The 72,089-nt window shown below is 40.0% G+C and overlaps 2 pseudogenes; both read left to right on the top strand.

Moving 5' to 3' along the window:
- The first annotated feature begins 8,040 nt into the window (after positions 1–8,040).
- LOC118661079 lies at positions 8,041–8,230 on the top strand (annotated as a pseudogene).
- A 51,026-nt stretch (positions 8,231–59,256) lies between these two features.
- On the top strand, positions 59,257–63,254 carry LOC118665118 (annotated as a pseudogene).
- Positions 63,255–72,089: the final 8,835 nt, after the last annotated feature.

Genomic DNA, 72,089 nt, shown 5'->3' with positions numbered 1-72,089 from the left:
CCTCCCGCCCATGACCCCGCCCCTGACCCCACCCCTGCCTGGGACCCCGAAACTAAGCCTGCTCCCTGCCCAGGGCAGTCAACCCCGGCCCCAAGCTCCGACACACCCGCCCTGCCCACGGCGTCTCGGGCGGCCTCAAAGTTTCAAATTTTTAATACTTCAACTTGACATCATTTAATTAATTAAATTTATTAAAATAATTTTAAATTATTGCTTAACATTAAAGGGTTTCCTTTTTCAACCAGTTACAGTAACATTAAAATTACATTTTTAATAAAATAATTCTAATCAACATGATTAAATAATTTTGAGGTTATGTTAGGTAAAGAAACAAATCTGAACAAACAGGGATTCTAATAATTAAGCAGCAGGTACTCAGAGCCAAAGATAGGTTAGAGTGAAGGTTTCCCAGTTTGTTTTCTTGAGAAAAGCAAACATATGATAGTAAAAGAATGTCTGTCTCAAACCATGAGCAAAATACAAAGTACATAAAAAGGAAAACAATCTTTAGAAGTCAGTGAAGTATCTGAATATAATACTAAGAATCTACTTCAATTATCATTGAATGATTGAATGTAAGATTTTTATTTTTTTTTAGAGTTTTATATTTCTGTAAGGTGTTTCCACACGCAAAACAGACCAGTTTGGTGAATTACATGTACTTCTATTTATCCACAGAAAAAGATAATCATCAGGCCAGCAGCAAAACAGGCTCAAAGCACACAGTGCCAGCAAATCGTTGATCTTAAATTTAAGGAGAGAAGAAACAGACTCAGAGACGGTTGTTAAGGAATTCTGGCAGAATCTCTTCAAAGAGGGAAGATAATAGAAGTAATAAATGTCCCAGGGCACTGGTAGGAACAAATTATATAAATAAACTTAAGAAGAAGTTATACAAAAAACTTGGGCCCAAACAAATGTGAACCTGTAATTTACCAATGCAAACTCAGGACGGCAAGGCCTATTAAAAGCCATCGGACCTGCTGCTCCTCTGCTTTTTTGTCAGTTATAGGAGCATCCTCTTAAGCTGTCACTTTTACAAATGTAAGCAAAATAATTTTATAAAGAGATATGTCTTTAAAAAAAAAACTGACTTTTTTTTAACTTATTAAACACTGCCTCCAATACACAGTCTAGATTTCCCTCTTAGCTTGAAGGAAAAGTGAGTGAATATTGGAACTGAAGGTTTAATTTAGAGTTCTTTTTTCTTTTATTTTTTATATTGGGCAAGTTGCAAGACAATCCTGTGATGTCATTTTTTAAAAAATTTTTATTGAATTTATTCTGGCAACCTCGGTGAATAAAATTATATAGGTTTCAGGTGTACAGTTCTATAATACATCATCTGTATATTGCATTGTGTATTCATCACCCCAAGTCAAGTCTCCTTCCATTCCTATTCATGCCCCCTTTATCCTCTTCTACCTCCACCCAATCCCTTTTTTCTCTGGTAATCACCATACTGTTGTTTGTGTCTATGGGGGGTTGTTGGGGGGTTTTTTGCTTAATCTTTTCACCTTTTTCATGCAGCCACCCCAACTCCCTTCTCCTCTGAAAGCTGTCAGTCTGTTCTCTGTATCTATGAGTCTGTTTCTATGTTGTTAGTTTATTTTATTCATTAGATTCCACATATAAGTGAAATTATATGGTACTTGTCTTTCTCTTACTGACTTATTTCACTTAGCACAGTACTCTCCAGATCCATCCATGCTGTCACAAAGGGTAAAATTTCCTTCATTTTTATGGCCAAGTGGTATTCTATTATGTACCACAGTTTTTGTATCCACTCATCTACTGATAGGCATTTGGGCTGCTTACAAACCTAGGCTTTTGTAAATAACATTGCAATTAACATAAAGGTGCATGTATTCTTTCAAATTAGTATTTCAGGTTTCTTCAGATATATTCCCAGCAGTGGAATCACTGGGTCACAAGGCAGCTCCATTTTTAATTTTTTGAGGTAACTTCATACTGCTTTCCACAGTGGCTGCACCAATCTGCATTCCCACCAGAGTGCACAAGGGCTTCTTTTGCTCCACATCCTTGCTGACAGGTGTGAGGTGATATCTCATTGTGGTTTTAATTCACATTTCTCTGCTGATTAATGACATTGAGCATCTTTTCATATGTCTATTGGCCATCTGTATGTCCTCTTTGGAGAAGTGTCTATTCAAGTTCTTTGTCCATTCCTTAATTAGATTGTTTGTTTTCTGAGTTTTATAAGATCTTTATAAATTTTGGATAGTAATTTCTTATCTCATGCATCATTGATGAGTATCTTCTCCCATTCAGTGGGTTGTCTTTTCATTTTGTTGATTGTTTCCTTTGCTGTGCAAAAAATTTTTAGTTTGATTTTTTTTCTTTTGTTCCCCTTGCTCAAGGAGATTTAGCAGAAAAAAAATATTGCTATGAGGAATGTCTGAGATTTTGCTGCCTATATTTTCTTCTAGGATTTTTTATGGTTTTAAGTCTAACACTTAAGTCTTTAATTCAATTTGAGTTCATTCTTGTGTATGGTGCAAGGAGGTTGTCTAGTTTCACTTTCTGCATGTATCTTTCCAATTTTCCCAACACTGTTTTATTGAATAGACTATCTTTACCCCTATGTAAGATCTTACCTCCTTTGTCAAATATTAATTAACCTAAAAACATGGGTTTATTTCTGGCCTCTCTAGTCTGTTCCATTGATCTACATGTCTGTTTTTATTATAGAGTTTTTATTTAAATTATCACACCATGGGCTGTTAAATTACCCAATGATTAGTTTGCTTTGCAAACCTAAAACAGAACTTTTTAAGATAAACTTTAACTCACTACAAATCATAAAATTATTTCCATATAAAGTCTGTTTATTAAATTTGTTAAACTGTTTCTATAGTCCCTTAAAATTTATGGAAAGACAAAGAATTGCCTGGCAGGAATACCTGCAAAGGCAATATACATCGTTCCAAAAAATCACTTTTATACTATAAAAATAGATAGGACACAAGGAATATCTGAAATATCCAAGGCTGGGAATTGAGTTACTAAGTCTAACATGAGCCAAGATGATCTCATTCTTTGTGGAGCCATCCTTAAGACAGAGATTACTGTCCTAAATTTTCTCTCGTGGGCTTTCAGTATTTTGGCTAATTCTAAGAGGAAACATTTCAGACTTCTTCATCTCCTGATTACAAGAAATGTAATAACTGATTGGGAGGTGCCCATTTTTGGATGCAAACAAATTCCTGAAAAAGATATGGTTACAAATTACTATAGCTCCCAGCAAAAAAGGTATAAGGTTAATATTTTAGCATCTCTGGAATATACCTGTTAATTGTAGAGACGTTAGCGGTAGACACACACAATCATAGCTCTCCCTGAAAAAAAGTCATTTGCTCTTTGAAAGCTCTCCCAGTTTAGCTTTGTAATGCCTCCCAACTGGCACAGTAAGCTATTAGGAAAATTATTAGCTACAAATGTCCTGCTTCTGTCCAACAACAAAGATTTCCTGAACTATAGAGTTGCACTGCTAAATCAACAACTAGACTTTTTTTTTTCTATGATAAGCTCAGTAGGAATTAACAACAGTAGAAACCCCGTGAAGCTTCAAGACCCCAAGGGGACTAGCTGGCAGATTCTAGAAAGGCTTCTTCCTGAATGACTAGCTGTAACCTCTATTAACTCTTTGGTTACCACACAGATACACCATTTGCATATTTCTCCATGACTCCGCTTTATTGGAGCACCTCAGAGGGCTACCCAGTTTCAAAGACGATATTACGTCAGAATATTTTGTGGCAAGCTGTTAGCCTGTGAATCTGTGGTCATTAGGCATTGATTGTCTTTCCTTATTTTCACAAGTACTGGTGAAAGTGAAATTGTTCTTAACCCCCTGCTACTCCCCAAACGAAGTGCCCATGAACATACCAGTACACAACGCAGAGAACCAGCAGTCTAGTCATCTAAAATGCTTTCTTGCAAACAGATTTGCCACCTTAATTTCTTAGGAAGTTGTCATCAAAATTAAGCTCTCATAAGTTTCTAAAGAATCCTATCATTTGGGATCATATCTAAAATATCTCCCACTTGAGTCATACGAGTTACATAGACGAGAAAGACAACATTACACATGACTGTTTTGAAACAGAGATTGGTTTCTTCATTGCCCATGAGGAACGAGGAAAAATATATTTGTAACGGTCTTTCACCTGGAGTTTACAGGGCCTAAGGCCTGTTATTCTGAACAAAACTTCTCATGGAAGCAGTTTGATTTTTCTCATCGCTTTCACTTTCACAGGTGTGGCATGATACTGCTAAAATATATATTTAAGTGAAGTAAAGCAAGAATATATTTTGAAGCCCTAACCAGTTTGGCTCAGTGGATAGAGCATCGGCCTGCGAACTGAAGGGTCCCAGGTTCAATTCCGGTCAGGGGCATGTACCTTAGTTGCGGGCACATCCTCAGTGGGGAGTGTGCAGGAGGCAGCTAGTCGATGTTTCTCTCTCTCACGGATGTTTCTAGCTCTCAGTCCCTCTCCCTTCCTCTCAGTGAAAAATCAATAAAATATATTTTTTTTAAAAAAGAATATATATTGAAGTTAATTAATACAAGAAAAATCATGAGCTATATAGATTGTATTTTAAACACCCAAATTCATTTGAAATGTATGTGCTCTTCACATCAAGGCCCTAAAAGGAGAATAAAATGCAAGTTAAAGCTTATTAAATTAACACACTTTCATTTGCTCTATAATTAAATCCTCAGAAATAATTATCTGGTATAGGTATTATCATCCTTATTCTCCAGTAGGTTGACTAAAACTCAGATGTTAGGTGATTTACGCAAGGTTATAAAGCTAGTAATTGATGGAATCTGATTTTGAACCCAAGATTTGAGAGAGCAAATCCAATATTTTTCTCACTCGGCCATGTTGCATCCTTAGGCAGCACTCAATATTCTTTTTGGCTGAAGGACAATACTGAGAAAAGCTCAGCATATGACTCAACATACAATTCTGAGGTACCTGTGTAGATTTCCAACTTATGAGGTTCTCTGAGAGATAAGGAAGCAGCCAGAAGAAGAGCAATAAATTCCTGTGTCTTTCAACAGATAACACCCAGAGCCATTCATTTTAACCTTGGCAAAGGTACACCGACTTTTGGGTTATTTTCTTTTTCTGGATTTCATTAAGATGGTGCATGTGTAAATCAAAAATAGAAGGATGAAAATTGGAAAAAGAAAAATAACTCAGTGTGTAAAGAAGACCAGTATTTATTTTATAAATATAATACTCTTTATAAAATAGATTATCTCTAACACTTTTTATTTAATTTATGTAAATTAAATTTTGTTTTAAGTTTCTTGAAGGAAATAATTACTCAAAAGAACACCTTAATGCAAATTTTGTAAGCAAACATTAATCTTGAACATATCTGTCTGTGAGTAACACAGCACAATGCCTATCAGGAGGGACTTGAGAGCCAGACTTCCTAGGATTTAATTCTGACTCCTCCACTTAACAGCCCTGTAGCCTTGAGCAAGTTACTTAACTTCTTAGAATCTCAACTTTTTCATTTGTAAAATAGGAGGCTCATAAAAATAATGTCCTCCTCAAGAGTTATTGTCGGAGTTAAATAAAATATATATATTAAATACTTGGAGCTGTTACAAATTTCTGCTTATTTGGGATCTAAATAACACATAGATGATGATGATGATGATGATGATGATGATGATGATGATGATGATGATGATGATATAAAATTACCATAACCATATTAACTACATTATTGACCTCTATAGTGTATAGTACTTTGGTTATAAACCAAATCTCTACAACTAAAAACACTGACAAGCCAGTTCTCAGATGCATGGGAAAGAGTGATTGAGTAAGTAGGAATATGAACTGAAATAGATAGATGATAGATGATGATGATAGATATAGATAGATAGATGATAGATAGATAGATAGATAGATAGATAGATAGATAAATTATATACTTACAGAGATAAAGATACATACAATAGGTACACACACACACACACACACACACACACACACATAACAATCATGTTGAAACAAACTTGATCAGTGAAGTGAAATGACAGTTTACTTACCTGAGCATATAAAGATTTTTATCATTATTGATTTGAGAGAGAGAGAGAGAGACATCGATTTGCCGTTCCACTTATTTATGGATTCATTGGTTGATTCTTGTATGTTCCCTGACCGGGAATTGAAATTGCAACCTCGGTGTATCGGGACAATGCTCTAACCAACTGAGCTCCCCAACCAGGGTACACAAAATCTTGATGCTTTAAAAATTGTTCTGGCCCAGATGCCAAAAAGTCTGAAGTTCTGCTATTAAATGACTCACTTTATTGAATAAAATTTCCTCTTTTTTGTAACAAAATTGCTCCTAAGAGGGGTTAGTCACACATAATAAATGTAATCAGGTATGTGACCCATCAGATTCTCTTTCCTAGAAAAGTGAAGAAGCACAGGGAAGAAGAGTTCCATCTTAAGTATTCTTGGGAGAGGATGGAGGGACAGACGTGGAAAGGAATAAACGTGTCGGGGATCCACTAAAAGAGTATAGAACTAGCTTAATTTTCTTCATTTCACATCCTCACCCTGCCTGGTGAACTTGTCTGTTAAGGGTCAGACTACATATTTTAAGCTCTGCAGGCTTTACATTCTCTGGCACAACTACTCAACGCTATCACCAAAGCACAACAGCAGCACCAGATAACACTCAAACAAATGAGAGTGGTCTGCGCTCTGATAGAACTCTATTTACAAATACAGCAGTGGGTCCAGATTTGGCCTCGAGATGTACTAGTAGGTCCCCTGCTCTAGACCAGCAGCTACTTGAGTTTCCTGAGAAAGCCCTTGCCATATTGCCCCATAGAAAATATAATTAGTAATAAAACTTTGAAAAAGGTATTTATGAAAAAGAGAGTAAAAAGAACAAGAACATTCACGTTTAAACTTTTAGTCCAAATAAAATGCAAAGTAAACCCAAAGCTCCATTGTATAGTATACTAAATATTTATTTAATGCTGACGCAAGAGCCCAAACCTGTAGAGAACTTTTATAACAATTTATCTGTGAAAACAGAGGATATGCTAGAAGGCAAGATCTCAACAGAGTGAGAAAAATGCTTCAGAGAATAACAGTTTGCAGTTGCTTTGATGGAGCAAGATTGCCTGAAAGTGGAAGAGAGCAAGGTGGAGATTGGATTACAGATTAGTTGAGATTGTGTGCTCTTGACAGTGGCCAAGCTTTAGGAGGGGTTTGAAAGAGTGGCAGGTATTACACGGAGGGGCCTAACAGGGGCACTTCAGAAATGTGTAAACTTAGATGCACAGGAAGAAAAGGACAAGGCTTGCTTAAGGCAAAGATAAACCTTTTACTAAAGAAGTTATATGCCAGGGGCGTGACTACCCGCCATGTCCTGCCCATTAGGAATTTATGATCAGGTCACCCTGAGAGGTTACTTAGGACAGAACCCCTTTTGCATCCACAATATAAACCCTGTAACTGAGAGAACACACAGGCCCCAGGTTGCCTCATATTGGTTTTCTGGAATTTGTAGGAGTTATTCTGTCTCAGGGTTTTCTTGTTCTGTACTCTCCACAGAGAGTTCCCCATTTTAACAAATAAGGAAACTATGGATGAAATCGGGTCAGACCTCTTCAAAGGCCTTTTCAATGAGAGGAAAGTAGGGTCTGCTTTTACTGTAAAAACGTCAGGTCATCCTAAGGCGGATTGTAGAAAATTGAAATGGGATTTGGAGTAAGAAAGGAGACAGAAGCAAGCATTGGGCTGCTCCAAGGATTGCAAGAGGGATTTCCCCTTCTCCTTTCCAATACTTTCTGAGAAATTGAAATTACCATAAAAGGGGAAACTACTCAGGCCCTCATAAATACTGGGGCTACTTTATCTGTTCCTGACCCTGCCTAATGAAGTTGTCCTCTCGCTCAGAGTAAAACTTCTGTACAAATGGTAGAAATATCCAATCAACCAATGTGTTTTTAAATCAGAACTTATTATTAACTTTGTGCAGTGGCAGTATCATAGCCAATGAGGTTTATCTAAGGTGCAATTATTGCTAATTTAAAAAAAAAATTAGAACTTATTCCCTTTCAGCTAGGGAATGTTACAGGACAATATATACACTTTTGCTAGTCAAATCTGCCACAGTTCATCTGATAAGGTGGTCTTTCTTGAAACCCATGATATGCCCACATATTTTTTTCTAAGAAGGGAGAAATGTATTTCAGAACTAAATGAAATAGATGCTGAACCAACGGAGCAAATCATAACTTTAATGGAACTTTGACAAGAGAAAACTAATCTTGAGACTGAACATTTGCTGCAGGATGTTCCTATGGAACTCTGGAATCTTTTCAGTACAGATATGGGAAGATCAAGTCAGCCACTCTTATCAAAATCATCATTGACAATACTTTACCTCTGCCTAATATTCACCAATATCCTTTAAGACCTGATGCACTAGCTGGAATTAAGCCCACTATATAAGACTAGAGGCCTGGTGCACAAATTAATGCACTAGTGGGGTCCCTCGGCCTGGCCTGCAGGGTCAGGTCAAAACCAGCTCTCCGACATCCCCCGAGAGGTCCTAAATTGCAAGAGGGTGCAGACCAGGCTGAGGGACCCCACTGGTGCATGATCGGGGCCAGGAAGGGACGCGGGAGGTTGGCCAGCTTGAGAGGAACCATGGGAAGGATCTAGGGCTTGTCTGGCCCATCTTGCTCAGTCCCTATCGGCTGGACCCCAGCAGCAAGCTAACATACTGGCCTGAACGTCTGCCCCCTGGTGGTCAGTGCATGTCATAGAGAGCGGTTGAGCGGCCTCAGCATATCATTAGCATACTATGCTTTGATTGGTTGAATGGACAACCAGACACTTAATGTATTAGGCTTTTATTATATAGGATTACTTTGAAAGGGGGTTTATAATTCCATGTACAAGCCCCTGCAATTCTCCTACCTTCCCAGTAAAGAAACCCAATGGAAAAGGAAAAAGATTTATACAAAATCTCAGGCCTATAAATAAAATCACTATTTCCATACATCCTGTGGTTCCAAACCCACATATCTATTACTAGCCATTCTGTGGACTGCCAATATTTTTAGCAATAGATTTATGCAGTGCCTTTTTCAGTCTTCCTATAGAAAAAAACAGTCAATTTCTCTTTGCTTTTACGAAGGAAGATTACCAATTTACTTGGACTGTAATGTCCCAGAGAGTCCCACCTATTTCTTTCAGATACTAAAGGCTGATTTAAATTATGTTGATTTTCCCAGAAATCCCATGCTAATATAATGGATGATTTATTTTTATGCTCTAAGACATTACTAGACTCCCAAAAGAACACAATTATCTATTACAACACTTAGCTGTAAAAGGATATATGGTCTCAGAGGACAAGCTTCAATTCTTTTTGCCCAAAGTAAAATACCTTTGCCCACCTTATATCTAATGATGAGCTACTAATTAACCCTGAAATACTTAGAGGAATCCTATGCTTTCCTCTTCCAAGGACAAAGAAACAGATTAGGGTAACTGTAAGATTGGATACTGTCACAATTGGGCTCCAAATTTGTCATTAATGTCTCAACCTCTATATGTCTTATTAAAATCAGATCAACCTGATCCAACCCAATGGAACCCTGAAGGGAAATAAACTGTAAAAGATCTAAAGGAATAAGTATCTAAAACTCCCACTTTGGGACACCCTAATCATAAACTTTCTTTCTTCCTTTTCACGCAGGAAAATAAAGGAATGCTTTAGAACTTCTAACTCAGAAACATGGAGATCATCATAGGCCTATAGAATAGTATAGCCAACAATTAGACTCAGTAGCAAAAGGTCCCCTTCCCTGTATTAGGGCCACTTCTGCTATAGCCATGTTGTGCAAACAAACAGAGGACATAGTTATGGGTTCTCCTTTAACCATTTATGTTTCTCATTCTGTTTAATCTTTGCTAAACTCTACCATACTCTGCATTCTTGGTCAGTACCTGGCTGCTTATGAAGTACTCCTGCTTTCTGCACTTAATATTACCTCAGCTCAATGTAACAGTCTTAACCCAGCAACTTTACTGCCTTTTTCACGGAATGAAGACACCCATTATTGCATTTTACTTACTACAAACTACCTTCTTGCTCCTAGGAATGATTTATAGGAAACTCCTATTGATAATGCTGACTTAATTTTGTTTATAGATGGATCTTATCTCAAAGACAAACAAAGACATTACCAAGCTGGATATGTAGTAACTTCCATGGTGGATGTAACTAAAAGTTCTTATTTACCTAAAACTAGAAGTCTGCCCAACAGACCAAATTAATTGCTCTTACTCGAGTTTGTTCATTGACCAAAGTTCAAGTAGCCAATGTTTACACTGATAGTCATAGCTATGCCTTTGGTGTAACACAAAACTTTGGAATGTTGTGGAAGCAACAAGTTTCCTTAACTGTCTGAAGGCAGTCTATAAAAATGGAAAACAGGCCAGAGCCAGTTTGACTCAGTGGATAAAGCGTCAACCTACAGACTGAAAGACTCAGGTTCAATTCCAGTCAAGGGCACGTGCCTAGATTGCAGGCTCGATTCCTGACCCTAGTTGGGGTCCATGCAGGAGGCACTCAATTGATGTGTCTCTCTCACATTGATGTTTCTCTCTCTGTGTCTCTCCCCTTCCCTTCCACTCTCTCTAAAAATCAGTGGGAAAATATCCTTGGGTGAGGATTAACAAAACAAAACAAAAAATGGAAAACAGGTTGTAATATCATTAGATGCCCTACTGCAAGCAAAACAACTGGCAATTATCAAAATTCCAGGACATTTTAAAGCCACCGTCATGGAAAAGCAAACGGAAATGATTTAGCTGATGCTGCAGCTAAGTAAGCAGCACTTAGCAATCAAATTATCCAGACCTGAGAATGTCCTTTGCTTCCTGATAAACCAGTAAAAGTCTCTTTTACAGTTCCAAATACTTTAAGAAGATATGGCAACAAAAAAGGGGAACCTTTAATCCAGACAAACAAATACGGCTTAGACCCAATGGGAAACCAATCTTACCTTTATGGGCTCAATTGCCTTACTTCAAAATGTGCATATACTAATGCATTGGGGTCCTTAAAGATGATTTATTGAAATAAACAATGTTACTGAAAACCTTCTCTCACTGTAGATGATAAAGTGAATGGCAGATTCCCATGGAAAACCACTCCATGGATCCCAGGGACATTTCCCACTCCCTTTAGGTCCATATGAGGATCCAAATGCCCCCATTTCACGGATCCAAATGTGAGTTCATTATGAGTCGTATGTTCTCTCATTGAGCTTGAGGCTTTCCTTAGGGGAGTGACAGCCATAATAATAGATAAATATTTGTTAGAAAAATAACTCTGAATTGGGAAATTCCCTCTGAGTTACACAGTGACTACGGGAATCATTTCAGTGAACAAATAATGCAATCCATTTGTAGCATTTAGCCTATTCTACAGCATTTTTATTGTCTTTATCACTCTCAGTCTTCTGTTTGGTGAAATGTACCAATGGTACAATTAAAACTCAACTTGCTAACTTTTCAGAAGCTTTAATCTCCCTTGGATAAAAGCTCTTATAGCGTTCCTCAACTTGATATCTACCTCTTTTGGTAAACATAGCCTTCCTCCTTATAAAATAACTAGAGACCCAGTGCACGAATTTGGTGGGGTCCCTCAGCCTGGCTGGCAGTCAGGGCCGATAGGGGTCGATCAGGGCCAATCGGGGCTGTGGGAGGTTGGCCGGTAGGGGAAGGGGTCACAGGAGGTTGGCTGTGAGAATGCACTGACCACCAGGGGGCAGCTCCTGCATTGAGCGTCTACCCCCAGTAGTCAGTGCACATCATAGCAACTGGTCATTTGGTTGTTCAGTCACTTAGGCTTTTATATATATAGACTAGAGGCCTGGTGCATGAAATTTGTGCAAGGGGAGATCCGTCAGCCCGGCTGTGCCCTCTTGCAATCCGGAACCCCTCGCTGGCCTGCCTGCTTGCCCCTAACTGCTTGCCTGCCTGCCTGTTCAGTGCACATCATAGCAACCAGTCATTCCAGTCATTCCAGTTGTTCCGCCTTAATGGTCGTTTAGGCTTTTATTATATTTATAGACCAGAGGCCCGATGCATGAAATTAGTGCACAGGGGGGACCCGTCAGCCTAGCCTGTGCCCTCTCGCAATCCAGGACCAGTCCTTAGCGCTGCCGCGGAGCGGGAGAAGCTCCTGCCACCTGTCGTTGTGCTTGCCAGCCATGAGCCTAGCTTCTGGTTGAGTAACATTCCCCCTGTGGGAGCACACTGACCACCAGAGAGCAGCTCCAGCGTTAAGCATCTGCCCCCTGGTGGTCAGTGCACATCATAGTGACCGGACATTCTGCCATTCGGTTGATTTGCATATTAGCCTTTTATTATATCGGATTACTGGTCACTCTATAAACCTGGATGAAGGGGCAATTGAATCAACCTTATGAAGAGGAGTCATACTGCATTATTGTCAAGGACTTATTAACCAGCTTAGAGAAAGTGATAAATTATTGATTCATTTCATAGTGCATTCCCAGGAGATGAGACTTCAAAAACCATGGTTTATATGGAGATTTTGTCTATCAAAAGAGACATCAAATCAAAGAATCTCTCCAATCTCATCAGAAGGGACCTTATCAGGTATTACTAACTAATCCATGTGCAGTTAAACATAAAGAATTAAACTCGCGGATTAACATTTCTCATCTAAAAAAGGCACCTATCCACAAATGAACATCTACTCAGTCTCTGACACTTGCCTGTGTCTACAATGTTGGTTCACTGTTTCAACCTCACAGGGTGACCTGATCATAAATTCCTAACTGGGCAAGTCATGGGAGGTAGTCACATCCCCGACATATAACGTTTTTAGTAAAAGGCTTATCTTTGTCTCAAGCAAGTCTGTCCATTGTTTCTGTGCACATAGGCTAACAAACCTTGAAATGCTCCTTTCAGATCCTTCCTTGTAATGCATGATCACCTTTCAAACCACTCCCTCTAAAGCGTGAGCACCTTCAAGAAAACACATAACCTTAACTATCCTGTAATTTGATCCCTGCATAAGCACCCCCAAGAGAGCACATAGCGCCACGGCTGGACAGCTCAATTGATTAGAGAGAGCATTGTCCTGATACCCTAAGGTTGTGGATTTGATTCCTGGTCAGGACACATGCAAGAATCAACCAATAAATGCATAAATAAGTAGAACAACAAAAGTGATTTTTTTTCTCTTTCTCCCTCTCCCTTCCTCTCTCTCTAAAGATAATAAATAAATAAATAAATAAAAATTTTATTTTTTTTACAAAAAGAGTACGTAGTCTTAACTATCCTATAATCTGATTCCCCTTTCCCTGCTTCGTGTAATCTTATGCTCCCTCTTAATCTCAAATGGATAAAAGAAACTGCAAATTTTTATTTCCCAACGCCTTTATCTTGTCCATTGAGATTTTGCTTCCAGGTGTATCCTCTGTTTGACTCAAACAAATTTTTATTAAAAATCCTTACAAGAAAAAATGGGTTTGGACATTCTTATATCAACAAAACAAACTTAAAAATGTTAAGGAACCCAAAGTCAAGATGGCAAATGGCAGAACCTGCATTGAAACCCAGGTTGTCCTACTCCAAAGCCCATGCTGAAAAAGAACTGACATTTCCATCAATGCAAAAGCGGTCTTCACTAGAGCCCATAAGGAACACTGACAGCATAAGAGCCAGTTGCAGGGAAAGCAGGGTTATTGCAGCAGAGTGTTCATTCACTCTGGAAGTTCTTGATAAACATCCTATAATCATGTCATGACTCTAATAGTTACTGCTGGGCATTTCAAGAAAATGTAGGAGATAGACACTCAACCTATATTTTTGTTACTCTATATCAGGGGTGGGGAACCTTTTTTCTGCCAAGGGCCATTTGAATATTTATAACATCATTTGCTTAATGTAATTTACTTAATATAAATTTATGTTGCCATGAAAAAAGCTTCTAGATTTATTGAACTTCTCATCCCACCTGCAGTTGCCTTGGTGAAGCCAGACCAAATGATTTTGTGGGCCTTATACAGCCCACTGGCCGGATGTTCCCCACCCCTGTTCTATATAATTCAATTTCTTTCAAAGTCCTCAGGCATAACTTGACTGTTTTTCAGAGTAAGATATGTTAATATTTATTTTAAAGCTATACATTAATAAATATGTGTCCTAGAAGATGAAGAAAAGATGTATTAGAAAGAATTAAAAAAAAACAGAAAAAATTTTATTTAAATTTTGCTAAACATCGGGGGGGGAGGGGTTTGTGATTGGTAAATCCAATTCAAAACACTTATTGGTCTCTTACTCAAACAACATTACATATGTATACAAATAAAATGTTTGGGAAATTTTTATAATGGAAATTTTAAAAGAATAATCAGGAAAGACAGATGGGCTTCAAGGTAAAGAACTGGTTCTCACAAAAGAGCCACTTGCGATAATTCACACAGTGAACCATATGACATCCCAGTGTACATTTTATTTATAAGGGATTAGTTAGTTCTATCCTGAGAATAAGCACAATGCACTTCAGATTTTCCTTAGGCTGCTGAGATTATATTATGACATTGATTTCTGTATCTGTCATCATACTGAAACCTTAAAATGTATTTCTGAGCTAGGGTAGCCTACCTCAGATCTTTGAGTAGGGCTATTGTATCACTAAGATCACAAAAGGATCATGACCGAAAAAAGCGCAATTTGTAATTACTGATTCTGAAAAACAATTTCAATTTTATATCATTTCTCCTGTGATTTTCAGGTAGCACCTAATGACTATATCAAGCATATTCTAAAAACATTATTGTAGGAATCCAATGATGACAAAGTAGGCAATTTGGACAAATGCTCATCTAGAAAAGCTTAACAAAATATTAAAAACATAGCATCAGAAGGTCAAAAGATAGTAGGAATTACAGACCAAGATCTGGGGAGATTGAGGACCAAGGAGATGGGCCTGGCGTTTGAAACTACTTACTCTCTTGGGGGATTTGACAAGCACAGAAGGGGCGACTCCGTGGCTAAAAAGCTGAATAGTGCTGCTGACAGTATCATAGAGCTATAAGGAAAGGGATTGGAGTCCCATGGGTACCAGTTTTCTTTCGGTTAGTGTGGGTACGACATAACTGGGTTTAGCCCCAAATTAACTAGTATTTACATTAAGTGAAAAACTCAATTCTAATTAAAAGAAAAAGCTTGTCAGCATGAATTTTTTAAAAACATTATATTGCCTGGCCAGTGTGGCTCAGTTGGTTGTGTGTTGTCCTGTGTACCAGGAGGTCACAGGTTCAATTCCTAGTCAGGGCATATGCCTAGATCTCAGGCTCGATCCCCAGCAAGGGGCATGCAGGAGACAGCCATTCGATTTTTCTCTCTCATTGATGTTTCTAGCTCTCTCTTCTTCTCCCTTCCTCTCTCTGAAATCAATAAAAACATATTTTTTAAAAATATATTATATTCTATAATAAACACACCTAAAATGAAATGATACAGAACGTTGAAAGTAAAAGAATGATATGTTATATGTCATGTCATATAACTCTAACAAAACAAGCATAGTGCGACTACATTAATATAAAACACATCCAATAGGGTACTAAAGGCCTGGGACAGGATGGGAACCAGTTGGAGGTGTACAATGGGAGGAAAAAGGGGAATATTTGTAATATTCTCAACAGTAAAGGTTTAAAATGAAAATAAATAAATAGAAAGATAGATAGATAAAACACAGTAGATTTGAAGGCAAAATGATATTTCATAATGATAAAAGTTCAATTCACCGGAATCTTACCTAATAATAGACAAACATGGTAATTGACCATAACTTTGCTATGCCTCCCATTGGCTAATCAGCAAGATATGCAAATTAACTGCCAACAAAGATGGCAGCCAGCAGCCACAGAGCTGGAACAAGCAGGAGGCTTTCTTGCTCCAGTGATGGAGGAAGCCAAGGTTCCCCACCTGCCGTGGCTGGCTCTGAGCTCCAAAAGCAACAAAGTTTCAATTATAGAAGCTAAACAAACCCCAGATACCTGCTTTTAGCCGGCCGTGGCCACAGAGCTGGAGCCTTGGGTTGCCCCTGGCGATGGAGGAAGCCAAGCCCTGGCAGGCTCTGAGCTCCACTCCAGGCTACAAAGTTTCAATTATAGAAGGTAAATAAATCCCAGGAAAAAAAAAAGAAACAAAGGAGAGGCTGGGAGCTTCTGTCGCTGGGGAGGCTTGGCCAGCCTGAAAACAGCCCTCAGCCCTTCACCCAGACTGGCCAGGCACCTCAGTGGGGACCCCCCACCCTAAAGGTGGTGTGGCCAGCCTGAAAACAGCCATCAGCCCCTCACCCAGGCTGGCCAGGCACCCCAGTGGCACTCCAGTGGGGACCCCCACCCTGAAGGGCAAACCAGCCAGCCCCCACACATGCACCAGGTCTCTATCCTATATAATAAAAGGGTAATAAGCAAACTGACCCTAATAGCAGAGACTGGAAATGACTGGTCACTATGACACACAGTGACTACCAGGGGGCAGACGCTCAATGCAGGAGCTGCCCCCTGGTGGTCAGTGAGCTCCCACAGGGGGAGTTCTGCTCAGCCACAAGCCAGGCTGATGGCTGCCAGTGCAGTGGTGGTGGTGGGAGCCTCTCCCACCTCCTCAGCAGCACTAAGGATGTCAGACTGCAGCTTAGGCCTGCTCTCCCCTGGCAAATGGACATCCCCTGATGGCTCCCGGGCTGCCAGAGGGATGTCTGATTGCCAGCTTAGGCCCAATCCCCCGGGGAGCAGGCCCAAACCAGCAGGTGGTCATCCCCTGAGGGGTCCCAGACTACGAGAGGGCACAGGCCAGGCTGAGGGACCCCCTCACCCCCCCATGCACAAATTTTTGTGCACCAGGCCTCTAGTATAATAATAAATTTGTATACAATTTACAGCATAGTGTCAAATATATATAAAAAAAAGTTGGAAGTACTACAAGAACTAGACAAATCTGTAATCATAATGAAAGATCCTAATATATTTCTTTCAGTAAATATTATAATAAATAGACAAACTATTAATGATAACTTAGAAAATTTGAACAGTATAATTTTAACAAGCTTGAACTAATTGACAGGCACCAGAACACTGCACTAAACAAGTGTAGAATATTCATCCTTTTTAAGCACATATAACCCATTTATAAAAATTGGCCTTTTTTTAAACCATAAAGCAAAATTCATTAAACTTTAATTGACTGAAATCTACAATATGTTTTCTGATCAATTAAGGTACAATAAATATTAAATTTTTAGATAAACATCCTACATTGGAAATTAATTAGTACAGTCCCAAACCATTTATAGATTTGATGCAATTCCAATAAAAATCTTAGCAGATATTTTGTGTTATTGAATTTGACAGCATGATTCTAAATGTATATGAAAACAATAAAGGCCAAAATTATCCTGACATCAAGATCTATGTAAAACTACAGTAATTAAAACAATGTGGCATTGTCACAAGGATAGATAAATAGACCTATGGAACAGAACATAGATTCAAGAAACATTCACCAATCTGTGGGCAGCTGGCAAATAAAGCTCTGCAAAAGAGCAAGAAAAGGATGAACTTTTCCACAATTTGTGCTAAGACAATTGGATGCATACGTGGGGACAAAGTAATAATTGACCTTTACCTCCTACCATGGACAAAAAATATGAAAGGCAAGTTATGATAGCTTCTAGAAGGTAATATTATAGAATATATTTATGACCTTGGGATAGAGAACAATTTCTTTAACAGAACAGAAAAATCATTTTTATTTTTTTTTTTTTTTTTTTTTATTTATTTTTTTTTTTAATTTTTATTGCTTAAAGTATTACAAAGGGTATTACATATGTGTCCATTTTATCCCCCCGCCCTAGACAGTCCCCTAGCCTCCCCTATCCCCCAATGTCTTATGTCCACTGGTTATGCTTCTATGCATGCATACAAGTCCTTTAGTTGATCTCTTACCCCCCTACCTCCTGCCCCGCAACCCTCCCCGGCCTTCCTGCTGCAGTTTGACAATCTGTTCGAGGCAGCTCTGCCTCTGTATCTATTATTGTTCAAAAGTTTATAATGGTCTCTATTATCCATGAATGAGTGAGATCATGTGGTATTTTTCCTTCATTGACTGGCTTATTTCACTTAGCATAATGCTCTCCAGTTCCATCCATGACGTTGCAAATGGTAAGAGTTCCTTCCTTTTTAGAGCAGCATAGTATTCCATCGTGTAGATGTACCACAGTTTTCTAATCCATTCATCTACTGATGGGCACTTAGGCTGTTTCCAGATCTTAGCTATGGTGAATTGTGCTGCTATGAACATAGGGGTGCATATATCCTTTCTGATTGGTGTTTCTGGTTTCTTGGGATATATTCCTAGAAGTGGGATCACAGGGTCAAATGGGAGTTCCATTTTCAGTTTTTTAAGGAAACTCCATACTGTCTTCCATAGTGGCTGCACCAGTCTGCATTCCCACCAGCAGTGCACAAGTGTTCCTTTTTCTCCACATCCTCTCCAGCACTTGTCGTTTGTTGATTTGTTGATGATAGCCAGTCTGACAGGTGTGAGATGGTACCTCATTGTTGTTTTGATTTGCATCTCTCGGATGATTAGTGACTTTGAGCATGTTTTCATATGTCTCTTGGCTTTCTGAATGTCCTCTTTTGAAAGGTGTCTATTTAGGTCCTTTGCCCATTTTTTGATTGGATTGTTTATCTTCCTTTTGTTAAGTTGTATGAGTTCCCTATAAATTTTGGAGATTAGGCCCTTATCAGATATGACATTGGCAAATATGTTTTCCCACACAGTGGGTTTTCTCGTTGTTTTGTTGATGGTTTCTTTTGCTGTGCAGAAGCTTTTTATTTTGATGTAGTCCCATTTGTTCATTTTCTCTTTCGTTTCAAGTGCCCTAGGAGCTGTATCAGTGAAGAAATTGCTTCGGCATATGTCTGAGATTTTGTTGCCTTTGGATTCTTCTAGAATTTTTATGGTTTCCTGTCGTACATTTAAGTCCTTTATCCATTTTGAGTTTATTTTTGTGTATGGTGTAAGTTGGTGGTCTAGTTTCATTTTCTTGCATATATCTGTCCAAATTTCCCAACACCATTTATTGAAGAGACTATCTTGGCTCCATTGTATGTTCTTGCCTCCTTTGTCAAATATTAATTGAGCATATTGGTTCGGGCCGATTTCTGGGCTCTCTATTCTATTCCATTGATCTATATGCCTATTCTTGTGCCAGTACCAGGCAGTTTTGAGAACAGTGGCTTTGTAATACATCTTGATATCTGGTATTGAGATCCCACCTACTTTGGTCTTTTTCAGGATTGCTGCAGCTATTCGGGGTCTTTTTTTATTCCAGATGAATTTTTGGAGAGTTCGTTCTAGATCTCTGAAGTATGCCATTGGTATTTTAATGGGAAGTGCATTGAATTTATAGATTGCTTTGGGTAGTATGGACATTTTAATGATGTTGATTCTACCAATCCATGAACACGGTATGTTCTTCCATCTGTTTATGTCTTCCTCTATATCATTTTTCAACGTCCTGTAGTTTTCTGAGTAGAGGTCTTTTACCTCTTTAGTTAAGTTTATTCCTAGGTAGCTTAATTTTTTTGGTGCGATGGTAAACGGGATTGTTTTTATAATCTCTCTTTCTGAAAGTTCACTATTGGTGTATAGAAATGCCTCGGATTTCTTGGGGTTAATTTTGTATCCTGCTACATTGCCAAATTCATGTATTAAGTCCAGTAGCTTTTTGATGGAGTCTCTAGGGTTTTGTATGTATAATATCATGTCGTCTGCAAATAAGGACAGTTTTACTTCCTCTTTTCCAATTTGGATGCCTTTTATTTCTTCTTCTTGCCGAATTGCAATGGCTAACACTTCCAGTACTATGTTGAAGAGGAGTGGTGAGAGGGGGCATCCCTGTCTTGTTCCTGTTCTTAGGGGGAATGGTGTTAGTTTTTGTCCATTGAGTATGATGTTGGCTGTGGGCCTGTCATATATGGCTTTTATTATGTTGAGGTATGATCCTTCTACTCCCACCTTGCTGAGAGCTTTTATCAAAAATGGGTGTTGAATTTTGTCAAATGCTTTTTCTGCATCAATTGATATGACCATGTGGTTTTTTTCTTTCAATTTGTTTATGTGATGTATCACGTTTATTGATTTGCGGATATTGTACCATCCTTGCATCCCTGGGATAAATCCTACTTGGTCATGGTGTATGATCTTTCTGATGTACTGCTGGATCCGATTTGCTAAGATTTTGTTGAGGATTTTGGCATCTATGTTCATGAGGGATATTGGCCTGTAATTCTCTTTCATTGTGTTGTCTTTACCTGGTTTTGGTATTAGGGTGATGCTGGCTTCATAGAATGAGCTTGGAAGTGTTCCTTCCTCTTGAATTTTTTGTAGTAGTCTGAGGAGGATAGGTTTCAGTTCTTCCTTGAATGTTTGGTAAAACTCCCCTGTGAAGCCGTCTGGTCCTGGGCTTTTGTTTGCTGGAAGCTTTTTGATGACTGCTTCAATTTCTTCCATAGTTATTGGCCTGTTGAGATTTTTAGATTCTTCCTGATTGAGTTTTGGAATGTTGTATTTTTCTAGGAATTTGTCCATTTCCTCCAGGTTGTCTAGTTTGTTGGAGTAGAGCTGTCCATAGTATTTTTTAACAATCATTTGTATTTCTGTGGGGTCTGTTGTTATTTCGCCTCTATCGTTTCTGATTTTGTTTATTTGGGTCCTCTCTCTTTGCTTCTTGGTGAGTCTGGTTAGAGGTTTGTTAATCTTGTTTATCCTTTCAAAGAACCAGCTCTTGGTTTCATTGATTTTCTGTATTGTTTTTTTGGTCTCTATGTCATTTATTTCTGCTCTAATCTTTATTATCTCCTTCCTTCTGCTCACTCTGGGGTTTTCTTGTTGCTCTCTTTCTAATTCTTTGAGTTGTAGAGTTAGATGATTTACTACCATTTTAGAACAGAAAAATCATTTTTAAAAAGGTGGATTAAGTGCACTACATTAAATCCCTTCTAATCATATAAGGTATGAAAAAAAGTGTTCAAAATTGGACTACATTAAAGTCAAAACTTCTGTTTTTCAAAAGTCATCATGAAGAGAGTTAAAATCAAGCCACAAACTGGGGAAGATAATTAACTATAATATTAAAACAAGCAGCAGACTCAGATCCTCAACAAATTAGTGAGAAAAAGTCAATGCAATAGTAATATCAGAAAGTGTTTTACAAAAAAAAAAAAATATCTAAATGGCCCATAAATATGAACGGTGCTCAACATCATCTATATATAAAAGCCTAAATGACCAGAATGACTGGTCACTATGATGTACACTGACCATCAGGGGGCAGACTGTCAATGAAAGAGCTGCTCCCTGGTGCTCAGTGCACTCCCACAGTGGGAACGCCACTCAGCTGACCTACCTATCCCACTGGCCCAGCCCGGCAGCAGCCACTCACTCCCTCAGTAGTCCTGGAGGTCCAATCTCCAGACAACGGGCCAGGCACCAATGAACTGGTGCCCCCAGCACAATCCTGACAGCCTCCTGGAAGTCGGCCTCAGGCATGGTGGCTGCTTCCCCTTCCTAGACTCTCTGCAAGGAAAAAACAATATAAAAGCGGCCACCAGGTGGCTCCCAACAACCTTCGCAAATGTCAGTGGGATAGATCTGGATCCCAGGCTGGCAAGGGCATCCCACTGGCAGCCTGGAGGGCTGATCACATCCTGCCCCACCCCCACCCTCCTCACGAATTCATGCACCGGGCCTCTAGTAAATAATAAGGGGGAATGAAAATTAAAGCCACCATGATATAGCACAATATTCCACCAGAATGTCCAAAATAAAAATATCTGATAATATTAGTATTTGAAAATATGTGGAACAGTGGGAATTCTAATACTGGTGGCAGGAGTAACATTAGCAATACTATGGAAAACAGTTTAGAACTATCTTTTAAATTTAAAGATAAATATGACCTACCATTTCCATTCTTGGTATGTAACTAGCAATAAATATGTGCTCATGTGCTTCAAGAGACATGTTTAAGAATGTTCATGGCAATCTATATATATAAAAGCCTAAGTGACTGTTACTACAGGACAACAAGATGACCGGCTGGTAGCTATGATGTGCACTGACCACCCGGGGGGCAAACACTTAACACAGGAACTGCCCCCGGGTAGTCAGTGCACTCCCACAGTCAACCTTCTGCGGCCGTCCAACTTCCCGCAGTCCCTCCCCCCAGCCAGCTGACCCCGACTGGCCTCAATCACCAGCCAGGCCGAGACACTTCACCTGTGCATGAATTCATGCACTGGGCCTCTAGTATCATTTATAATATCAAAAAGTTGGAGACAGTGCAAGTGCCAATCAATGGATATGATAAATTATGGTATATTCATGTAAAGGAACTCTATGCAACAATGAAAATGAATGAACTACACACAGACAACAGCACAGATGATTCTTACCAACAAATCTATTGAGATAAAATCAGATAAAGAAGAAGAATGTATGTCAGTTTAATTTATATAAAGTTTTTTACATAGACAAAACTAAACTACAGGGATTATGGATATGTGCTTGAGTACATCTATAAGAAAAGCAAAGCAATGATTATAATTTTAGTCAAGATATTAACTAACTTTCGGAGAGATAGAGGGGGTAATGATTGGAAGGGAGTGTGGAAGGGAGCTTCTGTGGAGATGACAATGTACTATGTCTTGACCTGAATGGGTTATATAGGTATTCACTTTCCAATAAGTCATTAAGCTGTATTTTTATTTTGCATAGTATTCTGTATGTGTCTTATTTGTCACAATTTAAAAGTATTTTTTTAATTACCTTCTGGCCCTGGCTGGTGTGACTCAGTTGATTAAGCATTGTCCCATGCACCAAAAGGCCATCAGTTCGATTCCTAGTCAGGACACATGCCCAGGTTGCAGGCTCAATCCCCAGTGGGGACTTGGGAGGCAGCCAATTGATGTTTCTCTTTCCCTCTCTATTCCTCTCTCTCTAAAATCAATAAAACTATATTTTTTAAAATGTCTTAATTACCTTCTCCATTAGGACTGAAATTAAAATTCAAAATGTTATTTTGATATCTATCTGATATTGTAATGATATACTAGGAAATGAGTAAACTATACTGACATTGCAAAAAAATATTCACCAACGATTGAGCCAAGCTAATAATAGAAATAACAACAAATATAACATTAATAATGACTGAGAAATAGAACACTTATTATGTGTCAGACACTACTCTAAGCACTTATGTATATTAAATCATTTGATCTGGAAAGCACTATAAAATATATAGAACAGACGTATCTGAATATATATCCTCCCTTCTAATTTGAATCAGTAATACTATTTGTGAAGAAATACACAACACAAGAAAAACAGCTCTGGATATTATAGCCACCACAGTTCCCATGATGTATCCTTTCCCAAAGTCACAGGTCACAGCAAACAAAATCACTTGTCAAGGAGTTTATGTCAGTAGTCAAGAGATTAGAACCATCTTCTTACACCATATACAAGAATAAGCTCAAGTGGATTAAAGACTTAACTGTAAGACTTGAAACCGTTAAAACTCCTAGAAGAAAACATAAGCATTAAACTCTCTGACATTTCTCTTAGCAATATTTTTGTCTAATATATCTCCTTGGGCAAAGGAAACAGAAGAAAAAATAAATAAATGGGACTACATCGAACAAAAAGGTTTGGGGACAGCAAAAGAAACCATCAAAAAAATGAAAAAACAATCTACTGAATGGAAGAAAATATTCGCCAATGATACATCTGATAAGGATATTAATAATATCCAAAATGTACCTCACACCTGTCAGAAACAAACAAGTGTTGTCAAGGATAGGGAGAAAAGGGAACCTTTGGACACTGTTGGTGAAAATGAAAATTGGTGCAACCATGATGGAAATAGTAGAGGTTCCTCAAAAAATAAAAGAATGGGATTGCTTATGACCCAGCAACTCCACTTCTGGCTATATATCTGAAACCCAAAACACTAATTCAAACATACCTATGTACCTAGAAAGTAGTATGCTAAGTGAAATAAGTCAGACAGAGAAAGATAAATACCATGTAATTTCACTTACATGTGGGATCTAAAGAGCAAAATAAATGAACAAACAAAATAGAAACAGACTCAGAGACAGAGATCAGACTGATGGTTGCCACAGGAGGGGGGATTTGGGGGCCGGGTGATAAAATAGTCATGGGGATGTAAAATACTACAGAAGAAATATAGACAGTGATATTGTAATAACTGGTGGACCAGTTTGCAAGTAGATGATTATCAAATGGCTATGTTGTACACCTGAAACTAATACAAATTAATATTAAATGTAAACTGTAATTGAAAAATAAAAATTTTTGAAAAAAGAAAAGATATATGCACCCCTATATTTTTTGCAGCATTATTTGCAAGAGCCAAGATATGGAAACAACCCAACTGCCCATCAATAGACAAGTGGATAAAAAAGTGTGGTTCATATATACAATGGAATATTACTCAGCCATAAAAAATAATGAAATATTACCATCTTTGAAAGCATGAATGGACCTAGAGGTTATGCTAAGTGAAATAAGTTAGACAGTGAAAGACAAATACCACCTGATTTCACTTATATGTGGAATCTAAAGAACAAACAAAAAAAATGAACAAACCAAACAGAAATAAACCCATAGATATAGAAAACAAACTGATAATTGTCAGAGAGGAGGGGAGTAAGGGGGCTGGTTGAACAAGGTGAAGGAATTAAGAAGTACAAATTTGTAGTTACAAAATAGTCACAGGGATAAAAAGTACAGCATAAGGATATAGTCAATAATCTATAATAATAAAATGGTAATATGCTAATTAGACCAAACATCCTTCCTGGCATCATTCCAGATGTCTTTCTGAACAAAGCCAGGGCTGGAGTGAAGCCCTAGTCCCAGGTGCCTGGTGGCAGCAGCTGGAGGGAAGCAGCCCAGGTCCTGGGTGCCTGCTGGTGGTGGCCACAGTGAAGCTCAGGTCCCAGGTGTCAGAGGAAAGCGGTGCTGGCAACCAGGGGAAGGAAGGCCTACTCTTGCATGAATTTTCGTGCATTGGACCTCTAGTATTATGACTATGTATGGTACCAGGTGGGTACTTAAAATATCAGGGAAGCCCTAACCTGTTTGGATCAGTGGATAGAGCGTTGGCCTGCAGACTGAAAGGTCCCAGGTTCAATTCCGGTCAAGGGCATGTACCTTGGTTGCAGGCACATCCCCAGTAGGAGGTGTGCAGGAGGCAGCTGATCGATGTTTCTCTCTCATCGATGTTTCTAACTCTCTATTCCTCTCCCTTCCTCTCTATAAAAAAATCAATAAAATATATTTTTAATAAAATATCAAGGGGATTACTTTGTAAATTATATAATTGTCTAACCACTGTGCTGTACACCTGAAGCTAATTTAAAATATAAAGTTGACAGAATATCAACTTTAATTGAAAAATAAATATTTTTTTAAAAAAAGAAGAGAGTAGATATTTTTTAAAAGATAAAGTCTGTCCATTAGCTATGGGTGGAGCCAGTTGGAAAGCATCTACAGTAGGTCCTTGGGTTACGTTGGAGATCAGTTTTTATGGTGCAACATAACGCGATTTTCGCTGTCAGTTGGAACCCACCTACATAAGCACCTATGTCACTCACATGGAGCACATACACAGCAGTAGTGAAGTGAAACAGTAAAAAAAAAAAAAATTAAAAGAAAGATAACAATTACTGACCTTTACTTGTGGAAAATAATAAAAAACATAAAGCACATATGACATACGTCAAAATGACGGAACTTTTTTTTTTTAATAAATGGGAGATGGCAACGTAACCAAAAACAACGTATGTCAAGTCCGATGTAACCTGAGGACTGTCTGTATAATAATAAAAGCATAATATTCTAATTAGACCAGACATCCTTCCGAACATCCTTCCTTCCAGAAAAAGCCACAGCAGACGGGGGCCATGGCAGAGGTGGCAGAGGCCCCCGGCTGCGGCCGTGGCGGGCGGAGGCCAGGGGCCAAGGCCCTTGCACAAATTTCGTGCATCGGGCCTCTAGTTGTAAATAAATGAGTGAATTTAGCAGAAGATTTTTTAAATCCAGGTTGTCTAACTAATTCAGCCATTTTTAGACATCTCTTCTCTTACCTTCAAATCTTCCTCAATAGAAGACTATGATAAGAAATATTTCTCTTTTTAATTTTTAATATCCCAATATAATGTTGAAATAACTTTTTCTTATATCAGCTAACTTCCCAAATAAAATTAAGCTGACCTTGCAGGGTAGTAATGAGAAACAGCACCATGCACCATGGTTGGAAGGATGTATTCGACCAAGTAGAACACAATTAAATATGTAAACACTACAGTATCTCTGAGGTATTATGAAGATATTTTGATCCTTTTTCAATTGTGAGATTAAAAGCTCACTGAAGATTGTGTTTTAGCTTATGAAAACTTAGATAGCCAGTCTACTATTTGGTAAAATAAAAGCAGTTTCTTTAGATACACAGAATGGTATGGCCAACTAACTTGGAGTCGGTTGAATATTTTTCTTTCAGTTTTCTGTTTATATTTGGCATAGATATACTGATTGTTTGAGCTCCTTGGCTCTCTCAACATATATAAAATAACTGCAGATGTAAAAAAAAAAGCTATTCTTCCTATAACTTTGATCAAAAAATATCAGTGTGGGCCTTTGGCCTGGTGATGCCACTTGTAGAGCAGAATAGATAGCTATCAATATATGAAAAGGTTGCTCTGCTAGCTTTAAAAGTTCCATAGAGAACAGTCTGTTTTGTCTGGACTTACTGAAACATTAAAGCAATAATATCAAGCTGTGATGATGAACATACATACAAGATAAAATCTTGTGTTTTTTTTAATTTACATTAGGAAGTACTAATTTTCTTTCTGTTTTTTGTTCTCTTTACAAATAGTCACCCCTATAAATTTAATTTTTAAAAAAGAATGTTTGTGCTGGCCGGTGTGGCTTGGCTGGTTGGAGCATGCACCCATGCATCAAAACGCGGTGGCACAGTTCCTGGTCAGGGCACAGACCCAGGGTGCGGGTTCAATCCCCAGTTGGGATGCATATGGGAAGCAATCAATAAAAATAAAGAATGTTCAACTGTGAAAACATAAAAAATAGTAATACAACCATTTCACAATATAAATATTACAGTGATATAGTAAAAACTATTTTTTAATGCTTCCGAGGTATAAAATTGTGTCTCTTGCACAATCAGGATGCTGTAAAGTATGATGCAGATTTTTAGTAATAATAGACTTAATTTCTTAAATTAACTTTATTGGGGTGATATTGGTCAATAGAATCATATCGGTTTCAGGTGTAGATTTATATAACACAAGAACTGTGTATTTCACCATGTGCCCACCACCCAAAGTCAAATCTTTGGTCACCATATATTAATTAGACTTAATTTAAATAGGAAGGTTTAGCATACAATCCTGAGTGTGCATTCCTTAATTCAGCACTGAGTTATCTTTTGTAACCCTTATTATATTTTTATTAATCTTTTATTTTATCTCAAAATTATTATAGATCGCATGCAGTTGTAAGAAATAATATAGAGAGGGCGAATATTTAAACTCCCCTTGTGGTTGCCCAAGACAAGCCTTGTCAATAAGTTCCTTTGCTTATTAAACCTCCACCTACTTAAAAATAATACTAATAATAGAGAGAGATCTCATATAACACATACTTTCCCCCAATGGAAATACTGGTATCTTGCAAATATCACAATCAGGATAGTGACATTAATATAGTGAAAAATACAGGCAATTTCTATCACCACAGGTATTTCTTGAGTTGCCCTTTTATAGCCACACCCACCTCTCCTCTGATCTTTCTTTATCCCAAATCACTGACAGCTAATACATTCATCTCTATCATTTTGTCAATCAGAATATATATAATTGGAGTACATAACCTTTCAGGATGGGCTTTTTGTTATTATTATTCAGTGTAATTCTCTGAAGATTCATCTGAGCTGTTGGCTGTAACAACAGTTTGTTATTGTTGAGTAGTGCGGTATGGATGTACTGTGGTTTGTTTAACCATTCACCTGTTGAAGGACGTCTGATTTATCACTAGTTTGGGGTTATTATACCCAAAGCTGCTGTAAACATTTCATACAGGTTTTTGTGGGAACATACTTCTTTCGTTTTTCCTTTTTTTATTGACCAATTTACTTGGTGCTCTGTCCAAGAATCAAACCACATACACACAAGACAACACTCCAACCACATGAGTCACACAGGCCAGAGCAAACATGTTTTTATTTCCCTGGAATAAATGCCAGAAGTGCAATCACTGGGTCATATTGTAGCTGGGTGGGGTTTTTTAAAAATTGTTTTCCAAAGTGGCTGTACCATTTTTACGTTACCACCAGCAATGTGTGAGTGCTCCAGTTTTTTTACATCCTGATCAGCATTTGGTGAACCCTTCTATAGTTTTTTTATTGATTGATTTTAGAGAGAGAAGAAGGGAAGGAGAAAGAGAAAGAGAAAAAGAGAGAGAGACATTGAGTTGTTGTTCCTCTTATTAATGTGTTCATTACTGGGATTGAAGCCATAACCTTGGCTTTTGAGTCAATGCTTTAACCAACTGAGCATCTGGCCAGGGCAACCCTACTGTAATCTTTTATGTCAGCATATTCCTGGGACATAAATATTAAGACAATGTATTTGTGTAAGTAATTCCATTTTCTTGTGGCGTTATTTGTTCAATTACATATAAATGAAAGATGGCCAGTTAAAAAGAATTAAGAATAAAAGTTGAAACCAGTAAAATTGAAACCAATAAATTAGGCAACATATTCTATTTTACTTCATAAGTTTCTCTAATATAATTTTTATAAGCCATTGAAAAAAAGCTGACAAGTTCAACTTTACCAATCACATCTTAAGTTTACAGCTTTACCAACAATTTGTGGTGTTCGGGGAGTTTTTTGGGGTCAAAATTCAGTGAAAAAGAAATAACTTATCAGCATAAATAAATAACCTAAAAACAGAGTATTATCACATGTATTCACTTCATTTTTTATTCTTTCATTTTCTATTTCTTTTTTTTTCAGATTTACTTTCCCCTTTCTTCATATTATTTATCTAAGCCAATTGTTACCTCTCAAACACAATTGTCTTCAGAAGTGTTGCTAATCATTTGAAAAGACTCAGGAAACAAAGTCATAATCCATCTAGACTCAACTCACCACCTCAAGAAATCCCCAGGATTATATACCTATTCAGTTATTCAGGGAGTTAAACCCAGGCTTAGGTATAATAAAAGCTTGCTAAAATGTCTTTTGTCCTTTTACTGGAATACACAGTCTCACATGCAAAACAGCGAAGCAGGAAGCGATCACAGGAAGAGGAAAGATAGCACTACAGACTGAGAATAACCAGAACATGTTCTCTTGTGTTTTGAGTTAGCCTCTGCTTTCCATACCTTGAGAAGCATCAAATTAAAAGAATGTGACTTGAGACGGCAAAAAAAGAGAGAGAGAGAGAGAAACCACATAGATTTACAGGCATGCTCATAAGTCCATGTAGTTGCACAGCTCCAGGCAGAAGGTTTATGTTCATTGAAGAGTGGAAAATGTTTAAGTTTTTCCAGAAGCACCATCTGTTTCTACGGCTGGTCTTGGTTTGAATTATTTATTACAATAATCTCAGATTTATCAGGTTAACCTTTGGATTGCCTCTTAAAAATAACTATGGAATATTTAGAATTTTTTGAGTAATGTGGTAGAATACAGGAATGAATTTTACCATTTTATTGAGAGGACTTTAAAGTCTTTATCATAACAAAATTGACCCCAAAAATTGTGTTGTTTACGACATTTAATAGGTTTGCTTTTTACAGATATATACAATAAGTCCACAAGATGGCGCTAAGATAATTAAAAATTGTAAAGGATTATGAGTTGTGCAACTTCAAATAACAAAACAAAACAAAACAAAACAAAAAATTTCCCACCATAGTTATCGTAAGATAGCTGCCTTATTGGTCTCATAATGAAAAATGGAGAAGAAGAAAAGAAAACAGTTTCCAAAATCAAAGCCAGGATTTTAAAAGCTGACAAATGGCTTTCTATGAATCTTTATGATCTGGTAAGTCTCAGTATCTTAAGAAAAATATAAGTGACTTCCTATAAGCAAAGTTAAAGATAAATGGAATGCTACGAAAGGATTAAATATAGAAACATTGAGTGGAAAATGCATTTCCAAAAGATAGCATAGCTTTCCCCAGTGCAAAATTACATTAATCTCAATGAAAGTTATTTTTACAAAATGGAGGGAGAAAATAACAATTTTTCACATATTTGTTGATGTAAGAAACATCCAAAACTATAGAGAACTTTCATAAGAGTTTATTTGAGCCAAACTGACAACAATTGCCAGGAGGCAAGATCGCAAATGCTCTAGAACAGCGATTTTCAACCAGTGTGCCGCAAGAATTTTTAACATATGCAATACCTGACTATTTAGTCAGGGGCACTGACCTCTTTTCCCTTAGATTGTCAAATAAAAAAAAATTACAACAGCCAACACAACAATAGCCATCTGGTCTGAATGAATCAAAATTAACCTGTTTTTTTGTCAGATCAGCAAAAAATATATTTTTGGGTGTACTGCAGAATTTTAGTAATTAGTTCATGTGTGCCATGGGATGAAAAAAGTTGAAGATAATTGCTCTAGAAGACAGTTTTTCAGTTTCTTTTATGCATTTAAATTTAAGGAGGAAACATAAGGAAAATTACACAAAGGTGGGAGAAATTAAGGCAGAGACCTAATTACAGGATAGTTAAGATTATGTGCTCCCTTGCTTTATAGGAGAGGTCTGAAAAGAGACATTTCAAGGGTGTCAATATAGTAGATGTGCTGAAGCAATGGGCAAGGCTTGCTAAAGGCAAAGATAAGCTTTTTACTAAAGCTTATAGCCTGAGACATGGCTATTCACCATGACCTGCCCAGTTAGGAACTCATGATTAGGTCACCTTGTGAAGTTACTTTCCATGGAAGCCCTTTTTTGTCCACATATTTAAGAACTCCACTTATAGCTTCTTGGGTTTTGAAGACTGGGACAACAAATGTTTAGTTAAAAATAGACAAATTTTTCAAAAATCAGTTAAGAGACTAATTACTACACCAAATTGACTAGTCCAGTGGTCGGCAAACCATGACTCGAGAGCCACATGCGGCTCTTTGGCCCCTTGAGTGTGGCTCTTACACAAAATACCGACTTCTGCGCGTGGGCCACGAAGTTTCAACCGCACTGTACGTGCATGCCCGCACGTGGTGTTTTGTGGAACTGCCACACTCAAGGGGCCAAAGAGCCGCATGTGGCTCGCGAGCCACGGTTTGCCGACCACGGAATTAGACCAACTACGTTAATGGTCTGCAAGATCATGACTTAGTTCAAGAGAATGGAAATGGACTAGTCCCATGGTCGGCAAACCACGGCTCGCAAGCCACATGCGGCTCTTTAGCCCCTTGAGTGTGGCTCTTCCACAAAATACCACGTGCAGGTGCGCACGTACAGTGTGATTGAAACTTCGTGGCCCATGCGCAGAAGTCGGTATTTTGTGGAAGAGTCGGTATTTTGTGGAAGAGCCACACTCAAGGGGCCAAAGAGCCGCATGTGGCTCGCGAGCCGTGGTTTGCCGAGCCGCAGTTTGCCAACCACTGGTCAAATTCAACTGCATTTTCCCAAGGTTTAGCTTCAAGACAGCATCTAACTGATTGATAGCAGCGGAGAGCAGTAGAGGGTACAGGCTACAAGTCCTTCTCTATGAAGGTATCAGCCTTCTTTTCTGTGTTTCCTTTGGTTTCGTTGATGCTGTATTATTTTTTGGCTTAAACTTTTCCCTCACTCATACCTAATTCATTTTTACTATTTGGAACCAGGAAGAACTGAAAGGCAATTATTTCTCATTTTTCTTGGTTTAAAAGTGTCATTTTAGTGATTATTAGCCATTTTTGAATTATGTAGATAAATTTTTAAGTTTGTTAGCGCAAAGTTACACATGGAAAAATAAAATGGGGTCCTAGTGGTTTTTGAAAGCATAAAACACAACTTAGAAAAGAAGTTCTAGTCCCATTAGATCAATGTTTTTCTTAATGAAAAACATTGCAGACTATGAGTCATGTGTAACTTAGCTAGGAGTTTTAAATCTTTAAATCTTAATCCTTTGAATCTCTATGGAGGCGAGCTCTTAAATGGAAAGCGTCCCATACCTAACTCCTACCGGGCCTCTTTAAGGTTAAAATATAGCATCAATTATGCATGGCCATATTGAAATTCTGTTACTGAGCAAATTTTTCAAAATTCATTTCTTAATTAACAAATTAATAGTCAATGGAGGAAAAAATATATCCTCTTCCTGGGTTCACCTTCAGTTTAGTGGCTATTCAGTAATATTCATAGCCAAAGGGAAGAGGAAATCATTGCAGTGTAGCCTTTCCATTATTATGTCTTGTTTACTAAACACTATCGAGTCCCTAGGATATGCTGATAACAAATGAACCCAGACAGAAAACAGAAGCCCAGGGTTCACTGCCCCAACATCCATGGCTGAAGAAAAACCCTGCCAAGAACATTAGCTCAGGAAGACAGAAAGCATGATATGGACAAGAACACGCAAATGCAGTTCAATGTGACAGACACTGTGCATGTGAGTCACTGTATATTCAAGGATGAATAAGACACCATTCTTGTCCTCACAGACTCCATAGCCCAGTTAAGAAACAGGCATTTATACAAATAATCACAATAGCTGCTAGCACTGCACAGATCATCACACCACTAGGAGGTACATTTGAGCTGCAGTGGCTATAAGACCCTACAGTCAGACAAGAACTGTTTGGAACAGTTTCCCAAGCATTGCCTGAATGCAATGGGTAGCACCAAAGTGGCATGAGATCCTTACAATGTCCTTATACTCAAGTTGTTACCTTTCTAGCTTAGGCAAGAAAACTAACATAGAAAAAACATTGAACACAGCTCTAGCAAAGATGTAAATCCAACTAATATTGCAGTCTAGCAACTGTAAAGTCCATATTTGTGTTTCCTTTCCAACGTTCTCAACCCTGACTGACTTTAAATTACTAGTATAGATGCTCAAAAGATAAGAATCTGTTTGAACAGCAGTAGTCTAAAAAGGAAGTTTGGAAAAAGGCAATTTGACTTCTATTCTCCCTACTCTATTGAAGCTGCACTTTTCAGGGTTTACAATGAATCCTTCGTTGAAGGTTCAAACATTATTGTAGAATCATATCATGCTTTATTTGTTACGTCATTCTTTTTCCATCTCCCTCACAGTACCCAGCCAGTTGCCAAACCTTGTAGTTACCTCCAATGTCTCTCACATCCATCCCTTCTTTTCCATTCACTCTAACTGTACGAATCCTAGTCCCCTGACCGCCCCCCCCACCTCCCCCCACCAAAAAAAAAAAATCGCATGCACACTTAAAGGAGTAACTGAAGAACATTGAATAAAGGGACTACTTACAGAGGTGTAAACGGTGGTGAAGCTCCCAGGGACTTACAACAGCTGGAAGCCATCACCACCTTGAGTCCTGAAGGAGCAAGATGAGGACGTTGTGTTACTGAAACCCAAAGAGAGCTGTACTTCTGGGAAAGGGGCCACCTGGTAGAGAATGTGGCTTCAAGGAAAAGGAAGGCAACATCATGACCCGGAGCTGTAGGGAATTTGCAGTAAGGAATAAATACTCCAGCCTCTTTCTCCTTTGACACCCCAATCTCTTGTTTTTGTCTCCAATTGGCCAAGCCTCGTTAAAAGCCAGATGCAAAGAAGCCCAGTAACTAGTCCACAAGGCTCATACGGGCAGAGACTAGACCTCCAGGGACAAAGAAAGAACAGCGCACTCTACTCAGGAAGCTCAAAGCTCAGGATATCTCACCTGGCCTTTGTAATTACCTACCTGTTCTCTCCCTTCTATGGTCAATCCTCCAGCCCATGTATTGGTCCCATAAATAGTTGTTAATTTTTTTTTTTTAGTTGGAGTTACACATCACAAAAGCATTCTCTACCTTCTACTTCCTTTCTAGCTCTACCTGTTTCGTTATTTTCTCAGCAGTTACATTTCTCTAAAATTATTATGTTCATTTTTCATGTTCATCGCTCATCATCTACTTCCCCAAATAGAATTAAGCTGCCAGAGAGCACTGGACTGTGCCTACTGCAGAGTGGGCGCTCATTTATTAATGAATAGAGGCATACGCATGAATGACCACTGTATGTTGAACAACATGACTGATCCAAACTGAATCAGCTACAAAACCTGAACCGAAGGACATAGAAATCAATTCATCTTTTTAATGCCCAGCATCTTTGAGTGCCGTTTCCAAAGATATATATTATTGTCAGGATGCACAATCCCCATCTTTTATTACAGGAGCAAAAGGGTAGAAATCACCTGTTTCTCTGCCCAATGGCAGCCAACACATGAGCATATGACCTATACCGTGCCAATCAAATGCTCCACCTTGAACCTTGGAGGAGTGGCAAGCAGAAGTATGTTCCGATTATATCGCTTCTTGTCTCAAGAATCCATCAGTAATGCTGTTTTCCAGTTAAGTATTTCCAGTTAAGTATAAATTTCTTGGGCTGATTTACAGATTTTCCAGGTCCTTCTTGTGTGCCATAAGATTAATTAAGAGCTGGAATTAGAGTTCAAGGTCAGGGCTGTCCAACCACAACAACAACAAAAAACGTGTACTGTCTTTCCAAATGTTACCTCTGGCATCAAATGAATGAATCAGTCAGAAAAGAATTAGTGAGTTGGGCAGATGTGTTTTTATTTTACCTTACAAATCACAGACCTGAATTTATAGTTAGAAGATGTAACTTTTAAATTTTCTAAACATTCCTTCCAAATGAGAATTTATTCTCATTCATTGTGAAGGAGTCTTGGCCACTTTTAACAATGAGAGAAGCTGTTTCTTTTCGTCTCTTACAAAGAAAGCAACTAGAAAAATCAACCGCAATAAAGAAGTCATGTCATTGTCTAAGCTGTTTCATGAAATTGACTTTGGTTATTATCAAAGTCTTCAAATCACAAAGTAGTAAATAGTATATATATATATATATATATATATATATATATATATATATATATATATATGTCAAATGTTTTATTTGAACTGTTTTATTGAAAATTCACCACTAATTCATTAAAAGAGAAGAAAGAAAGCCTAAAATCAGAATTTAAAAGGGTGTTTAGAGAATGGTAACAATTATTTCCAACCCAAAAACCACAGAATTCAAAACCACAGTTCAATTCAATCAGGTGAATATAAAAATATACATTGCTATTGGCTGGTCAGTCCTTCAATCTACATCTGACCTGGTCAGTCCTTCAATCTACATCTGACCTGAGACACCATTCTTGCAAATAGAAGAGAACAATGAAACTACAGAGGGAACGAATACTGAGAGGGCAAGCTTATATTTTGGTGAGCTATATCTTATATTAATGATGATATAAATAAAATAATTATAACTCACCATTTATAGGTCCTGTTAGTCTTATATTAGCCTTTGGTTAAGAGCCTGATTCTAGGTCCAATATTGGCAATTAATGGATTAATTATTTAGTAGGTGATTTTAGAGATATTTTTTCTTGGTAGAGAGTGATTACACAAGTTAGATAGATTGTGGATAGAAAGAGACAGATGATAGAGATAGATAGTTAGATAGATAGATAGATTATAGATAGCTGATAGATGATATTTAGGTAAATTGAAAGCCTTCTAATATGGGACTGAAAATAACATTAATTTTCCTGGATGTAGTTATCAGTATATAAACACTGGTTAAAGTTGAGACATATTTCAATATACAATTTTGCAATTTCACTCAAGGCAACAGGAAACCACTGAATGGTCCCCAGTATTAGGAGAGCTTAAGTCATGTCAGTACTTAATAAGGTTATAGAAAGCACATGTCACCTACACCAGTAATTACTGGTATTGGTTTATGACACTCCAAGAGTGGTATAAAATTATCAAAACAAAATTAACATTCTTAATTTTAAAAAATATGTCTTAAGACTCTGCAAAAGAACTCAATGAATATAACCAAATAAGTAATAAAATATTTCAATTCAAAGTTGCAGGAAATCAACAATCTTTACCTAATAAGCTAAGCAAAATGATGGCTAAAAGAGAAATTACTCAAACCTATAGAAGCATTACTTGCCTGATGCTATACCTCCACCCAGTGGCAGTTAATGCTAACTGGACTAGGAGGACTCCAGCCAGATAAGAGCAAAGGAAAGAACAAAGATGCTCACAGCTGTAGAGCTTCTACAAAAGGTCAGGTTCCAACATTAGAACTTCCTTGTACAAACCAGACCCATTATTTCAAAGTATTCAGAGGCTCAAAGCTGCAAGACCATTTAGAATGAGGAAACTAAATCATTCAACACCACAGTTATGCCTACAATATGAAAAAAACACACACACACAAAACAAAACAATGAAAAGTGGAAAATTAGGTCAATTGTGCAGGTATTTGACTCCACATAATTAATAACCCTAGGGCTGACTTTTCCACTGTATATTCTTAGGTAACATTTGTATAATCTGAGATTAGAATTTGAGCATTTTGCCTTCATTGGGTTTTCTCTGATTTTCCTTAACATTTCTTGTGAAATGCTATTCCTTTCAGCATGTAAATTCAATGAAAGAACAATCTGTCTGGTTCATAGCTGTCCCCCAACCTTAAAACAATGCCTGTCCCATATTATGTTCTCAATATATATTTATTGATTTAATGAAGAAATATGATTCCTCCTACAATACTTGAGATATATAGTCTTTTATTCTCAAATACCTTTGAGAATCTGAAAAAAAAGCAATAAATCTTTTCTCCCAAGATATACATGTATAATTATGCATACAGTTTCCCTTGGACTCAATCACTCATGTTTATGGACCAAGAAGTTCTTCTCTAAAAATAATATTAAGACCAAACTTCAAAATTGGGAAATTGAGATGATTAATTGCATACATTATTTTTGCTCACCTTGCTTCAGGTGTTATTATCTCAGATCATGACCTGACAGTAAAATGAAAACTAATGGGGGAAAAAATCAGTAAAATTTGAAAATCATGCAAAATATCAAAAAATATATATATGAGAAGAACACAAGAAAAAAAATTAATCTGAGAACACCATTCAGTCTACTATTGTTCCTGTTCTCTTCTTCACAGGGTTGTGCCCAGAGTGGTCATAGTGATCAGCAGTCTGAGAAGAATAAGATTCACCAGGTCCAAATGCCCAAAGAAGGCACACCTGGGGCTTTACCCCTATTGTTCAATAAGGGCCAAGCCAGTGCCCAGAAGTTTCCCCACAAGTCAATAAATCTATTGCTCAAAATGAATTTGGCACTAAGACAGTGTCCTAGCTCTGGACTCTGAAATCCTTGTTGCACCAATAGTTGTACAACCTACCTTTTCTATGTCTTAGGTTTTGCAACTGTTCCTTACCTGCATCTTTATGGCAGAACATAAGAATTTTTCAATTGTTCTCTCCAAGAGCATTTCTATGGGCACATCTGGTGCTGGTTTGCAATTTCTTGGTTTGCAACCTCAGGGGTCCCCCAGGTGTAATTTGGCACTGGCCCCATCCGTGAAAGGCAGGGAGATACTAAAGAAGGAGGCAAACCATTCCAGGTTTAATAAGCAAGAAAATGTAATATATATGAGGCTTGTCTTGACAGCCATAAGACGGTATCTCTGCACCCTCCCACCAGAATCTTCAAAGTTTATATAGAGCTTATTTTTTTAATATTTTGCATGATTATAGTCCAGATGGTTTCAACAACACAGTGCGCTCTCAAGGCTGCATCCTTGAAGTGACTGTCAGTATAAGAATAGTAGGCAGAACCTGCATTCCAAGGACGGGGCCGGGCGGGGGGTGGGGGGGCAGGACCCTCTGATTGCCCAGGGTCAGCTCTCAAGTCAACAGGTAGTCACATCCTCTTAATGACTTCCCCCAACAACTGGCCATAACCCATGACAGCCGTCTACTTTAATTTAATTGAACTATTATTTACTGATAACTCTTATGTCCCAGACTCTCTCCCAAACATTGTGGGGATGGAAAAAAAAAAAAAAACAAAAAAACAGCAATTCCACTCTTATGAATGTACCTGAGAGAATGAAAAATATATGCTTACACAAAAGTTGTACATAGCAGCATTATTCATAATACCCAAAAAGTGGAAACAACCCATCTGGTCATCAAGTGATGACAAGCTAAATAAAATGTGGTATATTTATACAATGCAATACTTATTAAGTCATCAAAAGAATTAAAGTAGTGACGCGTGATGCAACATGATTGGATCTTAAAAACATGCTAAGTGAAAGAAGCAAAACACAGAGGACCACATACTGTTTGATAATATTTATATGAAATGTCCAGAATGAGCAAATCCACGGAGACAGAAAGTAGAGCAGTGGTTGCCAAATAGTGTGGGATTGTAGGAATTGAGATTAACTGCTAATATATACAAAGAATTTTTTTGGTGCAGGGAGATGGAAAAGTTCTGGAATTAGATAGTGATGATGGTTACACAACATAGTGAACATACCAAAAAGAACTCAAGTGTAGACTTTAAAGTGGTGACTGTTATGCTGTGTGAAATATATCGCAGCAACAAAAAATACTATTAAAAAAAAAAGTCAAGAGCGTCCATATTTCTGGAGAGGATAGTAATTGGGAAGGGGCACATAAGGACTTTGGGGGAACTAGCTGCATTTTATTTCTTGATTTTGTTGGTAGTTACATAAGTGTTTGCTTTAACTTATTAAGCCATATATTTATGTTTTATGCATAATTCCAAATGTGTCACAATAGAAATGTTTTAGGAGAAAGAAGGTGTGATATAGTACATTAATATCTATATGGTATTGTTTCCAAAAAGAAACTAAAGTAACACAATTAATAAGGAATCTCAATTTTTTGGAAATGAGATAAATGAATATACATTTAAAGCAATAAAATTTTTATATATTACATGTGTTGGTATCATTACATATTCTTATATCTCAAGTTGGTATCTTAAAAGATGTGCATTTGGGGGGAAGAATTATTTAAAACTGAAGCAAAATCAGAAAAATAAAGATCATATACAAATAGGAAACACTGACCTTAAAATTTTACAAATGATGAAAAGGTAACTATATTTTTCCCTAAAAATTCAATGACAAATTAATCTATAACTAAAACAAGTTTGGTGACCTGTGAAAAATTCAGAAATCTAGATACTTTTTTTGAAAAATAAACACTTAGAAATGACCTGTAATATACGCAACTTGTGTCCTCTGCCCATTCACCTCTCTTCTTTCCTCCCCTTGTTCCTCCTCTTCCTCTTCTTCCACTTCCTTGTCCTCCTTTTCCTTTCACCATTCCACACTAAATGGGTGTAAAAGGGAAGCAAAATAATGTGGAATAAAGGAAACTCTTGTGAATCAAATACCTTTCAAGTATTTTGGGAAAGTAACCACATGAAGAACTAGCTGGTTTGGCTCAGTGAACAGAATGTTGACCTGCGGACTGAAGGGTCCCGGGTTCCATTCCGGTAAAGGGCACATTCCTGGCTCAGTCCCCAGTGGGGAGTGTGCAGGAGGCAGCCCATCAATGATTCTGTCTCGTCACTGATGTTTCTATCTCTCCCTCTCTCTCTCCTTCTCTGAAAACAATAAAAATATATATATTTTTAAATGATGTGTCTCCCTCTCTGCAGAGAGAGTTTTACATAATAAAATTTCGGCACATGTTCAGTAGAAGTAATAATATATATTAATTGATATGTTATAAATCTTTCTCTAGGAAGTCTACCATTTCTCCAAATGTAGTTTTAAAAATTCTTTCTACCTAAGTTCCTCCTTCCAACCAAAAGAGCGAACCAAGAAAAAAAAAAATGTCATTTAAATCCAAACCCATTTACTAAGGTTTTATCGTACCAATATATTAGAAGCTATAAATATGCTAGGCTTTGTCCATGCAGAACATCATATTTTATCTGTCAGCTACTGACATTGATAGAACTACAAGAAAAGGAAGAGGAAATTACTCCTTTTACTCCTGCATGGTAACAAAAGCGCTCCTTCTCCCTCCTCACGTCTATACCCAACTCTTTTGTATGCCTCCTACTCATCATCCTTCAAACCTCCGTTTCAATATCTCTTCCTCAGGGAGCAAGTTACATCCTCACATTCTTGCCTCACAGTTTCCATCCTTCTCCTTCATAGCACTTGGCACAATTGAAGTTAATGATCTGTACAGTGCTTGTTTGATACTTCTTTACACCCACTAGATTGCAAGCCCCATGAAAATAGAAAGCATGGATATCTGAGTTGCTATTGTATCCCAGCATCTAACCTGGTATATGGCAATACATAAATAAATAAATAAATAAATAGGAATTTTATATTTTATTCCCTTGAATTCCCTTACGTTAAAATTCAAAAAAATTAAGATGAATTTAAATACCAAATAGGACATGTGATATATATACTTAGCCTAGGACAGTGCCAAACTCCATTAAAATTTATTGTTTAATAAATATTGAACAACATCATTATGAGTCAAGACCAGGCCATAAAGTCAGACATTGACTATAAATTGATACGATTCTTAATCTCTCCTGAAATATTCCTGTTAAATTTTCATAAATAAAAGGGAAACTTAAATGTACTGGTAAGTTCTCTATTTTAATGTCTGTGGCATTTAATTAAAACATAAATCTGTATAGCCCACATTACTGGTTTGGAATATATGTTTGGTCTCATCTTGTATTTTCCGCTGTATATCTCTTTCCCCCTACCTGGCTTTATTAATAGAAGGTTGATTATCTCTCTCTTCTGACCTCCCCTTTCCCTTTCTGAGCCCAAAGGCTCATTCATTCAAAATGCCTGGCTGATGGTGAAAACAAGAAAGGTCCCTTGCCAGGCACAGCTGTTGTTTCTTTCACTGTCACAAGATGTCACTGCTGAAAACCAGCCTTCGCAATCGAACGGACACATACATGTCGTCTCTAATCTGCAGCAAAATCCTTTCTAATCCCAGTCCCCGCAAAACTCCACCCTTGAATGTAAGTTTATAGCTCTTTAATTTTCTCACAGATGCTCAGTCTTCTTTCTTTTTTTTTTTCCCAAAAGCATCACACTTAGGCCAGAGTAGCTGAGTCCACAGGAATTTACAGCCTGCTTCATACTGTGCCAGAACTTGCAAGTCAGGGGCCCCTGCTTTAAAATTTTCTCTTTGATATGTTTTGTTTGTCCACACTTTTAAAAGTCACATCAAGTTTTTTACAGAAAAAAAAACTGAACTTCCAGTTTCTCTCGAATAATGTTGCAACACTGAACTTATATCTGACCACACAACAACCTTCTGGAGCTGAGTTGCAGGCACTTCCTTCTGCCTCCTACATCAGATCGCACAAGGCAGGCACTCCTCTACAGTCTTCCTCCACTGCACACCCTTCAATGTTGGCTGCTGCCTGACTTAAGGCCATTGAGTGTATGTTCATTCTAGGTGCTAATGGTTACCCAAGGTCAAGAATCCAGAGTCTGTCTTTTGTCACAAACTTTCCTATGTGGACTTAGGGGTCCTCACCTGCCATGAAACATGAATCAAGGCCACTTTTGTTCATTAGAAAGGTCTCTGGAACCTCTCCTCCCAAAGGCTCATTGACCCCCAGCCATCCAGTAACAGGTTCTACAGACAAGGCCAACTATAAAATTTGCAAGGCCCAGTACAAAATGAAAATGTGGGATCTCTTATTCAAAAAGCCAAAAAAGTGTCAGTGACAGTACTACAACATAAAACTTTTCCTTTTTTTATGGTCCCTCTCTCTAAACATGTCAACATGTTGTTGTTTTTTATTTACTATTTAATAAAATAGTGGAAACCTCTCATGTATAGCCAGTGGGATTTTCACTGGCATCTGAGGTAGCGCATAGTCTTGCAGCACTAAGCCCTTAACCTGTGGAATCTGACATTATCTCCAGGTAGATAGTGTTGAGTTGAATTGGAGGACACCAGCTGATGTCAGAGAACTGCCTGGTGGTGTGGGGAAAACGGCCACACATTGTAATTGGTGACCAGAATTGTTACAAAGCATGTTTTATTATAAGAGTTATCAAATCATACTAGCCAAAGTTCTGAAGATCACCAAGTAGCAAATATTAAAGCGATCATTAACGAGGGGGCTCAGCTTTTCCTTCTCAATTAAATACAACTTAGTAAGAGCAGAGAGAATTATTTTGTTTCCTTTGCCTCATCTCCTTTCCCTTTCCATCTGTGTGCATTACATCAGATACTATGTAATAGATCATACTTCCACAGTGACCTTCATTCCTGAAGATAATTTCTTGTACTATGCCACAGAAAAAGTTTTCTTTATCAGAAGAAAGCTTAGCCAGCCCAATTTCAATTGCACATGAAAATGCAGACTTCAGCCCTAACCAGTTTGGCTCAGTGGATAGAGCGTCGGCCTGTGGATTGAAGGGTCCCAGGTTCAATTCTGGTCAAGGGCATGTACCTTGGTTGCAGGCACATCTCCAGTGGGGGGGGTGTGCAGGAGGCAGCTGATCGATGTTTCTAACTCTCTATCCCTCTCCCTTCCTCTCTGTAAAAAATCAATAAGATATACTTTTTAAAAATGCGGACTTCAATAATTTAATTTCTCTGATAAAAGGATGATAAATATGGTATAAAAATATGATGATAGTGTCCATTTCCAGTGGGAGATTTTAACAATCTATTAATAATCAATTTTCCATGCATTTTTTGTTTTTCTTTTTCCCAGAGGTATGGTTTTAGGTTTTTCCCACAGAAATTTAAATATTTGTCTCTTTCAATACTTCTAATCCTATAACGCACCTTCCATCAAACTGTCTGCCTTGGGTTTGTCTAAAATAAAGGATAAGAAAATTAAAAACTAACACTTAAAAATATTTTATTTCAAGTTTACCAAAATGAAATTCCCATCAAAAATAATATATACCTCTCTCCCTCTCTTATTTATTTTTTTCTTATATGAGTACTAAGTTGTAGGCCTGGTTGGCCCTCCAATAATTCTACCATAGAAGAAATTTAAATTAAATTCCTAAGATTCAGTTAAATTCTTCTGATATTCCTGTTTTTAAAAATGCCACTATGTGGAAAGATACTCTAAACTGATAATAATGTAAACCTGAAGGAAAACATTTAGTTGAACTTTTATAAATGGATTTTAGACAAAATGTTGAATTATGCATTATGAAAGCAATGCTGCTAAGCAAAAAAGACAGAGCCCTCTTTCAAGTCTTCCCAAGTAACTGTGTTAGGTCTCATGTCCCGACTGATAAGATTTCCTAATGACATTTAGCAAGGATGCTGACTATAAGAAAAGAGACATACCTCACTCAGCAAATTATTTAGGTTGTAAATTATTTAGATTTAAATGGTTATTAAGATAAAGAGATGCATAGCTAAGGAAATAGAAAATAAAAAGGAGCTATTGATGTTTTCAAAGTAATAGGTTGTCCTACAAAATATATACATACATTTTGAATAATTATAAAGGCAGTGCTTATTAAAATACATTTCATTTTCAAAATTGAGCTATCAGCTGTTATATACACACTTTGGCCTATAAAGTGTGTATACATTTGAGAGGACACCCTGTATATGCCAAAGAATGCTGTTTGTGGTGAAGCCAACATCAAAATAAGCTCTGAGTATTGGAGCAAACACTGTTCAGGGGTAGCTATACACCACGAAGCTACTAATAAAGGCACTAACTTCAACTTGCATTGGGACTCAGCCGAAGCCAAACAACAGTTTTCTTTGAAGATTAAACCAGGCAGTATTCACCAATCCAGCTGATGCTCAAAACTAATATTGAGGATGTTGGTTTCTCAAAAAATTAAGCATAGAATTAGCATGTTTATTCCACTTAATTCCACAGTAATTCCACTTCTGAGTATATACCCAAGAGAATTGAAAACAAGGATTCAAATGGATAGTTGGACAGTAGAATGGTAGTTTCCAGAAATGAGAGGGGGGTATTAGGGAGGTATTGCTTAATGGGTACAGAGTTTAAGTTTGGGAAGATAAGAAAGTTCAGGATGAAAAGTCGTGATGGCTGCACAACAATATGAATGTACTTCATGTCACTGAACTATATACATAAAATGATTTCAATGGTAAGTTTTATTATGTATATTTTACAATTTAAAAAATCTTATAAAAGAAACAGATGTTAGCCATGTAAAATTTTTTAAATTCAGATAAGCAAAAAATTCTCATATTTTACAAACAACTGTTATATATAACAATTGTTAGCATGGGGGGGGGGGCGTGGGCGGGATACCCTAATACCAATGATTATGCTGAATGTGACATGACTAGTCATATCCCTAAAAAAAAAAAGTCGAGCAGTTTAAGCAAAACCAAGTTGAAAGAAATATTAAAACTCCTATCTTTTACACATTAATAAAACAGCAACAGAGTTCCAGAGGGGTTAAGGAACTTCCTAGAATTCAAAATATATATTGACTCTCTTAGCTAGTGCTCATTAATGCAACATATCTATTTGACAAGTATTTTATCCTATCTAGAAAAAAAGTTAATTAAGTCCTAAACAAATTAAATCTATCCATGATAGCCAATGTGTTTTCCATTTAAACACTTACTTCACAGATATAAATAGCACAAGGCTACAGCACTTTTTTGGGGGGGGGGGGAGGGAATGGGTGCAGCACTTTAATTCACAGATAGGAAGGTGATGAGGAGTATAATTTAGATGGCAGCCCAGCTCCTATTAGGTATACAAGTACGAGAAATTATCATTTGATAATTTATCATTATTACTGTTTTGTGTTTTTGTCGGTGTTCTTTTTCATACATTTAGATTACTCAGTATCATATGGATTTTCAAACACCTAAAAGTTCATCTCTAATGTGGAAAGAGAAATTGATTAAAACATTGAGAACAGAAATTGTCTCTCTTAATACTTCATGTGGCCTCACTACAATAAGAGGAACAGAATCCACTTGATCTAGAATACAGCCACTGTAAATTCAACTTGACTTGATTTTTTTTTGCATAATCTAGTGTTTATAACCAATACCATCAATATCTGAGTATATAATTTTTAGAATACTTATGGCCTTTCTGCTATTGCTTCTAGTTTTTAAATTAATTTAATTTTTAATTACATTTGACATACATTATTATATTAGTTTCAACTATACAACATGTATATACCTTACAAAGTGGTCACCTTAATAATTCTAGTACCCATCTGACACCATACATAATTATTACACTAGAGGCCCAGTGCACAAAATTCATGCACTGGGGGGAGGGGCTCCCTCAGCCCAGCCTGAACCCTCGCTCGGTCTGGGACCCCCTCAGGGTATGTCTGCCTATGGGAATGAACCTAAGCCCGTGGTCGGCAAAGTGTGGTTCGCGAGCCACGTGCGGCTCTTTGGCCCCTTGAGTGTGGCTCTTCCTAAGCCTTAGGAGTACCCTAATTAAGTTAATAACAATGTACCTACCTATATAGTTTAAGTTTAAAAAATTTGGCTCTCAAAAGAAATTTAAATCATTGTACTGTTGATATTTGGCTCTGTTGACTAATGAGTTTGCTGACCATTGGCCTAAGCCAGCAGCTGGAAATCCCTCTCACAGTCCGGGACCCCTCGCTTCTTATTGCCTGCCTGCTTGCTGCTCCTTAGAGCTGCCATGGAGGCAGGAGAGGCTCCTGCCACTGCCACTGTGTTCACCAGCCGTGAGCACTATCTTTCTGTGTAGTTGTCTGTGAGCCAACTGCTCTCTTCCTTCTCATTTAGGGTGAGCAGCATGTGAGAGCAGAGCATGCTGTCGTGGAATGTAGAGGGCTGCCCGGAGCTGAGGGGAGTGGCCGGGCCCACGGGGTGAGAGGTGGACACAGAGGACGCTATCTCACCCAATTGTGGGTCAGGCTGGCCGGCCTTCATCTGCCTGACCCACCCAGGGAGGGACCCAGCAGGGTGTCTGCCTCTCCATTCTCCATCCTTCTATCTGTGACACCTGTCACCCTTGCCAGGCCTCCCCCAAAGTGAGTTCAGCTCAATCCCTGAATGTAAAAGGCACAGGGTAGTGGGGTTCCACTCCAGTGCCCCCTGATTCCCAGTGACAGGACCTGGTTGACAGGACCAGGTTTCAGGATGGTGGCCACAGCTGCAGAACATAGATCTGTTTCAAGAAAAATTGGGAATGCAGAGCCCCTATTCCAAAAGGTGGCAGTTTATTCACATTGTGGCAAAGACACCTTCAAGAGTAACATAAGTGGGTAAAGTCAGGGCCAAACCGGGCCATTTCCTCATCCAATCTCTCTGAGGTGCGTGGACAGAACTAAGTCTCAGCTCTTCGCAGGACACTTCCAGGGTTTTTTTTTTTTAAGCCTAAAGGACAGTAGTCTGTCTCCATTCTTGTTCTTTGGGATTTTTTCATCATTGGATAAAAGGATACGTACATTGGTGCAATCCTCTCGAGATTCAGTATTCCAGTTGCACCCATGTGATGACGACAGCGTCCCGCAGAGGGAGGGAGCCAACAGATGGGAAGCAGGGAATTCTAAAAACCAAAGCAAAGGTTCAGAACAGGGAAGAAGTCCTTGGTGTTCTGAGAATTTGGTCTCCTTCCTCTGCAGTCACACAACTGTCACATGCCAGGCAGTCACTCAGAAATATCTTCGCATCAGCCAACTTATAGAATTCTCCCTTCTCTCCACTCTCCTGAGCTGGACTCCGGACGTTGACTGCAGCATTCTCTTGGTCATCGTTTTGTTTTTTGTTTTTGTTTCTCCAAAACTTTACAAAGTTTATATGAATATAACATACAAAGATGCAGCCTCCTTTGCAGGAACAGGGAAGGAAGGGGTGGTTAAGTAAGGCACACAGAGCTGCAGCAAGCACCAGCTGTGGGGAGAGCCAAGGGGGAGAGGAGGTTGGTACTGGGGCTGAGGCCCTAGAGCAGTGATGGCAAACCTTTTGAGCTCGGCATGTCAGCATTTTGAAAAACCCTAACTTAACTCCGGTGCCGTGTCACATATAGAAATTTTTTGATATTTGCAACCATAGTAAAACAAAGACATATTTTTTGATATTTATTTTATATATTTAAATGCCATTTAACAAAGAAAAATCAACCAAAAAAATGAGTTCGCGTGTCACCTCTGACACGTGTGTCATAGGTTTGCCATCACTGTCCTAGAGCCATTTCTGGGGAAGTAGGGATCCCCTTGAGTGCCATGTTCTGAGGCTGAACTAATTGGTCAAGCTGAGGCAGAGGTGGGTGCCATATCAGCCATCTTTGGTGCTGTTTACCCTTTCCCACCCCAGCTCTGTTTAAAACCCCAGAGCTCTGGATTCCCAAGGCCCCTTCCAGACCAGAGGCCCTGGAAGGGGGTGAGAGGAAGTGAGTAGGGCAAGTTTGAAAGCCAATATGCCTGTGTGCTGAGGGATGGCCGGAGACAGTGGTGAGAGGTAGCAGAGGAAGGACTCTCATACACACCTTTCTGTGGGAGCCACAGGTGAAGGAGGCCAGGGGAGTAGAGTAGGAATGGGGCACCATAGCCCCAGCCTCTTAGGCGTCCCTGTCTGTCCTCTGCAGTGTGCATGGAGGAAAAGGGCTGCCTCTGAGGAGGAGCCGGGCCAGGCCAGGTGATCATCTTGAGTTCTGGCTGAGGTGATGGTCCTCACCCTGAGATGCCTTCTAACTGGTGATGGACCCAGGCCACTACCGTCAGGACCCAGGTGTTTGGTCGTCCATCCAGTCGTGACGGCCCTAGGCTATTATTAGTATAGATTATTGGATATATTCCTTATGTTGTATTTTACAACCCTATGACTATTTTTATAACTAACAATTTTTACTTCTTAATCCCTTTCACCATGTCCACCCATCCCTCAAACCCCTTCCCATCTGGTGACCATCAATATCTTCTCTGTATCTATGAGTTTGATTCTGCTTTGCTTGTTTGTCTTTTTTAGATTCCACATACAGTATATGTGAAATCATATGGTGTTTGTTTTCTCTGACTTATTTCAAGTAGCATAATATCCTCTAGGTCCATCCATGTTGTCTCAAATGGCAATATTTTATTCCGTTTTATGGCTGAGTAATATTCCATTGTGTATATATACCACATCTTCTTTATCCATTCCTCTCTTAATAGACCCTTAAGTTACCCTGGCCAGTGTGCCTCCGTTGGCTGGGCATTTTCCCATGCACCAAAATGTTGCTGATTCGATTCCCAGTCAGGGCACATGTCAAGGTTGCATGCTCTATCCCCAGTAGGGGCATGCAGGAGGCAGCCAATCAATGTTCCACTCTCACATAGATGTTTCTCTCTCTCCTTCCCCCTTCCTCTCTCTCTAATAATCAACACAAGTATTTTTTTAAATAGATACTAAATTTGTTTCCATATCTTGGCTATTGTAAATAATGCTTCAGTAAACATAGGGGTGCATATAGGGAGGGGCAAAAGTAGGTTTACAGTTATGAGTAGACAAAGCAGTTTTTGTGTTATCATTTATTAATTATTGTGTTCTTTTCCATACAAACAACTATAAACTTACTTTTGCCCCACCTTGTATATTCTTTAGAATTAGTGTTTTGGATTTCTTTGGATAAATACCCAGAAGTGTAATCACTGGGTCATAAGGCAGTTCTATTTTAAATTTTACCCTTTATTAATGTTTTCAGTAATGGCTGCACCAATCTGCATTTTAACAGTGCACAAGGATTTTCTTTTCTCCACATCCTCACCCACAATTGTTGTTTGTGGATTTATTGATGATAGCCATTCTGATAGTGACAGGTGAAATCTCATTGTGGTTTTAATTTGCATTTCTCAGATGATTAGTGGTGTTGAGCATCTTTTCACATATCTATTGGCCATCTGTATGTCCTCTTTGGAAAAATGTTTATTCAGATCTTTTGCACATATTTTAATTGGATTGTTTGGTGTTTCTAGGTGCTAAGATGTATGAGTTCTTTATAAATTTTGAATATTAACCCCTTATAGGATGTATCATTGATGAGTATCTTCTTCCATTCAGTAGGCAGTGTTTTATTGGTAATTTCCTTTGCTATGCAAAAAAAATTATTTCAATGTAGTCCCATTTGTTTATTTTTTCTTTTGTGTCTCATGCCAGAGAAGATATATCAGGAAAAAAGCAGCACTACTAAGAGCAATGTCAGAGAGTGTACTGCCTATGCTTTCTTCTAAGAGTGCCGGGGTTTTTGTTCCAACATCTAGAAGGGTTCCGCAATCTGGAGAAGGACTGTGTGTAACTTAATAAAGAGTCCAGAGACAAAGCATAATTTTGAAAGGCATTTGGGGGTCAGAGGAGTCTAGCTAAAGAAACTAAGATCTCCTTGTCTCAGGACCCCTTACTTTTTATTAACACAATTTGTCCTAAGGCGAGGTGGAGATATGCACTTCAAAGGGTAGGGTTAGGTACAGAATCCATTGTCAGAATGGAAGAACTTGCCTACAGCTGTTCAGGTGTTTGGCCAGTAGGAGGCAATAACACGTAGATTAAGATGCCCTGATTGCTTGTCTGGCAGCAAGCAATCATCCTTTTCAGGTTTGGGGAAATGACTTTAGCCATTCCCAACAGACAATAACATATGAGACTCAGCCCTTGCTGACATGCTGGAATTGGCTTCCAGCATTAAAGTTCTATGAAAATACTAGAGGCCTGGTGCACAAAATTTGTGCACTCATGGGGGGTGGTCCCTCAGCATGTTCTGCACCTTCTCGCAGTCCAGGCCTAAGCCGTCAGTTGTACATCCCTAGTGCTGCCTTGGAGGTGGAAGACGCTCCTGCCACTGCCACTGTGCTCGCCAGCCGTGAGCCTGGCTTCTGGCTGAGTGGCACTCCCCCTGTAGGAGTGCACTGACCACCAGGGGGCAGCTCCTGTGTTGAGCGTCTGCCCCCTGGTGGTCAGTGTACGTCATAGCGAGCAGTTGAGCGGCCTTAGCGTATCATTAGCATATTATGCTTTGATTGGTGAACAGCCTACCAGATGACTGGACACTTAGCATATTAGGCTTTTATTATATAAGATCTTCTTAAACTTAGGATTCTGACATTTCCCTAAGGCTGGGGAATTTTCAGGTTTTTTAAGGAGATCCATGGTTTAATAAGTAAATACGATGTTGCTCACAGCATATTTTCTTTTGCCTAATTATTTCATTGGGAAATCTGATTAAGAGCAAATCAGTGTTACCAAAAAAAGGTAAGCACTAGTACCACTACTATTAATTGCAACACATAACTGAAGCCAACCCCTAGGTCTTGGTGCTGATAAAGTTGTGAATACTCTGACCTCCTGGCATATGCCTTACTGATGAATGTAGTTCATGGAGAGACTGCCATTTCCAGTGATGTCTTCAATTTCTGCTATTAATAGAGCAAGGATTCTCAAACTTTAATGGACAGGAGAGACTCACTCACGTTATTTGTTTTACAAACTGCATCCCCAGTTTATGTTTCAATAGATCTGGGAAAGAAATCCTTCATTGATCACACGCTGAAGATGATTGTGAGGCAGGACCATGGACCATGTTTTAAATACCATTTGCTACCTAAGTTCCCCCTGTCATAAATATCTGGATTCGGGCTATGAATCTAACAATGTGATAATGGGCTCTTACTGATATATAGTGGCACAGATGAGAAACTAATTTTGCTCAATAAAAAGGGAAGGCAGAGAGAGTAAAAGAGATCCCCAAAGAATAGGTGACATTTAATCTGGGATTTTAAAGATGAGAAGGAATTTTCTAGCTAGGACTACCTTATGCAGAGCTTTGTATCCTCAGAGGAGCATAGTTTATCCTGTGGAGTGGTTGTTTCCAAACACAACAGCTGCACCAGAAATCTCCTGAGCTACTTATTAAAATGTAGATTCCCAAGCCCTCCACTACATTGAACTGAATCAAAGCCCCCTGGGGAGAGACCTGGGTATCTGGTCTCTTAATTAACCAGGGTCCCGGGGATTCTGATAAGCAGCCAGTATGGGAACTATTGGTAGACCAAGAGTTGTCCATCCTGAGAGTCTAGGTCCTTAAGAGGATACAGCATCTGAGAGTTGATGGCAGGAAATATCCAGCCGGGGAGCAAAATATAGTCAAGGAGAGAAGGTCCAAAGCCAGAAACAGGTCAGAAAATTTCCATAGAAGAAGAGATAGATATAAATATGAGGATTAGGCAAATGAGTTGGACTAGAAAAAGCATAAGGTGTGACCACAGAAGGCAGTTTGTAGAAATAAAGACAAAGTGAGACAGAAAAGCATCCCATAAGAGATCAGGCAGAGGTGAGTTTCCTGAACTCTTCAAGGTATCCTTAATCTAGCTGATGATTTTCAACTGGGTTTGGAAAGACACCCTTTTCATTTAGCAGTTGAAAAGACAAATCTAAGAAAAAACCAGGATTGGAGTTTGGAAATTATGACTCAATAGAAACCTGACTTTAAAGGGACCCAGTCGAGAACACAGACACTAATTCTCAAAAGAAGAGGGTAGCGTGTTGTCTCTTCATTTCGTAAATTGCATTCTCAGTAGGATTTAACTCAGTTTCCCTCATGCTTCCTATCTAAGCATGTAGAATTGTTCTTTAAACTACCGGTAGACAGTGCCATGGTTTTGGTGAAAAATAAAGGTAAAGCCAATGATAACAAATGAAATAACTTGTTTTAAAAAGAAAAGAAATTGATGAACAAAAATAGATCTAGAGACAAATGGCAGGGGAGGTGGGGGGGGGGGGGGAGGGGGTTAGAGAGCAACCAAAGGACTTGTATGCATGCAATACACTGACAATGGGGCGGTGGGGGCTTGCCCGGGGTGGGAATGGCTAGAGGTGGGGGAAGAGGGGGAGGTCAATCGGGGAAAAAGGAGACATGTAAAACTTTAGACAATAAGAAAAATAAATAGAAATTTTAAAAAAAGAAAAACTAATGTTAAGGAAAGTCTAAGCCAAATTAAGATACTAGACTAGACCCATATCTGAAGGCTTATTTATTATCCAAGTAAATATTACTCAGAATTTTATGCTCTACATTAGTTTTAACTTATGACCAATAAATTGCATAACCCAGCCAGGAATGAAACGGATCACCAAACCCACAAACATAAAAATTCTGAAGAATTTCTAATATGGTTGTCAGTTGAGAAGTGGGGTTTTTTTTCCTGTAAAGCTAACTACTTTCAGTGTTATAACTTTTGTGGCCTTTGGGCGCTTTTATTTTCATAGGCCCCTTCCTTCATAAAATATATATACATATAAATTGTTTTTATTACTGCTTTGGCATAAAGACAAATATACTCCAGGCTTGATTAATTATAAAATACTTGAGGCCTGGTGCACAAAATTCGTGCATTCAGGGGCATCCCTCAGCCCAGCCTGCGCCCTCTCGCAGTCTGGGACCCTTTGCTTCTCACTGCCCACCTGCAGCGGAGGCAGGAGAGGCTCCTGCCACCACTACTGTGCTCACCAGCTGTGAGCCAGGCTGGCTGAGCAGCGCTCCCCCTGTGGGAGCGAACTGACACCCAGGGGGCAGCTCCTGCATTAAGTATCTGCTCCCTGGTGGTCAGTGCGCATCATAGTGACTAGTCATTCAGCTGTTTGGTTGATTTGCATATTAAGGTTTTATTATACGGGACTAGAGGCCCGGTGGACAAAAATTTGTGCACTCGGGGGGAGGGGGGGGTCCCTCAGCACGGCTTGTGCCCTATTGCAGTCTGGGACCCCTCAGGAGATAACACCCTGCTGGCTTAGGCCTGCTCCTGGGTGGCAGAGGGCAGGCCCAATCCCTAGGTGCAGCCCCTGGTCGGGCTCAGAGCAGGGCCAACTGGGGAGTTGGGGCACCGCCCCCTGTCATGCACAGAGCAGGGCAGATCGGGAGGTTGCGATGCCACCCTCAGTCACGCTCAGGGTAGGGCCGATTGGGGGGTTGGGGCGCCGCCCTCTATCACCCACAGAGCAGGGCTGATCAGGGGGTTGGGGCACCGCCACTCTCACACTCAGGGCAGGGCCGATGGGGAGGTTATGGCTCTACCCCATCACGCACAGAGCAGGGCCCGTGGGGGGGGGGGGGGGGGTTGGGGCACCGCACCCTATCACACACAGAGCAGGGCTGATCAGGGGGTTGGGGCGCCACACACTGTCACACACAGAGCCGCAGGGTGATCAGGGGGTTGGGGAGCTCCCCCCTATCAGGCACAGAGCAGGGCTGATCAGGGGGTTGGGGCGCCTTCCCCTGTCACGAACAGAGCAGGGCGGATAGGGAGGTTGTGGCCCCGCCCCCTGTCACACACAGAGCCGCAGGGCGATCAGGGGGTTTGGGCGCTGCCCCCGTCACACTGATCCCGTTGCTGGGAGGCATATTACCCTTTTACTATATAGGATAGAGGCCTGGTGCATGGGTGGGGCTGGCTGGTTTGCCCTGAAGGGTGTCCTGGATCAGGGTGGGGGTCCCCACTGGGGTGCCTGGCCAGTCTGGGTGAGGGGATGATGGCTGTTTGCAGCTGGTCACACACCCTTCAGGGTGGGGGTCTCCACTGGGGTGCCTGGCCAGTCTGGGTGAGGGGCTGAGGGCTAAAGCTCCCAACTGCTCCTTTTTTTCTTTTCTTTTTTTTTATTCTGGGCCAGCTTTAGCTCTGGCTCCAGCTCTGAGGCCTCTGCTGCTGAAAGCAGGTATCTGGTTTGTTTGTGTTCTATAATCGAAACACTGTATCAACTCCAGCTCTGAGATCCCGGCTCGCTGAAAGCAGGTTTCTGGGGTTTTGTTTAGCTTCTATATTTGTAACTATGTTTCAAACTGCAAGCTCAGAGGCCGGCAAGGCAGGTGGGGAACATTGGTTTCCTCCTTCACTGAAGCAAGCAAGCCTCATGTTCAGTTTAAGCTGCCTGGCTGCCGGCCGCCATCTTGGCTGGCAGTTAATGTGCATATTGCCCTGATTAGCCAATGGGAAGGGTAGCGACGTACGCCAATTACCATGTTTCTCTTTTATTAGATAGGATTATTGTTATATTCAGTTTTTCCTTTTAATTTAAAATAATTCTGTGGCCCCCTAAAAGTATCATGGGCCCTATGAACTGTGCCTATTATGCTTAATAGACAAGTCCATCCTGGCTATTTTAAGTTATCCTAAGAAATGAAACATAAGTAGAAAGTAAAACTAGAGAGAGAAAATGAGGATGAAGAAGACTATAACCCAAGTTGTCCATGGCAAACATAAAATTCTTTGGAAGCTGCATGCATTATCTTAAGATTATATTCAAATTTTTTTTAAAAATGTTTCAAATTACTTCTCATGACGACTTGGGCTTTATCTTTTAAAGAAGATAGAAAAAGCATAAAACCAAGTATACAAATAGGTTTTCATTTTAGAATGGCTCTTTCACCACACAGTAAAGAGTAAATTAGAGGAAACAAGGTGAGCATTTGGATTAGAAAGCTCACCCACCACTCCTCTCAGAGTTTCTTCTCACAAACGTCTCTCAAAATGTCATGCAACCTCCACTGGCTTTGAAATACTTCTGAAAATCGTTCCTCTAAACATGGGTAAGCCGAAACACAGATATGGGGGAAGTGGCATTTCTGCTTGGTTAATCTTGGCTGAAGGGTAGCAAGATATTAAGTAGGACTTTTTGTCTTGGAGTTTCACCAGTGACCCCAAAGTCTAAGGACAATGTCTAAATTGAGTTGCTAGCCCACTGAAGCAATACATCCTAAGGACTGTGAAACTGATTCTATCAACATCGCTCAGTCTCCCACCTCCATTTCTGTGAATGTTGAAACTGAGGAATGTCTTTGGAAAAAATTCTGGGAACTATAGAGGGAATGGGATGGAACCAGGGAAGGAAGGAAAAATATTCCCCACACCTTAATCCAGGAGAGAAGGGTTTTTATGAGCTTCTCAAAGAACTTGGCCTACAGCCTCTGAAGATTGGGAGACTCTCTACCTCTGCTGCAAGAAGTCTAAAGATGCAAAGCTGTGACTAGATTAGCCTGACTGTAAACAGCAAAGAGGGTTGGTTGCACTGGACAAGATCTACACTCCCAATGATGGTGTGCAAAGGTGTTTGTCTCCTAGGGGGATGTGAGAGCTCAACCAGAAGAAGCCAAAGATCCAGAGTGAGAGGTATATTGCCAGAAACTTATGGCTAAAGGGGGACTCAAAAGCATCCAGATATGGGAGCATTACTTGCTTAATGCAGTCATAGCTCCTCTTGCAGAAGGATCTCCCAGGGGAAAAAAAACACCCCCAGAGGGAAAAAAGAGCCAATAATTGTATATATGTCATCTTTCAGACACCTTATCTTTGTCCCCTGCTGTTGACCGGTATGGGTGTGAGTCTCTTTTAATCAGTAAAATGAGGAAGTGACATTGCAAGACTTTGAGGCTTGGTCAGAAAATGCAATGTAGCTCTCACTTTGTTTTCAGATACAATGAAATCAGTCAAATAAAACCTTTCTTATGTCTTACCTTGCTTTTCCGGAGAAACAGGAAATTATATCTAGGAGTGGAAGAGGAGGTAGAATTAGGAAATCATTAAAAGGCAAAGCATTCCTAGGCAGGCCTACACTGAAGGACTATAGAAACCTAAATTAGATTATAATCCTCAATTTTTATATTAAACTAGAGGCCTGGTGCACAAAATTCATGCACTGGAGGGGAAGGGGTCAGGCCTAAGCTGGCAGTCAGACATCCCTCTCTCAGTCCAGGGTCCCTCGCTCCTTACTGCCTGCCTGCTCACTGCTCCTTACCACTCAGCTTGCTGCTCCTCAGCGCTGCCGCAGAGGTGAAAGAGGCTCCTGCCACCTGCCGCTGCGCTCACCAGCCATGAGCCCGGCTTCTGGCTGAGCAGCACTCCCCCAGTGAGAGCGCACTGACCACCAGGGAGCAGCTCCCGCGTTGAGCGTCTGCCCCCTGGTGGTCAGTGCACATCAGAGCAACCAGTCATTCTGGTCAATCCACTGTAACGGTCACTTAGGCTTTTATTATATTGATTTGATAGGATTTTTTTTTTTTTCTGAAATGAGACTTTTTTGTGATCAAAGAAACCAGAAAGCTATTTGACCTGTCAATTCTTTTCTCAGGGCAGAGAAGAGTAAGACCAAAAGCAAGTTTGAAAGAAAGGAATAAAAAATAATTCATACCTGGCCAGGCGTGGCTCAGTGGTTGAGCATTGACTTATGAACCAGGAGGGCACATGCCTGGGTTGTGGACTCGATCCCCAGTGGGGGACATGCAGGAGGCAGCTGATCAGTGATTCTCCCTCATCATTGATGTTTCTGTCTCTCTCCTTCTCCCTTCCTCTCTAAAATCAATAAAAATATATTTTTAAAAATAATTACACATATAGATTCATTTCTTTGATAAATTATTACACAATTTATAATGAATTTTGATGCAGATACAAGACAAGAACTACAGAGTCAACAGAGAGCTGGAATTATATAGAAAGTGAAGGTCATCTATGACCATATCCAGGCCAGTTAAAACCCTAGCCTACTGAGGGTTAGGATTTTATATAAAACAAATAAATTAGCTAGTGCAATCATACGATAAACAAAACAAAAAAAGGACAGAAGAAAGAATAACTGGGTTATACTTGCTCAACTTTATTTTATGCTCTTAAAATATTATTGGGAAGAAAATGTTTGGTAATTCCTGGAAGTCCTTTGGAAGTTGAGCAACATGGAATTAATTTAAAAAGCAAAAGCTATTCTATGTTGTGGCCAGTAGACAAAGTGGCCTTAATAAGCCAGAGTAAGTCCCAAACAGGCCTCTCTCTTCTGTACACAGTCTGCTTTCTAATTCTCCCCAAAAACAAGGCAAGCAGTAGTTTGCTTTTTTTTTTTTTTTTTAGGAAGTTTTATTTTGAATATGTCTTATAACTTAAATTTCCTTTAAATAGATGTGTTCCCTTTTTTCAATGATCAGAAATTTTTGTATCAAGAGAGATATAAAGCCTAGATCTATATCTCCTACCCCAAATCTGGGAGGGAATACTGCCCATTTTTAACCCGTAGAACATGGCAAAAGTGACATTGCATGACGTACAAAGCGAGGTCAGAAAAAGTGATGCATCTCCCACTTAGTTTGCTGAGATACTAACTCTGGGAACCCCTGATGCCACACGAAGGGGATTACATGAGGTTGCCATATTTTGAGAAAGCCCAGGCAACATGGAGAGGTCATGTGGAAGTGTTCCATTGACACCCTATTGACTTAACTGACAAGTGAGGGAAGATGCCTACAAATGATACCAGTCTCTAGTCCTTGAGTCAACCCAGCCATCATGTCTTCCCAACTGAGGACCCCAACTATGAGCAGAGACTGTTACAGAAGAGCAAAGAAATACCAAGCACCCTTCCTAGAGAAAGGGAGGGACCCGTTTATTAACACTAGTGGACTCCTGGAATAATTTCCAAATCAGAGTGAAGTAACACAAAGAGTCTTCACTTTTTATAACCTTCTGGGGTCATTGTCTTGCAGATATGGTTCCGCCCCCTTTCCTGAGCTTACAGGAAGGCCCCCAGGTGTCAATCAGTCCTGGGGCCAGAGATAATGAACTTCCCGCCCCCCCCCTTCCACCCCCACCACCACCAAGACAATGCATTGTTCACAGTTTTTATGGCCTGACACGCCTTGCAAGACCAGTTTCCTCCTCAAGACAAGCCATTTGAACTTAAGCTTCATCCAAACCCCTGCTCCACAGAATCCTTGAGCATAATACAGTGCTTATTTTAAAGCACCAATTTTGGGTGAATTTGTTGCATAGATAACATCAGATTCCACAGGTTGACTTCGGCCCTATATAAAACTTCCTCCAACACATACACTCTTCAAATGCCAGCCACAAACCCAGACTGTGCTTCTGATCAACTGACTACAAATTGGACATTCCAACAACTCCCTCCAACTCAGAATACCATTGTTGCCTATACTTCTAACTGACTGGCTGTAAATCAGAAGTTTCCCCAGCCCCCTCCTTGGGTTCAATTAATTTGCCAGAATGGCTCACGGAAATCAGAGAAACATGTTACTTACTAGATCACTAATTTATTGTGAAAGGTTTATTGGTTTATTGTACTCAGGAACAACCAGGATTGGGAAGAGCTGCATAGGGTGAGATATGTGAAGAGGGGAATGACACTTCTGTGTCCTCCCCAGGCAAGCCAGGCTCCCAGATCCTCCATGTGTTCCCCAACCCAGAAGTTCTCTGCACCCCATCCTCTTGGGTGTTTATGGAAAATTCATTATATAGGCATGATTGATTAAACCACTGGACATTGACAATTGATTTCAATCTCCAAACCCTCTTCCTCCTCTGGGAAGTGAATGTTTTGGAGTGAGACTAAAAGTTCCAATCCTCTAGTCAACAAGGTTGGGTCTCTTGGCAATCAATCCCCATTGAGGTGTTTTCCAAAAGTCACCTCATTAACATGACAAAAGAGACCATTTTCACTCTCTTCACTTAAGAAATTTCAAGAGACTGGGAGCAGGGAGCCAGGAATTGTGGACTAAGACTAAACATATATTTCTTCTAAGTCACAATGATTCCATGTCCCTTCACCACCATGATTATTCTTCCATGAATTTGAGTCCATTTATGCCCAAACAAGAAACTTCCTATAGTAAAAACTAGTCAATAATGCCACAGACTATCTTATAAGGCAGTGAGTTTACTGTCACTGAGAGAACAGCTTTAAAGACTCACTCAGGGATGTTGTAGAGAGATTACTAAATCAGAGTGTAACAGAATGAAATGCTCAGTCTCTCTTTGACTCAATCTTGTTCAAGCCTGCTCTGTTCCCACAGCCTTCAGGCTAATAGCTGAGTCTTGCATAATGACATGCTAATGATGAGGAGAATTTGGCTTGAGTTTTACAAAAACAGCCCCTCCCATTTCCCCTACCCCTGACCTAAAAGAAGCCTGAAGTCTGTACTTTCTTAACATGGACTTAAGGCACCACCAGGGCTCCATCCTCTCCGTTGGTGCCTTCTCCAACAGTAAACCTTTCCTTACTCCAAACTCTGACTTGTTGAGTTTGGGCTTTCAAAGAATCAGGAATATGGACTTTGGACCAGTGATAAGAGAAAATACCAGACTGTCTGTCTTCAAGGAAATATTTTTATTTTAGATTTTACAACATATGTGAGACCTCAGATTCTGTTTATATTCTTTCATGAACTGAGTAATAAATATAGAGTACAGAGGGGGCACATAATAAAAATTCTGATGATAGTATTGAAATAGGAATTTTAGGGGGATATAAGCAGGTTTAGGAAATTTTAAAAAATGAAAGAGGTCCATGAAAAAACATGGGGCTACAGACTGGGAGAAGTTACATTTCCTTAAGACAGGGAGCAGGAAGCCAGCAGAAGTTACATTTCTATAAGACAAGAAAGTTGGGGGAGGCAGCAGTTACATTTCCATAAGATAAGGAAACTGGGAGTAGCAAAAGGTCTATATTTACAAAATAAAGAAGGAAGAAGAAAGCCTAGAGCAGCAGTTCTCAACCTGTGTGTCACCACCCCCTTGGGGGTCGAACAACCCTTTCACAGGGGTTGCCTCAGACCATTGGAAAACACATATATAATTACATATTGTTTTTGTGATTAAACACTATGCTTTAATTATGTTCAATTTGTAACAATGAAATTGGGGGTCACCACAACATGAGGAACTGTATTACTAGAGGATCGAGGCATTAGGAAGGTTGAGAACCACTGGCCTAGAGGGAAAGAAGAACAATGAGGGAGGAGGATCTCATAGGTCCCATGTGAGATTTGACCTTTGAACTAAGGAGTTGCTATAGTGACCACATCAAAAGGGAGATAGGGGCCAATCAGAGGAGATATCAAGGCACAAAGATCTGCAGCCTTTATAAACTGTGGAAGAAGGAACTTGGTGGGACTCTCTCCTGCCCCCGTGGTAGTCTCTGTACTTGTTCTTCAATAAATTTCCACCTTTGCTATATATACACCATCTTCCATCTGGGGATTCATTCTTTGACTCCAAGGGACAAAGAATCCGGGGAACCATCCTGCCCAGGGGAACACCACGAGTTCCAGTCCAAAAAATCCCGTATCAATATAAGTCTTCACAAAGGAAGAGAACTGCAAAAAAAGAAAAGAAAAGAGAGCCTTTGGGTAAACTAGGTGTTTAATCCTTCTACCACAGATGCTCACGGGAACATTTTTACAAAAGAATTTTTTAAATCTGCATTGAAATAAAAAGGCTAGGAGGAAGATTTCTTCACATGGTTAGCCCTATGGCATTTTCTACAAAGTTATCTACAGATCAATCTCTGAAATATGGTTCCTTTTAGTAAAACATGTTTGAACAAAACTTTCATCTTTGTGTAAATAATTAAAAGGTTAAAAGGAAAATTGTTGACCCTGACCCAATGCACAATGAGGTTGTATTTCTAAGCTGTCCGGCTTCCGGCTAGTTCCTTTAACTGAGATGCTGACCAAGAGAACTTATCTACAGACTGAAAATTCCTAAACTCATATTCTACTCTAGACTTAAAGGAGCTTCAACTACGACACTTATGATAAAACAGCAAATACAGAATAGCAAACCCTCAGGAGACCGAAATTTCAGTCATGGTTTTATCCTTACTCTGGAGTCAGGGGCACTTTCTAAAGCATAAGATCTTCACTCTTTGAAAGACTACAGAGAAGAGCGGGGTTGCCTAAAGGCAGCGAAGGGGACTTTGGTAGCCTTGTTGAATTCCCCCCAAAAAAGTAGCTTTACCTTGTACCCCAAAATAAATTTAGGTTTAAGACCAAAAATTTAAATGAAACAAAACAAACCAAAAACTGAAAAAATACCCAGAAAAAATTAGGGATTATTTTTTAATCTTGAAAGGAGAATAGCTGTTATAAACATAACCTCAAACATGAAAGCCATAAAAGTGAACTAAGTTTAACTTCATAAAACGTTAAACTCTCTTAGTGGTGTTAAATAAATAAACAAAACAAAACCATTGACAACAGGCTAAGAACAGACCATTCACAGAAATAAATATGAACAACGAACATGAAAAATGCTTAATTTCCTTCAAAATTTAAAAATGGAAATCAAAGTGAGGAAACTGCATATTTTACCTATCAGATTAGCATTCCTTTAAAAAATAAAACCAAGCATGAGTGGAAGCAAATAGGCCTTCTCATACACTGTAAACCAGTGGTTCCCAACCTTCTGGCCCTTTAAATACAGTTCCTCATGTTGTGACCCAACCATAAAATTATTTTTGTTGCTACTTCATAACTGTAATGTTGCTACTGTTATGAATCGTAATGTAAATATCTGATATTCAGGAAGGTCTTAGGCGATCCCTGTGAAAGGGTCGTTCGACCACCAAAGGGGTCGCAACCCACAGGTTGAGAACCGCTGCTGTAAACGAAAGAGTAAGTTGCTAAAATTTTTTAAATTGACTTTTTAGAGGAAGAAAGAGGCAGGGAGAGAGGGAGATTTGCTGTTCCATTTAGTTACGCATTCATTGGTTGATTCTTGTATGTGCCTTAACCAGAGATTGGGCCCACAACCTTGGAGTATTGGGTGATGCTTTAACAACTGAGCGACACAGCCAGGGCACAAACTTTTTAAGGGTCCATTGTGAAGAGACCATGGCTAGGTTGGCCCCTTCACTAGGTTTTAATTTAACTTTTTTTATTGGCAAAAGTGAGGCCACTGCCTGGACTCCATTTAATCCCCAGGATCTGAGACTAAAATAATGAAACCTCAAAGAAGAAAGCTAAAAGCAAAAGCAAAAAAAGATCTTTAAAATAAAAAAGAAAACCTCGCACTTTCAGTCCAAGCTAATTACATCTCCCTCTGCACCACCCTCAGAAGAAAGAGGGGTATTTCTCCAATAGATGCACCACTTGGCAGACGCTGGCTAAGATCATCCTTGAACTTCAATGTCCCAGCGTCAGGGATGCAGTAAGGCTCTCCCTCTCCCCAGCAGCCTGCGCCTTTCCCTTCCCCCTTCTCCTCCCCAGGCACATTTCCCTCGCCTTTCTCACTCCTAGGCTCTGAGGGCCCTTCTCTTGCTTCTGTAACTTGTTTCATGAGCCTATGCAGCCCAGGCTCACATCTGTCTCTGGAACTTTCTAAATAAACTTTCTTATAATTTGGGGGAGGGCAGAAGGTACAGTAAAACTTTGGACAGAAGATGGTCTACCTGCAACGGGTGCCAGCACTGCATGGCCCAGAGTTGAGAAAGATACCATCTTTCCATCCCATTTCTGCCACCGAGAACTTTATAGTCTTATAAAAAATGGTTTTGCATTTATAAAATGAATTATGCAAGCTCCAGGAACTGCCGAAGGCCGACTCAGAAAATTCTTCCTGTGCAATCTGTGGTCAAACCTGTTACACGACTGGCAAGCTTACAAACGTGGCTTCCTGTGTTCTAACCACCCCTGGAGAATCCTGAGCTGCACTTCCTCCCACGTAGCCACAGCCAGCCAGCCCCACCCTGCCACCTTCTCCTCTGCCTCACCTCCACCACCCAGAGCACCTTTGCTGCTCAGAAAGCCCAACCTCACCAAAGCACTTAGTCTAGATCGTTAAAAAAAGATGCCCATGCAGAAAACAGTTAAAGATCTGCTGACTGTAAAATTTAAAAACACAATTTTGAGGAAAGGATAAAGCTCGTTCCATCACCAAAGGTATGGAATTCACTAGTTATGTCTCTGACCTGCAACAGGTTTCCCTGAAGCCCAACGCCAAAAGTGCAATTGAGTTGCAAATGCCTTCATGCCTCCTGGTAAAAGTCACATAGATCTGCAGAAACTGCTTAGAAAAGTCGATGCAGAGGTGGGACCCCAATTCCCAATCAAGAAAATATGGAAACAGAAACTGGACGGATCCCGCCGATGAGCCGGGTCCTTCAGGAGAAAGTTTCAGCCGGCTCACCCACTCTGCAGGCAGCTTTGATGAGCAAGACGAGCCAACTCTGCCTGACTCTACGAGATGATTCATGAAATATATAGATGTCACTGCAATCCTTTCTTTTAAATGTAATAGGGTATGTATAGATAATTATTCTAACACATGATTTTATTTAAAGAATTAAAGTATGTACGGAGCCCATAAATACTGTGGGTATCTGGATATTTTCTAGTTTGCATGATCAAGAAGAGAACAGACGGAAAATGCAACCCCCAACATGATGTTTATCCTGGAATTACTCAAGTTAGGGTGGAAAGGTTGTTCACATTTAACGAGATAGCTCTAATGTGTACTCCGTAGGTGCAGTTATGGCATTAAGATAATAACCTAGTTCCCATTCATCTTGGGTAATTGAAAAGTATTTCAGCCTGTAAAGCTCAATATTCATTAAGTGCTACTGTTATATTGTAAATCAGAAGACGCCTTAACCAATAAGGCAATTTATTTGGAGTCCTATTCATTTTCGCTAGTGCTAGCAGGCCCAGAGGAACTCTTGCTTCTCAAATTCTGGGGCCCAATATGGTGGAAGTCTTTTCAATTTATATGTTTTTCAGCTCTTTGTTTTCCAAATTTGGAATGAGACTTCCTGGCCTTCTGAGAAAGAAGCCCTGTGTGCTGGGAAGGGGCCATGAGACCATATCTCAAGGCCTGGCCTGGCGCCAGCACTGACAACTCTGTCTGGGGCATATTTTATGGCCTCTCTGGAGTGGGGAGTAGTCTGATTTTCCCTATTATTTAAGGAAGCAAATGTTTACAGAAGCCAGAATAGCAGGGTTAAAATTTTAAACAGCAGTTTTTACCCAAGATGGAAGTAACTATACCTCACTACAAACTAGATCAATAAAAGACACCCTCTAGATTTCATTTCTGTTCACTATAAACAATCAGGAGGTAAACCTGTCCTCATCCAAACCCAATGCTTTCCAAAGCTGGAAGCAAAATACCCAATGTGGCCTCAAAAATAAGAATGCACCATTTCTAGCATCTTTGGTAGGTAGGTAGTTATATCTGGTGTTTGTTCTTTGACATCTGCTGTCCACATTCACACAGCTAAATATAAATCTCATGAAGTCTTCCACACGAACCTTTTATTTTCCACAGTGCCCTGCGAAGGATGCTCTGAGGTCCTCAGCAGGTTCACTGTAAGACCTGGTTCCTAGGCCTCAACAGCCTGTTGATTCAATAACAGTAAATGCTAAATGCACACCTAACTGGATTTTTGTTCTTTCCTGCCAGTCCAGGGCTGCCAGATCCAGCAAACATAAATGTGATGCTCAGTAGGATTTGAATTTCAGATAAACATCAAATAACTCTTTAAAGGTTGTTGTTTTTTTACTCTTTTAAATTTTTGAGTATAAATATGTCCCATTAAACAGTGAGTAACATTTTTTAGTATGACTATGTACCAACTATTGCATGGGACATATTTATACTGAAAGAAAAATGCTTTGTTTGCCTAAAGTTCAAATTTAACTGGGCATCCTATATTTTATTTGGCAACCCTATCAGTCAGTCTCCTACAAAGTTGCCAAGTAGTTCTGGGAGCCTGCAGTTTGTAAGACATGGGTACTTAGCAGAAACACTAGTATAGCTCCAACAAGGGTCCCATCGCTAATGTTCTAAGTATCATGGAGGAAGGGACACTCTCATTAGGTGAGTGTGACTGGAGGTGCAGCATTAGCTGAGATGCTGTAACCTCCACTGCAGTTCCAGAAATCAGGAGAGCAGTTCTTCGTGGATAGGAACCCAGGGGTTTCACATCTTCACTGCACTGTTTAGCCTGAGAGGAAGCAGCTACATAGGTGCTATCCTTGAAATACCCGCTGGTTAGCTTAGACTAAAAAGATGCTTTAGCATTTTCCCAGAAATGCCTGTATCTCCACAGATAAATATTGCTTAGAGATGCCAAACAGTGTTGTGAAAGTTGCCAGACTCCAAAGTAGACCCGAGGAACCTTTTATTTTTATGACAACCACATTTATGTTTACAGCACATTTATGGATAAAAATTCAACAGATAATGAAGTTAAGAACCTTATGTGCTTCCAGTACAAGTTGTTTTTTTTTAATTTGCTAGCTACATTATAAAGAGAATAATCCCTGAGAATAAAGCAGTTGAGTGCTTGTTTCATGAGGCACTTATGATGTTTCTAATATTAATAAACCACTGTGTATTATATCAAATTAATTTAAATAATTTGAGGATTTGATCATTCTCATTGAATAAAAGTTCATTAAAATGTTATAGAAAGCCTATAGATAAGCATTTGTAAATATATTGCCATTGTACCAATATCAAAATGTATTCTAGTTTGCATCATTTACTAATTTTTACATTTTATATTGAACCCATTTAAGAATCCTATAAATACATGATTTCATTAAACTATTGCTGATCCAAAAAAGTGGGGAAGTTTGACAATATTTATCTCTAATGCTTTTCATCAGTTTTGGAAAGTATTAGCTGTTATCTATTTTAATATTGCTTCTGTCCCATTATGTCTCTCCTCCTCATCTAATCAATTATATGTATGTTAGCCTAACATAACTTGAAGAAGAAAACTAAGCAATTTACACTATTTCAAATCAAAAACTATTAGAAAACTATAGCAATAAGACTGTGGTAGTGGTACAAGTATAGACAAATCAACTATGGTAGGCAGAATTTTAAAAATACCACCCCACCCCCAAATTACTATTCACTGTTGTTCAATCAAAACTAATTGAGACTGCTGTGAAGGAAATTTGCTGATATAATTATGGCTACTCATCAGCTGACCTTAAAATAGGGAGGTTGTCCTGGATTATCTAGGTCAGTGGTTCTCAACCTTCCTAATGCGGTAACCCCTTAATAGAGTTCCTCATGTTGTGGTGACCCCCAATTTCATTGTTACAAATTAAACATAATTAAAGCATAGTGATTAATCACAAAAACAATATGTAATTATAAATGTGTTTTCCGATGGTCTGAGGCGGCCTCTGTGAAAGGGTCGTTCGACCCCCAAAGGGGTCGCGACCCACAGGTTGAGAACCGCTGATCTAGGTGGTTCCAATGTAATCATGTGAGCTCTTAAAAGCAGAAGAATCTGTCAAAGATGCAGCAAAAGGGAAAATAGGAGAGATTCTAAGTAAGAGAGGAACTTGACTTGCTATTGCTGAAGGACCACATGGAAAGCAGGAGAAGAAATGCATTACTTCTAGGAGCAAAAACTAAATCACAGCTGTCAGCCAACAAAGAAATGGGGGCCGCAGTCCTACAACCACAAGGCATTAAAGTCAGCCAACAACCTGAATGACCTTGGAAGCAAATCAATCTTCAGACACTAGAGTTCAGACCTACCGATACCATGATTTCAGCCTGTCAGACTCTAAGCAGAGGATTCAGAAGAGCCACACTACGCCCAGACTTCTGTCTCACAGAGTTGTGAGGTTAAAAAATGGGTGTTGTTTTGAGCTACTAAATTCATGGTAATTTTTAATGGCAGAAATACAAAAGTAACACACTGACCAAGGAAAAAAGATCTCTAACTGGGCCTATACATATAGCAAAAGTGACCCTGAGGTGTAGTGAGAAAAGGATATTCCTTTTAACAATTGGTACTGGGTCCATTTGATTTTTTTTTAATTTAATTTTTTTAATTGATTTCAGAGAGGAATAGAGAGATAGAAACGTCAATGATGGGAGAGAATCATTGACTGGCTGCCTCCTGCACACCCTCCACTGGGGATGGAGCCTGAAACCCAAGCATGTTCCCTTGACCAGAATCGAACCTGGGACCCTTCTGTCCACAGGCCAACACTTTATTCACTGAACCAAACCAGCTAGGGCTGATTTCTTTTTATTTTTTAATGTGTTTTGACCACTATTCCATACCATATACAAAATAAATTCCAGATGGATTGACAATTTGAATGTTAAACTGGTAAGGGAGAGGGAGGGTTATTACAGAAAAACATGGGAGAATATCTTTATAACCTTTTTTCCCCAGCTTTATTGAGGTACTAGCGGCCCGGTGCATGAGATTCATGCACATTATAAGGGAATTAATTAGAGGAAATATTTTAATATTGCTACTTGCCCTTTCTCTACAATAGAAGTGTCAGAGATGAAAGAAAATTAGTAAAATGTATATGAAAATCTTCCTCCTGTCAAAGTCTGGGGCACACCGCGGGACCCAGAGTCAAGTCGCCACCCACCTGCATGCACCTCAAAATCACACAAGACCCAGACTTGGCCGGCCCCACCCCCATTGGGTGACATCCAGACCCGGCCAGTGCCACCCCATCAAGCCCCACCAAGCAGGGACGCATCTTCAGGGCCCCCGTCAAGCCCCGCTGGGTGGGAGGTACAGCTTCAGGTCCCCCGGCCTGGCACCAGGGCGGGGGGTGCAGCCTCAGGTCCCCCAGCCTGGGGCAGGTTTGGCCTGATGTCCCCTGTCAAACCCTGCTGGGCAGGGCGAGTGGCCTGAGGTCCCCCTTCAAGCCCCACCAGGCAGGGGGCGCAGACTCAGGTCCCCCGGCCCTGGCCCGGCACCATGCAACCTCAGGTCCCTGCTGATCACTCATTACGGCTCATTACCAGAACCCTGCCTCTGCTGTGGGCACAGCCATCTTGTGATGACATGAGGAAGTGAGGGTCAATTTGCATATTACCTCTTTATTATATACTAGTGGCCCAGTGCACGAAATTCGCGCATGGGGGAGGGTGTGTTCCTCAGCCTGGCCTGCACCCTCTCCAATTTGGGACCCCTCGAAAAATGTCCTGCCAGTTTACAGGGATTGGGCCTAAACCAGTAGTCAGACATCCCTCTTGTAATCCAGGACTGCTGGCTCCTAACTGCTCACCTGCCTGCCTGCCTACCTGCCTGATTGCCTCTAACCACTCTGCCTGCTGGCCTGTTCGCCCCCAACTGCCCTCCCCCCCCGCTGCTGGCCTGCTTGCCCCCAAATGCCCCCCTGCCAGCCTGATCACCCCAAACTGCCCCCCTGCTGGCCTGCTCACCCCTACCTTCCATCCCCACTGGCCTGCTCATCCCCAACTGTCCCCCTGCTGGCCTGCTCACTCCAAACTGCCCCCCCCCCCCGCTGTCCTGATCACCTCCAACTGACCCCCACTGATGGTCTGCTTGCCCCCATCTGCCCCCCCTGCTGGTCTGCTTACCTCCAATGGCCCCATCCCCCACCAGCCTGATCACCCACAACTGCCCTCCCCTCTTGGCCTCTAACCGCCTCTACCTCAGCCCCCCCACCATGGCTTTGTCCAGAAGAACATCTGGAAGGTCTCCTGGAAGGTCTCCCAGTCTAATTAGCATATTACTCTTTTATTAGTATAGATATATTTGTCTGTAAATATGGTTATAATTGCAGATATGAGTAGGACCAGGTAAAATTTTATAGAATGGGCCTTTTATTACAGATGGTGTGCCATGTATGCATTTTTTCTAAAGAAGTAAAAATTACTTTAAAAAGTGTTTCAGGAAGACTTTGAGAAATTTACAGTATCTGCTTTTCTTCCAAGAAAGTTGTCACTTTTATGCCAGAGTGAGAATTATTTGTATGCTTTGTATGTCAGCATTGGGCCACTGTGACTGGGGGGCACTTACCTTGACTTGAGAGTAATTATCTTGCTTACTGGCTGGGAGGGAGGGTGTGTGGCAGAGGAGATAAATACTGGGTTCTGGATTATTCATAGATTGCTGACTTTCTGGATTGATTGTGCAAGCCCCTCCTTTTATTGATGTCCACCTTCTGTTGACAGACATCTACCCTGGGAGAGAAATGAGATGAAACTCTCTTTCTTGTCATTATAAAAAGCATTTGATTCCTAAGGTGTGATAAGACCACCCAGCCATCCACAGTCAAGGCACACATTTTCATGGAGGATGTTCCCACTCTTGAATAAATTAAAACAATTTTTTTCTTTTAATTTAAAGTTTCTTCTATAACTGGTTTCTTGTTACTTAAAAGCTAGATTTTTTGAAACTGCTTCCAAAGCTTTTCAAGCTGTATATGTCCTTGGAATGAATTTATAAATAAGAATTGAGCCTGGCGGGTGTGACTCAGTGGTTTAGCATCAGCCTATGAAACAGGAAGTCACAGTTTGATTCCTGGTCAGGCCACATGCCCAGGTTTTGGCCTGATCCCCAGTACAGGGCGTGTAGGAGGCAGCCGATCAATGATTCTCTCTCATCATTGATGTTTCTATCTCTCTCCCTCTCTCTTCCTCTCTGAATCAGTAAGAATATATTTTAAAGAGAGAGAGAGAGAGAGAGAGAGAGAGAGAGAGAAAGAGTGTATATGTTTGTAAATAAGAAAACATGTATTTGATGCTCTTAAAAAGTCTTATTTTCTTTCATTAAAACTTGTGCAGTATAGGGAACTCCATAGATTCTCTCAATTTGAAGAAAGTTAGAGGGAAAGGTACTAATTCAGAGTTCCTTGGGAAAATGTATCACTTATATATATTTTTTTAAAAAAAAAATATTCAGAAAATATATTTGGATCTAAATATCTTCTATAATTTTAACCCTAAAATATCAATTTAAATATTTTAAAAATGGTTGGGATGTTTGTTTTTTTAAATAAGTTAGGTTACTGGAGTTCTACATGTTACTGGATCACCTGGGGTAATTTTCTGATTGGAAAATAAAGAATTATAGTCAGAGGAAAGGACATTAGAATTTTAAAAGAACATATTCAATTTACTTTAGAAGCCGAACCTATCTTATCATGTGACTTGTTTTGTATGTCTGTTAAACTATATTATCACATAAGCATTGCTGCTATTGGGACAAACAGTGACAGTTGATTCAGATCATTTGAATGTCCACTCTCTGTTTTAATTTGTATGTTCCTTTTGACTCTGTCATATGCTCAATCTTCAGTGGAAGTCATGAGAACCTATTATTTTTGCCTGCTCCCTCCTTTACGTTGGAAATATTCTTTTTTACCCAGAGGGACCTTAACTTTGATGTAAGGGTTTGTTTCCATTGCCAACTTTTTTCTTCCTTGCCAAGTAAGAGAGTTGTTGTGAACTCTTCAGTGATGCCTTCCCCAGGATATTTGCAGATGTGGTTGGGAAAAGTAATTTCATCCCCGACCTTTGCATGTCAGGTGCTGGGGTGCCCGGGTGCCACCTGGCCTGAGCCCCAGCTCTCCCGCCCTCCGATCACCATGGCGATCACGGGGCCACAGAGTTTTATTTGTTTCAGAGGAGTATAAATTATTTAAGAATTAAATCTATGTGCACACGGCCAAAAAGAAAATCGGCTCCACCAGTCCCACCTGTCCCAGTAGGGACTGACAGCAAAGCCCCTCTCCATCCGGAGCCCCCAGGGTGAGAGCTGAGCAGCGTGGACCTGAGGGCTGTGCACCTGGAGCGACTGCAGAAGGAGAGGGGCAGGCAGGAGCAGCAAGCCAAGGAGGGCCCACGGCCGCAGGCCTGGGGCTGCGGAAGTTGCCATAAAAGAAAAAGAAGAAAGATGCAAAAGGACCCCGGCCCTGCGCTCCACGGAGGACTTCGAAGCCCTGGTCTGGGCTGCCATGAAGGCTGATAACACCTGTGGCCTCGCCAAGTGCCGGGCCAGCGTCGTGACTCTGGGCCAGCTCTGCCCACACGGCAGCCACCGCTACTGCCTCAGCCACTGCCTGCCTGAGACCCATGGCTGTGGGGAGAGGGCCCGCGCCCACACCCCGCAGAGAATCAGCTGGGAGGCAGTGCTGTACGCCGGCAGTGGGGCCAAGGACGGGTCCCTGGACCCCACCAAGAGGGCCCAGCTGCAGAGGAGCCTGGATAAGAAGCTGGGCGAGCTAAGCAGCCAGAGGAGGAGCAAAAGGAGGGAGAAGGAGATGTGAGCCGGCCCTCACACCTTCTGGCCTTGTCTTTGCAAATGCGGGTGGGGGCAAGTGGCTGTCCCTGGTGCTTTCTGTGCCTTGTAGCTGCTCCGGTGACGTGACCAGGGCTGCATGAGCAAGCGAGGGGCCTCTGGGAGGGGGTGGGTCCTCGGGCCCAGCGTGCCCTGCCTTGCGCTGGGGTGGGGGCAGGCTGCAATGGCTGTTCCCTGGACCTTCCTGGGGAGAGCAGCCCCAGGTTTCAGTTTTGCTGGCACCAGGGCCCCCTGGGGCTCTCTGAGGTCCCTCGCCAACTGCTTTAAGAGAGCCTTTAAGAGAGGTTCCGAGAGTCCAGGGTTGCCGCCTGGCCTGCGACCCAGCCCTCCCGCCCTCCCATCGCCATGGTGGGGACCCGGGTTGCCTCCTGGCCTGCGCCCCAGTCCTCCCGCCCTCTGATCACCAAGGTGGGGGTCCGCGGTTGCCACCTGGCCTGCACCCGGACCCTCCCGCCCTCCAATCGCCATGGTGGGGGTCCGCGGTTGCCACCTGGCCTGCACCCGGACCCTCCCGCCCTCAGATCGCCATGGCGGGGACCCCGGTTGCCTCCTGGCCTGCGCCTGGCCCTCGCGGCCCCCTATCACCATGGCGATCACCAGCAGCAGGCCAGCGGGCAACCCCGCTTTCCGATGGCAATCACTGGCTGGGGGGTGGGGAAAGGCGGCCTTTGCCCACCGCCCACCTCTTGCCTGCAACCTGGGTTGCCGATCACCATTCTTCAGTCCTTCCCCTTTCGCCTCCCATCATTGCGAGTATGCAAATTAACCACCATCTTTGTTGGCGGTTAACCGCCATCTTGGCTGGCAGTTAATTTGCATATCACCCTGATTAGCCAATGGGAAGGGTAGTGGTCGTATGGCTAATTACCATGTTTCTCTTTTATTAGATAGGATGACTAGAGGCCCAGTGCACAAAAATTTGTGCACTCAGGGGG

The sequence above is a fragment of the Myotis myotis genome, unplaced genomic scaffold, assembly GCF_014108235.1.
Source record: "Myotis myotis isolate mMyoMyo1 unplaced genomic scaffold, mMyoMyo1.p scaffold_m19_p_1, whole genome shotgun sequence".
In the NCBI taxonomy this organism is placed as follows: domain Eukaryota; kingdom Metazoa; phylum Chordata; class Mammalia; order Chiroptera; family Vespertilionidae; genus Myotis; species Myotis myotis.
Note: the sequence above shows the minus strand (reverse complement) of the source record. Positions and strands in the feature narration are given on the sequence as shown.